Below are 69,817 nucleotides of genomic sequence, written 5' to 3'. Positions count from 1 at the left end.
CGACGGCGTTGCTGCCCATTGCCAGGGGCAACCGCCCTGGTCGGCGTCTCGCGCATGCACAACGGCGTGCTTTGTCACGTGGCGGCCGCAAATAATAAATAAATAAAGAGAAATCGCACTAAATCGATAATCGGACCACTTTAAAGGCGACGGACGAAAAAACGGAAATGCCTACTCCCACCGCGGGGCACGGGACGTGCCTCCCGGCAAATTTTTTTCGTCCTAAACCCCACGGTCCGAGCGCCAAATCCCTCGCAAGCGAGCGTACACAGACAGACGGACATACAGACAGACAAAAAGTGACTTTTATAGGTAAGATGAAAGACATCTGATTCAGCTAAAACTGATGCAGTCATCCAAGCGATCACAAACACAGTCCTTAATATAAAAAATATAGAAATATTCGAGTTTAATTTCACTTAGGAAGGAAAGTACTTTAAATTAAAATATTACACATCATACGTTTCAAAGCAATGAAAAACAGGCAAACAGAATTCACATGCATTTTTCTCAGCCTCCTTGCATTGTTGTCCATTATCCAGCAGGTATTTTAACCAGTGCAAATTTGAAATGCAACTGGATGATACAAGCATGTTTCTGTTTACATAGTAAACAAGTCCCTCCGCCACAAGGACTATAAGCAGGTGTAGACAACAAATCAGCAAAGCGACAAAACCGACGTAACATTTCATTCACCACAGGCTCTTAAAAGCGTTTGTCCCAATGTGCGATCTGCATTGTATCACAAGATAAAGAATCCACTTAGAACTCGCTGAGCATTGCATCACCCTACTGGAGAGCGGCCTGCAGAAGGCAGTATTACAGAACTAAATCTGGAGATATTCTTTGGGTCTTTCAGTAAAGTCACGTAGATAGGTTAAAAGAAGATAACACAAAACTATGACGTTTCGATCGCAGCACAAGCAGTCGCTTGTGTTGCCGCTTGTGTTGTGATCGAAACGTTGTAGTTTTTTGTTATTTTCTTTTAACCTATGTACGTGACTACCGAAAGACCCATAGAATGTTAATTCAAGATATATCTGGAGATCCCTTCCAAGTGAACTATTCAAACTAGAGAATGTTCGAGTTTTCCACAAAACCTGCCAGATAAGCTCTAATTGTATGGAAACCTATTTAATTTAAATTAATACCCCTACTATAAATTTGTTAAATTAAATGAGAAATCGAATTTAATTATGGTGTCCGGGCTGAGACCATCGACTCACTCTGCTCAAACCCCCCGGTTTCATCGTGGGCTGCAGCTGCCTGGACGCGAACCCAGGACCTTGGGTGTCTGCCGCTCCGTGCTGTGAGCCCATTGCCACCCGGCCAACTCCATTACCTCTGCTCCTTAAATTACTTCAGTTGCTTTCTGAGCAAATGAACTTAAACGAAGTTAATGAACTATCAGCTCCACAATGCACAACTCGCTAACCGGCAATAAACTGTATATGTAACTTCCACACCACCCCAAACACGAGGATGTTTTGGAATCTAGGTCCAGAATTAGAAGTTTTATGCTCATCTTGCAGACGAAATCAATACAATGGTTAGCGACGCCACTCGGCGACTTGTTTTTGACGTGCCACCATAATGCCGTGGGAGCAGGCTTCCGGGATCCTTGCCATTGCAAAGGGTATCACGACCTCGTTGTGAACTGTTGAGAGGTGTCAGTTGTACTGGGTTTTACAACAGACATGATCCCCAAATTGCATGCACTGTAGTCCTGGACACGCTGGGGGGCGACACTTGCTGCCACTGTTCCACCTCCGCAGTGAGGGCACCCGTTCACAACTCTGTGTGAGGGCTTCGATAAGTCTGGTTGGTGACCGGCAGCCGAGCCAGGCGTGCCCCGTAGTAATCGATGATGTAACTCGAACCGTCCGAGGGTCCAACAATCTGCGGCGGGGGGCAGGGGGGAGAGGTGAGACGTGGCCACGGAGAATCAATTTGAGAGGAAGTTGTTGATTGAGTTGTGCTTGAACGAAGTGGTATCGTGGATATATATGTTTGTATGGTAAACACAGTACTGGGGCTTTCATGCCGATCGTGCTGTAGGCGTTCACGACACAAAATATCCACTGGGTCTCTCGCAGGGCAGTGCAACCCTTTGCATTACAGAATGGTCTGCAGTGCTGGATATCATAGAGCCACCTCAGAGATCGCTGGTGACCTCTGGTGCACAGTAGGAGGCATCACTTTCCCACACGCACTTCTCAAAAGGAATGTTCGTCACATGGTGGACAAACCGACTTTTTCATACTTGCATCTGAAGCCAAGTTAATAGCAGGACCAAATTGAACGTTTTGGGTCTCTTTTTTGTGTGCAGTCATTGATGACTGGGCAAATATCATCAGCTCACTCCACTTGGGGACCCTGTTTAGCTGCTTGCATTGAAACCCAGAATCTCGGGAGGGGCCAGGGCAGCACCATGACGCCTTTGAGCCACACTGCTCACTCCTAAATGCAGAAGCAGATTAAGCTAAGGAAATTGAACTCTCACCTGCATGGCAATGAGGACAAAGTCTATGAGGCTGCCGATTCCACAGAAGCCGACCGTGCAAAACTTGAGCAGACCTGAGAGATGTGAACACAGCACAGCAAAATGCATTAAGCGAATGTCATTGGGAGGACTTGATGCAATGACTAATTAATGATGTGACTCGGCGGTGGCATATCTAGGTGGTGGTGTGGTTAGTTGGTGGAGTTACTAGGTGGTGGTTTGGCTAGTCAGTGGTGTGACTAGGCAGTGATGTTGTTAGTCAGTGGAGTGACTTGTTGGTGGAGTGACTAGTCGGTGGAGTGACTTGTTGGTGGAGTGACTAGTTGGTGGTGTGACAATGTGGTGGTGTAGCTAGTTGGTGGAATGACTAGGCAGCGGTGTGACTAGGTAGTGGTGTGACTACGTGGTGGTGTGGCTAGTAGTGGTGTGACTAGATAGTGGTGTGACTAGGCAGCGGTGTTACTAGGTAGTGTTGTAACTTGGCCTGTGAAGGAGCTCCTACCCAGAGCAGGGTAGCCCAGGTAGAAGCGGTCAGCTCCGAGCCAGCCCAGGAAGAGGGAGAACGCCACTGCGACTGTGTAGTGGTACCCGTTCCTGCGACGACAATCGCCGGTGTTATCTAAAGCACTCCTGCACCGTTTCAAGTCACACTTTATGCTTTACAGCAGTGTTCTTCATACCAAGGCCTGCGGGCCATTGGCGGCCCCTGGTGGCCTTTAGTGCAGTCCCTGATTTGAGGCCTATGACAATACACAAATGTTAAAATACCCCAGCGTGCTGTCCATGCCAGTGGTTTCAAATGTGTGGCGGCCCTTACACTTATGTCTTATTGGCGAAAGTGGCCGCCCTCTGAAAATGAGTGAAAAACACTGCTTTACAGAAACTTTTCAAAGTCAAAATCAGTGCAAATGTAATAAAGGACTCTTCAGACGGTGTAGGTCTCCGTTGTCCTTTATTCGGGTTCTTGTCTCTCTCTCCCCTGCGGCGTCCTCGCTCAGACCCGCACCTCCTCCACCATGCACTCTGCAGCCACACCGCTGCTCCGCTCCGCAGCCACACCGCTGCTCCGTTCTGCAGCCACACCGCTGCTCCGTGTGCCCCGCACACTCTGCTAGCCCTTCACACCCGGCTAGCTTCCCACTCCACTAGCTCTCCTCCACTAGCTCGACTCCACTAACTCTATCCCACTAGTTCTGCTGTGCCCCACGTACACCGCTGGCCGACGGTGCCGTGGCCTTCCACCATGTGGCAAATGGCGCCACCCTCTCGCCACTGCCCAGCGTGGCCTCCCCCTGTTTTTCTTCTCAACTCCCAGATCGCTTCCGGTTCTCCCCCTAAATCCTCTCCCCCCACGTGACCCTGACTCCTCCTTCTCCTCACGTGACCCAGACTCCACCCCCTCTTTCCTTGCTCGCATTACACATATATGTGACAATATTTTATGAAGAGAGCTGTCGGGACAACTAAAAAAGACGGGAATTAAGTGGCACCATCTGCACAGTAAACTTACACTGCCTGCCTTGAGACACTTTTCATCTCATCGACTAAGCACATTGATGCGTGCGGTTAATGTATTTAAAACATCATTTGTGCACCGTATGTACATTGTTTTTCACATTAAGATCACCACCCCTGATTATTCCTGTGGTATTTGGGATCAATTTTCAATATAAATATGTAAAATTAATCTTCCAACTGCTTGAAGTTACACATTTTTATAGACCACGGCAATGATCTTGATAATCAACTTCAAGTTTAATATATAAGTATGCAAATACACAGAGAGCTGTGCCAGAATGATTGTAGTGAGACGCAAGTAACTCCGGCCAGGTGACTCAGCGGTCGAGTGAGCGGCTCGCAATCGGAAGGTTTGAGAGTTCATTGTTGGCTAAGGGTTGATTCAGCCCATCATCTCTCTGCGGGTCCATAAAATAGGCACCATTTCGTGGAAAAGTCAACAGTGGTAGTCGTATGAATAGATCATTGGCTCAGAGCTAAAAACAGGAAGTGAGCAGCACCTCAATGCTTATTTGAGCAGGAAATCACTCGGAAGTCTGAGATTCGAGTGACTGCTGTCAACGAGGTGAAACTACATGGCAATCGTTTCGTCATAAAATGCGGCTCGCGATCACCGACGAGCCGTCGAGATGGGGACTCTCACGTGTCACGGCAGGGCACGAGCTGCGTGAAACCGACTCGCTCTCCATCGAAGGTCATCTCCCTACCCTGTGCGTCCACGCACGTCACGTTCGGCGCTGGGTAGCACGGCACTGTGGGTCGATGCACACGCGTATACCATACACGCACACACACATTAACAGGCACACATGTATAATATATGTAAACATGCACACTCTGATCGTCATCTGTTTCCATTTGGAATAGTGTTACACCCTCGCTTGCATGGGTGTTATCGGGGTGATCCGGTCTTCCTCCCACTTGTAAAAACACTCATTGGCTAATACTTTTAAAATTAAACCTCAATGTACCAGGACTCTCCTGGAAACAAGTCCTGCAACTCGGTGTGGCTCTCCTGGATAAATAAGTAAATTACATATAATTGGTTTTTTACCCTTCTACCTGGCAACATATAGAAGGGTAAAAACAATTATCATATTTTTTACTGGCAAATGAGATTCCAATGGTGTAAATACTTACCCCGAGCTCTCATACTCTGATGGTGTATTGTCTTTGAGTTGTGCGCCTTTTGGCGTCATCTGGTCCAACCCATGTGAGACTAGGCTCTAAGGAAAGCTGTCTCGGGTGTGGACCAATCAACTTCAAGGACAGTGCATATATTATCAGTGATGTTTTTTGTTTGCATCATGGCTGCAGGTATTGTGGTCTATGCAAACATGACTCCTTATAAAAAAGGTGTCAGTTTTGTTACCAGATAGAAGGGTAAAAAACCAATTATCATATTTTTTACTGGCAAATGAGATTCCAATGAAGTAAATTACAGTTTTATTATTACTAAATGTTCAGAGACCCCCACGGGCTGCTTACCTGGCGCCGTTCCGTTGTTGCACCCGACCGGCTCCTGGGTGGTGTCGTTAATGATGGGGCTTGAGCAGATGTATGTGGCAACACCGTCAAGGAGCAACACCTCAACTCCGTAAATACACAACAGCTACAATAGTGAACGCATCAGTGGTCATTAATAATACGCAGTTTCCCATCGACACAGTGCTGGCGTTTCTATTAGAGTATATCAATAATCCTGTTACCACTGTAAGGGGATATCAGGGGAAGGATTCCCACCAAAAGGAGGGCGAGTGGGACGGTGACAGGGGAAAGGGGAGCAAGCGAGGAGATATAAGAGAGAGAACGGGCAGGAATATCTTGGCAGGAACGAGATTGAGAAGGCTGGGGACCAGTGTGGACTGAAGGAAGGAATAAAAGACGAACCCCCTGGAACCTTGTGTCGGCTCTCCTTTACACCTCTATAATGGGGTAGGACTAATGACGCTTGGATGGGCGACCATGCTTATCGATACAACCTGATGCACAAATGGTAAATTAAAAACTCTCCAGTTTTTGATTGTGGTAATACAGAACTGATTGTATAGCGTATGACACAATGCCCGATCCACAAATACGAAGGAGACATCAAAGTGATGCACTCCGCTACTCCTTGCGCGATTATCTGTCTAGCTTGACCACCTGAATGTGAAATTGTAGTTGTTTCTCTGTATCTACATCAGCCATACGAAAGTGCAGCAACATCAATTGTACTGCACTATGTTCCCGCCCTTCAACCGGAATTGATGTTTCGAATGATGCAACTGCGATGTTACTGCTCACTGTAGCTTTAACTCACAACGCCGCTGTTGCAATCGATTCCAATGAAGTCACCCCCAGAAAATCGGTCCTCACCCGGCACACAGCATCCACTGTAGCTCTCGCTACGGCAGTGGCTTACTATTCACGTACCAACTCTACTGGGCTACCGCATCTACTGCCTATAGAGGAGGCATGGACCAATGTTGTGAGCTCGCAGATCAGAACATCCCCCATCACCAGCGGGCACTCGAATCCAGAGGAGCCCGACCCGCGGGTGGGGGAAGAGCGTGGCTGGTGGGGGGCTGACTTGGTGGGGGGGGGGCGAAGGGGGGCGCAGGGTGCTCGGGAAGGGGGCGCGTGAGGGGGGCGTCTGGCGAGAGGGGGGCGCAGGGTGGACGGGGGGGGGGGTGTTCGAGAAGGGGGCGCGTGAGGGGGGCGTCTAGGAAGGGGCTGCGGGTGGGGGCGACCGGGGGGTTGTCACGCGGGGGGAGGGGGGTGCTGGGGGTTGCAGGATGCGACGGGCGGTGGGGATATTGAGGGGGGGGGGGGTCCTTCCACGATTGAAAACAAATCTATTAAGAAAACGAATTTCTTTAGAACGGCTTTTTGTGCGGAGTTTGATGTCGTTCACCCGCACATCCGATGAGCACGGTTGGCTACGTGCGGTACGAAAGAAGTTCAACATACACTACAAACATTCGAGTCCCGTACGCGTCTGCAGCTGCTGGCCAGGTTGTCGACTCCCGTCTACAAGCGACCACGGAGAAGAGAGGACCCCCCATCAGCCCTGCACACAATCGCTGCCAGCCTCGCTCATCGTCGACCCTTTATCGCGTAATAAGAGGCGGCTCCTTACGGCTGCGGGAACGTGGAATTTCCACCACGCAGTATTTTCAGAGTGCGTAAGCAGCGCGTGCCCCTTGAGGATATTGTCCCATGAGGAGGCGCTCACACTTGTCCGCCGCGGCGCTCAGGCAGAGGAAGAGGCACAGGGAGACGCGGAGCCTAAGGGACACGGGGAAACGACACGGTACACGGCCCGCCATGGCTCCCTCGACGTCTTCGCGATTCACGTCGAATCGCGATTGAATCGTCGCGATTCCGGTGCAATGTTTGTCGCGTAGTCGATTATCGCGGAGCGATTCCAATGCAGGGTATTGACTACACGAGTGGCGATTCCCGCTGTATCGTTTCCCGCTGTATCGATTCCCGCTGTATCGATTCCCATGCATTAATTGTCCCGTGTAGCGATTCTCCAATTTCCGCGTTTGGCCCGACCCTCGGGGTGAGAATTAAACTACGGAATGGATTTCATCCGCGCTACCTGCTAACCAACAATCCAGATCCTGGCTTTTTAATTCTGATCCAACTTTCTTATGAAATCTGTGCCATTTTCTCCGACACCCCGACAATTGGCGCGGAAGAACCAGCCAGGGCAAGGGGGAGCTGAGGACGAGGCAGGGGGTGAGTGAGGAGGAGGTGAGCAGTAATCCACACTCCACGCTTAAATAGCCACACTGTGGTAATCAATTGTGAAAGAAGAGCACGGTCCAGCAGCCGTGAGATCACTCACAAGGCCTTAAGTCTGCGTGTGTGCGTGTTATATGGCTACGTGGGTCTATGGGTTTCTATGTGGGTCTATGGGTTTCTATGTGGGTCTATGGGTTTCTGTGTGGGTCTATGGGTCCGTGTGTGAGTGTATGGGACTACAGTATGTGGATATATGGGTCTTGATGCGAGTTTTTTTTTTATCTCTAGCGGCCAACACCAGTGACGATTATCTGCAGCGGTATTCTGCCTTCCATAGGTCCACTCAGCCTCAAATGACTACCTGGTGGGATGTGTAAACATCAGCACTGGGGAGACAAAGGCGCTTGGGCGTGGTGCTGACCACCCACCCCCTCTTGCGCCGTGGTAGCCTTCACAGGTGCTCGCCAACAGCATGTGTCCCAACAGTTCAGTCAGACTATACGGGGGATCTTTGTGCGAGTCTGTGTGGGCCTCGCTTTGAGTCGGTGTATCTGTGTGAGTATTTGACGACAATAGAGTGTGGATTTATATGCCGCCTGAATGTGATTGCATTGTCAGACCGTTGTACAGAAACTGGGCGTATTAATTTTGGAGAGATATGCAGCCAATCATTAGAATGCCTTGAACTGGGAAGTGCACGGATGGTTGTGGGAAGTTAGTGCCAGACGTGGGTGCAGTAGATGAGAATGAGCGACTTCTCGGCCAGGTTGATGAAGCGCTTCGATGGGAAGTGTTACTGGAGCGGAGAGAGTGCGTGGAGAGGGAGCAGTGAGATTGTTGTGCTACGTTGCTGTACCTCTCTGCAGCAGGGCTAACGTGTTCCCTGCAGGACCGATGTGTTTCCTGCAGAAGTCACGTGTTGCCTACAGGACTGACGTGTTGCCAACATGGCTAACGTGTACCCAGCAGGGCTGAGGTGTTGCCTGTGTAGTGACAGCGGGGATGTCACTGTATGGTGCCGGCCCAGAAGGGCCGTGCCGTTCGATGTTCCTACATTGTGGACAGCACCGTGTGGGTGGCTGTGTGTAGCACCAGCCCTAGCGGGGCTCGGTGAGCACTGGAATCGTGCGGACACCACGCACAGCGTGTGGTGAGGGCTCCCACGAGGGGGAGTGGGTGAGTGTCGGCCCAAGGGCAGGGTTGCCCCGGGCCATGGCACTCTGGTTGACCCCGTAGACACGTGATCTGGAGTGTCCACACAGGGGGCCCCAGGTGGGGGGGGGGGCTAGGGGGTGATCATGTGTCTGGGGAGAGCTCTTGAGAGGGATCGAGAGGGAACGAGAATGCTCGAGAAGGCGGGCGGGGGCGGAGCGGCCCCGTCCGTAGGAGGATATAAGGCGGGTCCCTGAGAGGGACCGGGGTCTCTTCGTTCTACAAGCTGGAATCTCTTCGTCCTACGAGGAACCACGTGGTCAGAGACCCGAGCGAGGGCCTGACCCTTCGTGGCAGTAACTCCTCTATATAGTGTAGTTAGCTGGGTGGTCAGCACCCTCGGTTGTATCTGGTAAAGGGGCAGTTACCCCTTTATGTTTCGGTGTTACAAATAAATGTGTTGCCTCTATAAGGAATAACGTCTTCGACTCAATTGGACCCACTACACCTGCAGAGCTAACGTGTTGCCTGCAGTGCTGATGTGTTGCCTGCAAGGCTAACGTGTTGCATGCAGGGCTAATGTGTTCCCTGCATCCTGACATGTTGCCAGCAAGGATGACGTGTTGCCAGCAGAGATGACGTGTTGGCAACAGGACATACAGTATTATGGATAGGGGTACCTTGCGGGAGTGCCTTACTACGATAATCCCTACTCCAAGCCAGCCTAGCATTCTGCAAAATATTACATCCTGCCTGCAGGGCTGGCTAACATCTCACTGGTGCTGCCGGCAGACCATGTGGTGTGGCAGTGGAGAGGCGCGCGTGGCACTGCTGCGGCTGGTCGGAGTGGCGGGTGTGGGCGCCTGCACCAATGACGTCCTAGTGGCTTGTCCCATCACCGCCGAGTCTCCTCTGCGCCACGTCGTCTACTTCCCCGGGGACATACAGGTACCGGCGTGACGCATGAGGCGCTGTACAACACTGACATTGTGTGACGCGGTACCTATTACGGGCATCGTTGTTGTTGTGCATGAGAGGACGAGGGCGCTGGGAGAGGTGCCAGCACTCAACGCTCTGTGCCGTGCCGCCACAGGGCTACCGGGACGAGATGGCGGCAAGCCCGGACAGCGCACGCTGGCAGCGCTGGAGCCTGGAGGAGACTGCGTGCCTGTTAGCACGCCGCTTCCCGGGCCGTTGCGTGTGGCTGGTGCGCGCCTCGCGCATGCACCTGCACAAGTTCAGCTGCTATGACAACTTCGTACCGAGCAACATGTTCGGTGCGCCCGAGCATGCAAGTGGCCGCGCGGCGTTCTCCCACCTCCACCGGCTGCTTTCCAATGCTAGGGCAGAGCTGCTCGGTGCCACACGCAATGGGAGCGAAGCCGGTGACTGGCACAACCCGGCGTCCGGTCCACCGGGCGCGCCGCCGACGACCGATGGGAGCCGCGATGAAATGAGCGGCCCCGTGGCCGGCGAAGATGCACGGAGCGCGCCGAAACTCAGTAGCGTAGATTCGGTGGCCCTCCTCCGGAGCGAGGAGTTCTTCTCGAGGCCGCGCACCATGACCCTGGTGGGCTTCAGCAAGGGCTGCGTGGTCCTCAACCAGCTGCTGTACGAGCTGGCTGCCGCGCAGAGAGACACAACGCTGGCGCCCGTCGTCGGCGCCGTGCGGGACATGTACTGGCTGGACGGGGGCCACTCTGGGGGTCGCGACACGTGGGTGACGTGTTCCGACGCGCTGCGGCAGCTTCACACCGCCGGCGTCGACGTGCGGGTCCATGTGACGCCTTATCAGGTGTGCGACCCCATGCGCGCCTGGATCGGCAAGGAGCAGCGCAAGTTCATCAGCGTCCTGCGGGAGTTTGGGGCGACGGTCACCGAGCAGGTGCACTTTGAGAAGGAGGCCTCCTCTTTGGAGAACCACTTCCGAATTCTGGAGAACTTCTGAGTGGGTGATTTGCTACCCTGGCTTGGGCCGGTCGCCAGGTTTGCTTTGTGTGTCGCAGACAGCGTGGTGATTATTTTTCTTGCCTAATTGTATTAGTCTTCCGCAGGGAACGTTTAGTTTCCATTGAGAAAGCTCCACACTAACGCAGCTGGCACGTTTTGAATGTATTTCCTTCCGCGTCTTAAATTACATATTTTATTCTAAAAGTATCTCAGCCCTTAGTGGCTTCTTGAGAGTGACAGTCCAGTGGACAGTAGTCCCTGGCAGTGTGCAATCCCAGCGCTGCGTGGCTGGTAGATCCCAGCAGCCCTCCCCTGAATTGGTACAAGGACGACAGGCATCGTGTGAAGGCCGGCTACGGTGATTTCAGAGCTGATGATGAATGCCTGTTGTTTATTATTCCGTTTGTTTACCCGGGAAAGTCTCGCGACTCTATTTCAGGAGGGTCCTAATTTATTTTCACAGTAGGGGGTGGCAATGATTGCCCTGTATATTCCAATTGAGCCTAAAATAATACACTTTTTATACTGGGCTTGGCAGTGGTGCACAAGGAAAATAAATAAATAACTCGAACGTGTGGCAATAGCACTGTGGCATTTACCAGAAAAATGTGTAATGGGAAACGTTCGAGCAATGGCCCTTCTTCATAGAACGTGAATGATGCATTCATGTTCTGTGAAGAAGGTCCATTACCTCAAACGTTGTTTATAATTTAGGATTCCTTTTAAGGCCAGACTAAAATATTACAGTGAAGCTGGTGGTGTCATGCTGGTGTTGGTAAAAATCGACCAAAGCAATTGGTGGAAACTGCGATAAATATCTAAATCCCGTACAGATGCAACAATGTTTATTAGAGACACGGGTTTCACAATGGAGATGGCCGCCCAAGCTAGCCCTACTTGGAACTGGAAACTTTTCCCCAATCTCCGTCCTCACGCATTTCACTTCGGATGGCGTGAGCGACACTTAACGCACTGTGAAGCGTGTGAAGGTTTTTAAATGTAGGTTGTTTAACCGGGTAAAATCTCAAGAGACAAGATAGTCTCGTTTGCAATTTTGACCTGGGTCACCAAAATGAGGATACTCGGTGGCTCAGAGGTCAAAGACTGAAGCATGCTATGCAGGCGCTATGCAGGCCCTCATCCTATCCAGCAGCTGCACATGTATGAGGCTTTTGTGGCAGGCCTCACAAAACAATGACCTCAAAAAAAGGACGGACACACTGATATGCAGAACGAGTTGTAAATGTGTAGAGTATTCTTTGGGATTGCGAGCCAATCGGCCTTCACTGACCACCTTGCAGGCTATTCTGAATAAGGATTAAGAGTAGCCCGAAATGCGACTGCGGTTTCCATTCTGAAGCGATGGACTTCACAGTAATGCCACTGCCCGTTGTGATTATTCGCCAACGACAGCATTTCGGATGTCCCCCAATGCTGCTCTTGAAGCCACCCTCGGCTCATGGATCACGTCGCACGGCTCACTGCCAACCGTGATATGAGCATAGAAATCCTGCTGATCCACTCCCACCACCATGCGAGAGAAGACGAGCTACACTCCGGCCAGGCTGTGGAAAGGATCTTCTTTCTGTCTTTGTTGCTCAGAGAGCAGCAACCACGGAGCCAGGGGTGGCAGCTGAGATGGCGCGACGTGGTTTTTCTACAGACGCTCCGTGCTATTTCCTTTGTTGCCACGTTGTGGCCACATGTTCGAGGGGCTGTGCAGAGAAACACAACCGTTGGAAGTATTCCACCGCCTCTCCCAGAACCCTCAATCTCGCATGCACGGCAAGTCCTGGAGTGAACAGGGGAGCAGAAGGTGTATCGCAATTCGTGAGTTTGATGCCCAACCACGGCTAACATAAGTGGTCCTTCCGTGATCCTGTGCTGACCCTCTACTGGCCAACATGGTGAAGTATGGTAAAAACAACACCCCATTGGTAGATTGACATGGGGCAATGGCGATGTACTGACAATATCAGTTAACCTGCAGGAATGCAGGTTAACTGATATTGTCAGCAGTGGATTAATGATGGCTGACGATGTGGATGGTCGATAACATTCTTGTGTTTGCCCCAGCGGATTTTATTTTCAAATTATTGGTGGTTGTGAATCGATGGTTTTACATGAAAAGGGAAGCAAGAACGCGGAAATGGTATCTAAATAGCGAGACAAAGGCGTTGCCCTTAAACGATTCAAGACGACGCGTATTTGGCTACGTGGAAGTGAAGTGTTTGTGTTTAGCACATGGGTGGAGGTTGCATTTGTGGACAGCGCTACTTTGTTGAAGTGTTCTGACTTTATTTGGTGCCTTATGTGTAATTTTGTCTTGATTGTGAGGTCCGGTAATTAAAACGGCAAAGGTGGACAGGGTGATTTCCATCTTTAACGGAGCATAATGCCTCGTGTTACATTATTGAAAGTGCGCAGGGCTAATTTTAATGGCTAGTATTCAAATCTCCATGATAGGCAAGAAGGCAGTGTTGAGTCGTTCACAGGTGGCCAAATCTGTGTTTTTATGCAAAAAGAATATGTAGCGTAAAGCTTTATCTTGGTGAGGAGGTCCTATACATGGCGTTAATACCTGTTTGGGTGAAACCAGATCAAGATAATGAAGAACGCGTTCTTTGGCACTTGGAGAGTGATAGGCGCAACTAACGTTTTGAACAATAAACGTATTGTTTTGCAAGGAGGTTCTAAATAATAAACAGCCAGCCAGGTGGCTCAGCGGTTGAAAGCCAGTGGCTCGCAATCAGGAGGTTGCGAGTTCAAATCCTGGTTGGGGGTTCACTCAGCCCATCAACCTTTGTGGGGGTCTGTAAAACGAGTATCCAATTTGTTGGGAAGTCAACGGTCATTGTCCAATGGGTAGACCCGCCCCTTGCCGTGAGGAATGTGGAACTTCCACCACTCGCTCAGGGCTGTGAACAGGCATTGAGCAGCGACCCGGTGCTCTTTTGAGTAAAAAATTACGTTGGTTTTGAGAGATGCACACGTACATTGCACTACATTGATATAAACATATATTCTGTTCTCTACATTGACGTTTTGCATAATTTGTGATCCACAGGAATGTGAAGTGGATTAAATCACAGATTTATGTTTGTTATTGAGAAATGAACCCCAGGGGCGTGGGGTCACAGTTTTAAATAAAGGTCAAAACCAAGATCCAGTGGCAGCTGGAGGTGGTCGTTATGTTTACAAACCGGCTCTGGGCTGCCTTTTTGAAGCAGGAGACGCGTCCGGATTGAATTTGCTCGTGGCCAGTGTTAAAAACAAAAAGCTTTTGGGCCCACCTTTGAGAGCCTATCACGCGCTCGTCATGTCCCTCAGCAGAGACGCTCGAGAGTGTAGCGTGATGGCTAGACGTCCCGAGTCACTCTGCAACGGAACCGCATCGCGACGTTCCATGTGATTAGTAATTTGCATGAACGTAAGCGCGTGACGGTGAAGAATGCGGGAGAATGTGGAATTGCCCTTCACTCCTCCGGGCCGTTGTTTCTGGGAAAACTAATGGCAGCGCTTTACGCACGGTCGGCGTCTCTTCCAAAATAGGGAATCTGACCAACGCAGTTTAAATAAGGCACTGTCGATCCATTCACTGGCAGTAATGTACATGCCAAAGTCTGTGACCTGGTATATATTGGGAGGTGTAACGAAGTGTGAATTTCCAATGGAATATCTATTGTTTGTTGAAGAATTACCATGTCACCCTTGCAAAATTAAACAAAAACCCACATTTAATTCATGTTGCTGTTTTTTATGCTATGGTTACACTTCGCGCTGTTCTACAGAGACTCAATCTTTAGTCACACGATGGTCAAACTGATATTTTAAAATGTAGGTGAAAAACTAAGCACGCATAATCAAATGTAACGTGGTCAGAGTTTTATTGTGCAGCCATTTAGTGACCCAGACTGAACTCAAAAACTCACAACGCTGGAGAGCTTCGTGTAATCACGGTTGGTTGCCTGGGTTCGAACTCGGGTCTCAGGAGTTTTGGCTCCGTGTTCTGACTCCTACTAAGCGGAGCCTCCGGGCCACTGCTTTACAGGTCCAGCAAGTAATTTGCTTTGATACGGCAGCTTGCACGTTGATGAACCTACATCAAGGCTGTGCCTGCCGGCTGGCTCGGTGCTCCTGGGGCCTTTGCGCTGGTTGCGAGACCATCCTCGTGGCCGAGTCACCTGCACGGCGTCGCGTCGTCAACGGTGTTTTCGACAGTGCTGGTCCACAGCTCTTACTCTTGCGTATACCCCCAGGAGGTACTTCATTCAGCCGGAGCACACTGGAACGGTGGCGAGATTTTAAATACTTCGCCTGGTATGCAGGAGGTTGTGGGTTCGATTCCGACCCTGACACCTGTATACTTGGAGTTTGCATGTTTTCCCCGCAGTCGCGTGTTTTTTTCTCCAGGTCCTTCAGTTTTTCCTTTCCACATTTAGAAACATGTTTCAAGTATTTGGCTCCAATACATTTTCACGTGATAAGCCACTTCATTGAACTCTCATCTGTGGCCAGGTTGCTTCTGACAAAGAGCTATATAGCGTAGTGGGCCTTACCTGGTAAAATATAGTTTAAAATGCTGTTCCAGGAATTATTCTGGTCACGACACGTCCATCTTGCCTTATTTTCTCTATGTTCTTTGGTTCTTTCGATTGCAATAAAATCAACCGTCATCAGGTGAGACAAACACAGCAGGAGAACTGCTGATGCAGGAGAAAGCTGCTGCAACACGAGGTTATATAGGCTTTAGGTGGGCTCAACCCAAGGGTAAGTGGGCGGAGCTAGAGATGGAATTTGTACGTAAATGTAAGAGATTAGCATGTCAATGTGAGACGGCTCCAGCAACCAGGGGCTGTGCCAATGAGAATATTAACATGTCAATGTCAGAGAGCCGGGCAACAAGAACAAAAAACCCGCAAGAGCAACTACGAGGGGAGACCAGCATGTCAACAAGAGAGATACACATGGAGAGAGACAGAGACACACAGAGACAGAGAGAGACACAGAGGGACAACCCACAAACTGAGAGAGACATCCACATAGAGACACACAAAGACACACACACAGAGACACAGAGAGACACATAAAGAGACAAACGCACATAGAGAGAGACACACGTAGAGAGAGAGGCCCACACAGAGACATACGGAGACACACAGACACGACACAGAGAGACATAGAGAGAGACACACAGAGACAACCCCCACACAGAGAGACAACCCCCACACAGAGAGAGACACATACAGAGAGACAACAACAGAGAGAGAGAGACATAGAGTGACACAAGCACGTAGAGAGAGACAGAGAGAGACACACAGACACAAAGAGAGAGATATACACACAGAGAGACACATACAGAGAGATACACACACAGAGAGACAAATAAACAGAGACATACACAGAAACATCACAGACAGTTATAGTCTGGAAAGGGGCAACGTTAGCTGTGTTAGTGAGACACTTAGCCCGTTAATGTAAAGACATTTAACCTGGTGATGTACTCAGAGAGTCGGAAATAACAGCTGACATCGGCAGGTAGGATGGAAACATTACAGTCGGTTAAGACTTTACCTGGTTAATAACGTTATTCCAAGGATTGCTCAGTTTGTACCCATCTTCACGGTTGAAGCTGTGTCTGTGTTTATATATCTGGATGGCTTCATGAACAAATCTCTGAAGGTAGCCGGTAGGTTTGCAGAGTACCTCCGTCTTGGAAAAATTCATTTCGTGTGAGCCCACAGCGTTAAAACAATGATCAGCAACGGCAGAGGTATTGGTCCTACCGTGTTTCATATCTGCCCTGTGTTCGCGAACACGTCCGAAGCATGTCCTTTCGTTTCCCCAATGTAATTGCTGCCGCAGCCACAACTTAGTTTGTAGACACCAGGGTATTGCATGTCAGGAATCACATCCTTTACAGATGGGATCAAATCACGGATTTTGTGTACTGTGTTGAAACGAACCTGGATCTTGTGTTTGTTTAAGATTTTGGAAATATTGTTGGTAACCCCTGCTATGTATGGCAAGGTGATGGTTTTGATTTGGTCCTCAGATGTGTGTCTCCCCATGGCTGGGGAGACAGCTTTGCGGATTGTGCGGTCAGAATATCCATTCATCCTGAGGGCTTGGTGTACGTGCTCTAGCTCGCTGGCTAGGTGGTGCTGGTCGGAGATGCAACTGGCCCTATGGTGTCATGTTTTGATGAGGGAATTCTTCTGGGCTGGATGGTGGTGGGAGTCGGGTTTTAGATTGGTATCCGTGTGGGTGGGTTTTCTGTAGACAGTGTTCCAACGAGCCATCAGGTCTCTTCTCGATCAAAACATCCAGGAATGGTAACTTGCCATCCTTTTCCACTTCCGTGGTGAATTTGATGACTGGGTGTATGGAATTGATGTGGTTGAAGAATTGGTTCAGTGCTGGCTGGCCATGTGGCCAGATTACGAACATGTCATCTACGTATCTCTTCCACAAGGAAGGACGTAGGGTGGATGCCCGGATGGCATCTGTCTCAAATTTCTCCATGAAAACATTCGCTACCATTGGTGATAAGGGAGAACTCATTGGGTTACCTTCCTCTTGTTTGTAGAATATACCATTCAAGGTAGGAAGTAAGTGTTGGTAAGGCAGTGCCTCACCAAAGTTAGCACATCAGAATTCAGTCCCTGTTGGACCAAGTCTTCAATGATTGCAATGATGTAAGGCACCAGGTACCTTGGTGAACAGAGAGACTACATTGAAACTGACAAGCAAATCATCTGGAGACAATGAGATGTCTTTGATTAGAGAAACCAAGTGAGCTGAGTTAAGTACAGCTGAGGTGGTCTTGCCAGTGAATGGAAGCAGGGTCTCAGACAGAAATCGTGCCCGTTTGTAGGTGGATGAGTTAATGGTGGAGACGATGGGACGGAGCGGTGTACCTTCTTTATGGATTTTTGGAAGGCCATCAAATCTGGATGGTCTAGCAGCAGAAAGTTTTAGAGAGAGCAGCTTGGTTGGTTCGATTATAGAAGTCGAGTTAGTGATGATATTGTTGGTTTTCGTAACCAGGTGGTTGGTAGGATCTCTATTGATTTTGGTATAGTTACTATCCTTAAGAAGGTTCTGAATTTTGTTGTTGTATGTGGTTTTATCCATGATGACAGTGGCATTGCCCTTGTCGACTGAGAGGATGATAATATAATCTCTCTTTTTTAATTGAGCGAGTTCAACACGCTCGTCCTTGCTGATGTTGCGAACGGGTGTCTTAGCGTTTTTGAGGATAGCAGCAATTTCAGATCTTGCTACGTCTGCCGGGATGTGTCCAAAGCCTTTGAGGGCTACATCGACCTGGGCAATGATATCATCCACTGGGATGTGTTTAGGGGTGACTGCGAAATTCAACCCTTTAGCTAATACCGATTTTAGGCTGTCGGAAATTGGGATTTTACTCTGATTAATAACAATCTTTTGGCGTCCTCTGGTCTAACACCGTTTTGAGACTAGGCTCAAAAGAAAGCTGTCTCTGGTGTGGACCAATCAGTTTCAAAGACAATGCATATATTATCAGAGTACGTTTTTTGTTTGCATTCTGACCACAAGTATCGTAGTTAATGCAGACATGATCCTTGTAAAAGGTTTCAGTTTGGTGTTTTAACATCTTAACTAGAGGCCGACCGAAATTCGGTTTCGGCGCCAAAAGTTGGCAAATGGCCACTTTTGGCATACTTTCGGTTTCGGCCGAAAGTAAATTTTTTACTTTCGGTTTACTTTCAGTTTCGGCCGAAAGTCAATTTTTTTACTTTCGGTCTGGTTTCGGTTTCAGCCGAAACTGATATTGACTTTCGGTCGTCAACCGAAGATCTATTTTTAGAATATAACGCTAGTGCTTAGTCTATCAGCCGGTCAGTCGGCGCTAGGCAATCCTATGCGATAGGCTGCATACACACACACACGTCAGCAGCGGCAGCTTGCGAGCGAGGTTACAGCCGCAACCATGATCTGGGGCCGTCAATAAATGACCTCACGCCCCTAGGGGGGGGCAGCGACTGCGTAGCGATTCACGCGCTGCGCTACGAACCCGGCGGCCCGAGTTCGATTCCCGCTCACGGCCGGTGACGATTATTTGAACCGGTCCTGGGCCTCCCCTAGGTCGACTCAGCCTCAAACTAGTAAGTGGTGTGGTATGTCAACATCGCCACTGGGGAGACAAAGGCGGCCGGCCGTGGTGAATCCAAGTCCCGGGCGAAGCCGGGTAGTAAAGCTACTATTTCATAAATGTTGTGTTCGGTAACTTCGGTCATATACCTTTCTGTTTCGGTCTTGGTCGAAAGTGTAGTTAAACTTTCGGTTTCGGCTTCAGTTTCGGCCGAAAGTCAATTTGTAACTGTCGGTCTGGTTTCGGTTTCGGCCGAAATTCAGTTTCGGTCGGCCTCTAATCTTAACACTTGTTTTGTTGCCAGAAAAATGGAGAAAACCGATTCTCAATCTTGTTAACATTTAACTTTTAAACGTGTGGATCTGGCTTCTTCTTAGACAGGAAGTTTAATTTAGTTATCAAGTTGACTTTACATTTGGTTGATATTGAAGCGACAGAAGAAACTGTCATGTTATTTTCTATCTAATCATTTTAATAAACCTATACATTGGATCGTGGGGGAATATAGGATACGATATTATAGGATTAGTTATGGATAGGCGACGTACCTTCAACTCAAGTGGTAGGGCCTTACTCCGATAATCCCTGCTCCATCCACCCGTGCTACACCCTGCTGTGTGTCCCAGTCGTGTCCCTCTCAAGATGATTTGGTGTCACCAGGCAGATGTCTCTGATTGTTCAGCAAACTCGTCGTATGTTATCGCTATCTCGAGCCCCACTTTGCATCCATTTGTTAAGTTCTCCTCACGTTCGCTGCAGCACATCGTATTTCAGCGGTCATCGTGAGGACTACGCCGTCGGAAAATCTGAGATGGCTGGTGTCTTTGCCCATTCCTATCCGGGCCTTTGTTTATCTCGTACAATTATCGGGAAACTATCTTCCTGTGTCGTTGTGAGCAGGTGCGACGACGCTCTGTTCAACGTGCATCGTGGGACTTCATGCAGTCTCACTGCAGCAGTTAAATTTTTTTGTCAGTGTTTTTTATTACGTCTAACTACGTGTGTTTTATTGAGACCTCGGTTTGTGAGGGCTCGGATGACTGCATACATTGTCACCGAGTCGAATGCGTTTGCAGAGTCTACAGATTAAGACTACGCGGTCTTCGCTCAACGCGTTTGTCAACTATGCTGTGTGGTATGGTCTGAAAAGGTAAAACATGTTAGAAGTGACATTTCGGGTAATTACTATTCTGCACGGCACTCAGTGAATTGCAGGCGTAGGCTATGAACAGCATCAAGCTAACCTCAGGGATACTGCACTGCATAATCTTTGCACAAGAGTGGTCATGCAAAACACCCCCCCCCCGCACCTTCTTCTTCTCCCGACCCCTAACCTCACTTTACCGGAACTCTAATTAGCACAGTTGGCTACATACGGTGCGAAAGAAGTTCAACATACATATCAAATAACCCAATTAACCATAATCGGTCCCCATTAGGGGGAGAATAAATCGGTATCTTTCATCAGAATCTTTATTTATCTTGGAGAAATTCGATGAGCTGTTCATCTCTTTATCATAGATGTCCAGTCGGGATGGGTCAGAAAGTTGCAACAACAAACAATATAACCAACTATAGAAGTACAAAGTGCAGGAAAGGTAAGCAAATCACGAAAAATAAAGATACTATTTTTATTTTGACAGGTAAAGCCTACTAAGCAATTAGTTATTTTTCAGAAGCTACCTGCTCACAAACGATAGCTCAACGAAGTGGCTTATCACGTGCAAATATGTATCAGCCAAATATTATTCAATACCCAGAGGGTACGGCCCATGGATCTGTGTTTATTTGCCCTCTGTCATGTTCGCGGTTGCGGTTTCAATAAACACATTACTACAAAAATTGGTCATGCAAACAGCAATGACCGTAACCAGAATCCGGCAATTAAACATTTCTCAAGCAAGGACATGGAAATAGATAGTTATTTATTTACAAGGATCCGGTGACTTTGCTTGAATCGGTTTTTAATTTTACTGGGTCAGTGGCTCGCAAGCAAAAGGTTGTGAATTCAAATCCTGGTTTGGGGTTGACTCAGCCCATCATCCATTTGTGGTCAAAAAATAAGTACCACTCTGTTGGTAAGGCAACAATAGTTTTCCTTTGGAGAGATTCATCCCCGTCATAGGAATGTGGAATTGCCACCACTGGTCGAGGCTATAAATATATGATGAGCACCGCCTCAATGCTCATTTGAGCAGAACATAATTTTGACCTTCGACTTGAGTGTTAAATACCGCTGTAGTGTCTGGCTATGCTGTTTCTATGTTGGATGGCAACAGCGTGGGTCAATATTCAGCCAGCAGTGGGTAGAGAATGCGGGATGTGACAAAACCGTTGAACAAACTCTACGAGAATCAGGCCCCGAGTTTCTTACGCCAGGCTGTTCTGGGTCACAGTGAGACTGCCAAAGTAACGAGCCATACCAAAACAAGTCCCTGTAAACAGAGGCATAGACCTGATGGCAACTTAACACGTAGGTTTTCGCGACCAATATTATTAATGATAAAGTTGTTTTGCTTAGATCGCGTAAATGTTCATTTGTTGTAAACCCACCTCCACCCGAAGTCAATTAGTAAGGGTTGTCACGTGAACCAAACGTGCCAATTAGTTACTTCAGCGCGTAATTATAGCAATCGCCTGATATGCTGTTGTAATCACCAGCGAAATGTCGTTAACTCAAATTGTAAATGTTGTGGGTTTGGTCTCCAACACACCGGTGTGCTGAAGTATTAACTAATTAGCACGTTTTGTTCACTTGACAAACCTTACTAATTGGCTGTGTCGGTGTAGGTGGGTTTGCGACACTTTTACATATATTCGATGGAACCCAAAAAACGGTATCACGACTAAAGGCAATGACTCTCACCGAACGCCTGCAATCAATAGCAGGAGGCAAACATCAGGTCACGATAATAGAAACAACTGCACTGCAATTTTCCGAGTAGATACCTGCCTTGTTATGAACGACTGATTGAGAGGGAAGGGATACTGGACCAATTAAATTTAGAATTTGTTTCCACGTTTTTGCGGAATTCCAAACGTTAGCCGGAAATCCGGCACCAGCAGACGCATCTCGTTCGCGAAGCGAGGAGGGAGGCTGTGCAGCCCCGTCCGACAAGACTCCCTCCCCCCCGCTGTGGAATCGCGCCGTGGGAAGGCCCAGTAGGAAAAGGTTCCTAATGATGGGTCGAGACACCCTCGTCCAGAATCCGCAATGCAAAATCATCACTGGCGTGGCTGTGCAGCATTTACACACACACAGAGACGATCAATAAACAGACGATTCGCCGCCTCCACGTGTCTGTGCCTTCACATACAATGTAAAAGCAATGATAACACATCCTATAAACCACACCTCCGATTAGCACGGTTGGCTATGTACGGTGCGAAAGAAGTTCAACATACATAAACGGTCTCCTTGGGAGTGCATAATTTAATCAGTATTGGTTCAACGCAAGAAAACTCAATTGCAAAGTCAGGCTTGCTTGAACCAATGCCGGCGAACTGTCAGATGGTTATAGCCAAGGGTCTCCTCTCTCTGTTCGATATGGGGTAGAGTTCGATGCAAAACTCTATAACACACAAAACTAAATAATCATTCATTTGCAGAATGAAGCGTGGAGCAGAGTGAAAGACAGGCCAGCGCTACGCTTCAGAAGGTTGTCTTGCACAAGTGATCTGAGCCCATCCCACCAGGACCGTGTCAGCCCCAGAGGCCATGCTGATGAACACTGCTCTGGATTAAACCTGCACGGGCTCCTCGCCGTCTGGCGAGCGCCTGTGTGGTGGCCACACTGGTGACGCAGATACAACCTCTCGTGGGAGGGCAGAACTGCCTGCGGTTCAAAATTAAACCAGTTGCATCGCTGGGTCACGCATGTACCGTATGTATGTTGAACTTATTTCCCACTGTATGTAGCCTCCCGTGCTAATCGGAGGTGCGGGGAAAAGCCAGACGTGCCCCATAGCGAGACGTGCCCCAATAGTGAGATGCGCGCCAGTGGCTACAGCGAGGATAATGGGAGCATGGGCACCCACTGCCAGGGCCCTACAGTGGTGGTGGTGGGGTGGAAGGGTTGGGCAAAAAGGGACAATTTGTCCTGGGCGTCACAACGGACCTTCTTATTTTGTCGCTAATTAATAAAGCTGCCCAACGTGACCTTCTACCCACAGAGTCTCCAGCTCCGGTGCCTCCAGGGACCGATGGGTGACCTTGGCCGCACCAGCACGGAGCGGAGTTGTTTTGTTGGTGTCGGTTCTCACGCGACTCCCGCCCCTCCTCGCCAGGACGCCCGGCGAGGCACATGCCCAGCGATCCGGCCCGCGCGCGGCGCTGCTGCTGCTGCCGCTGCTGTTCTTCACCACTCGTTTGGTCTCGTGTCACCGCGCCCGCCTGACTTTCAACGCACTTTCTTTTTTTATTCGCAAACTTTCTCGCAGTTAACATTCAAGGTTATGCACATTGCAAGCCCAGGTGTGTATGTTTCCTAGAACTCACATGTAGAGGTTGCACAATGATTGAGCTTCCTAAGTTGTGCCCTTGCCGCTGCTTGTTTGTGGTTTATTTATTAGCCAGGCAAGCGCAGGAACCCGGAGCACGTTTTGCTCCCCACAGCCCAGGTTGTTGTGGCCTAACCGTGCCCTTGGCTCTGGGAATCTCGTGCAGAGAAAATACAAAAGTGTTCAGATTGGCAATCGCTCTGGCGGAATTTTACAAAAACAGGACAACGTCAAACCCCACTTTAATCTGGGCCAAATAGTTTAGAGTTGCAAAGGCAATTGAGATAAAGATGTTCAGTTTTATACGTAGGCATCTACGGGCAATATGATTTTTTACTAATTTATTTTGGGTTGGATTGTCGTGTAGTGTGTATATAACCCCCGACAAAGCCAATCAAATTAGGTCATGTCATGGGTCAAATATGCCAATTGATTTGGTTTATCAGCAAAGCCGGAGGAGGAATGTTGAAAAGTCCAAGCAACATCGTGACGTTCGTCGACGTTTCGCTGGAGATTACATTCAGCATCGTCAGTTGTCAACGATTTGCTTGCTTTGCAACATTCCTCAAATTAGCCGAATAACCAATGCAACATTTTCTCCCATGTGACAACTTGATTGGATTGGTTTTGTCGGGTGGTGGAGGGATATACTAAAACCACTGAGATAATACCGACACAATTATCACGTGAACTCCGGTCATCCTCGCAGCAACAGCAGCAGCTTTTGGATGGCCATCAAACAAAGACGGTCACTGAATCTAGATTGAAAACTCATTCCTTTAGAACTGTTTTTAGTGTTTAGTTTGTTATTCTCCTCCCGCACCTTCGATAAATTAGCACTGTTGGCTACGTGTAGTGCGAAAGAAGTTCAACATAGAAATATACACTTTAACCCAAGAGAAACTAACCATGAATCGGTGTTGCTCAGATAACGTTAAGGCTCTCAAGTAAACACGAGCTGAAGGTGACGTGAGCTCACGAGGCGACACCAATGCAATTGGTGGAGGCGCAGTCACCAGCTGGTGCGTACGAAAGCACTGTACCGGCCCACTTCTGAACGAGGCCGAAATTCTCTGCGCGGTGACGACGGTGGACGGGAGTGCGAGCCGCAGGTGAGAGGAGCCGACGACTGAGAGAGGACGGCGGAGTGAATGCGGCACCGCTGACAGGAGCGAGAAAGTTCACAGCCAGCAGGAGACCTGACGACAGTGAGCGTCATTTCCAACGACAAATACGAGGAGCGCTAACAGTGCAGGGGGCCAGAAGAGGAGCGCGAATGAGACGAACATCTGTGGAAAAAGAGCGACATACCTAATCGGATTCCTTCACTCCAAATAAAAATTCTGATTTCGAGCTACGGAGCGGTAGACAAATGGAGGGGGGAGGGGAGCACGCAGAGGAGCGACCACATCGGCTCTTGTGCAGGTGCTCAGATCGGTTGTTCATAATCAGAATATTTACGTATACTTGAGGAATCTGATGAGCAATAAAACTCTTTTTCACTGATGCCCAGGAGGTTGTTGTATCGCGGGGCCGTGACAGATGGCGACGGCTTGAGGAGACATTTCATCCAGCAGCGGATGAAACGTGGATGCTGTTGCTGCTGATAGCGCTCCAGCTGCAGGACACACCCCGTGGCGAGGTTGGCTTGCTGGGCGACAGCCCACACGCACCTCCTCCTACCGCGTTGCCCACTGCCCCCCACCCACCGACAGCACGCCTCCTGCGCCCACGCCTCGCGCGCTGCCAGCTCGCATATAAAGAGGGACCCCCCCATCTCGGGTACCCATCACACGCCAAAGTCGTCGGTGAGATGCACGCGCTTCCCAAGACGTGGGCACAGGTGCACGCGGGGCTCGCACGGGGTTCGTGATAACACGGGGGTTGTGATGACACGGGGGTCGTGATAATGTAGTGACATCACGGATGTCACTGTGTAATGCCGGCTCTGGAGAGGCACGGCGTGCGATCTATAGACATCGCGGACACCACATATATGTGGGTGCAGTACCGGCCCTAGAGAGGCTCGGTGAGCGCTGACTGACAGTGCTGGATGGCACCACATTCTGCGTGCAGTGCCGACCCCTACAGGATAGGATGTGAGAGTGTCGGCCACAGGGAATGGGGTTACTATAGGCCGTGGCAATCTGGTTGACCCCAGAGGACACGTGACCGGTTAAGTCTACACAGGGCCCCCAGGTGGGGGCTAGGGGTGGTCACGTGTCAGGTCCGAGATCCTGCTCGAGGATTCCAGAAGGTGGTCGTGGCTAAGGGCGGAGCCAGCCACGCCACAGAGGATATAAGCCGGCTCCCCGAGAGGGACCGGCTGCTGTTGTTCATCCTGAAGAATCTAAGTTCTATGTTCTATGAGTCTCCAACACGTGGACCAGGACCCAAGCTGTGGTCCGGTCCGTTGTAGCTAGTTACGGTGTAATTAGCGCAGTTAGCCTGGTGGTCACCATAGGTTAAGGGGTAGTTACCCCTTGTGTTGGTATTAATAAATGTGTTGCCTCCAAAGAGTACATCTGCGACTCAGTTGAACTCACTACAATAACAAGGCGGTCATAATAACACAGGGGCATGATAACACGGGGGTCATGATGGATATTGAACTTCTTTCATACCGTACGTAGGCAACAGTGCTAATCGGAGGTGCAGGACACAGTAGTGATAATGTTTGGCAACAGAAGAGTGGGTTAGAAACGTTCAGCCACAAATGGTTAATATCCATCCGATGTGACATTTGGTGGCAATGTATTGCCTTCGTTTACCATGAACGCCTCCTTGAGTGTTCCAAGATGTGGACAAAAAAAATCATTACAGTTTTGTTTATTTTTTTAACTTGAGGCAGTGAAAATTTTATATATGTCCTGTTTGTGCGTGTGATATGATGCCAACATATGCATCTCATGGATAGTGGAAATTACACATCAAAGTATCGTTTTCAATCTAGTTTTTAAGTTTTTCACTTTCGGAAAACGAATAGATATTTTTCAGTATCGCAAAACAATATTTTTTCTGTTTTGTTGTATAGATCGCGTGTTATATACTGGATACTATAGCAAAACACTGAGCATTTCATAATTTACGCGTGAGTTTTCATTTCTAATTCACAGCTGAAGTGAAGAGTGGTTGTAGCATAGAGAATGATCACCACCTCAGTGCTCATTTGAGGATGAAATCACAGACTATTTTGTGAGTTTTATTATTCTGATTCGTAATTGATTTTTTTACGTTAGGTTCACGCAATGGTCTGGCTAAATTGGTGTCATGCAACCCTTCACCACCGGACACAGCCATACAAAAGTTCAGGTGTTTGGCAATTTTTTTACCTACGTGACTTTACCGAAAAAACCTAAGAATATTTAACAACGTGCCAAATGCGATTCTGTCAGCTAGCTCACCGGTAAAGTTCAAGAGGTATTCTCACAATCAAACTTATCAGTGATTAGATACGGGACCTTCCATTTGAAACTGCTCCAATACTCCTCAGATTATAAACGTCGCGGTGGCGAGATGTTAACTATCTCGCCTGGTATACAGGAGGTCGTGAGTTCGATCCAGACCCTGACGCCTCTATATTTGGAGTTTGTGTGTCTCTCTCCCCGTGATTGTGTGGATTTTTCTCCGGGTTCTCCGGTTTTTTCCCTCCACATTTAGAAACATGCGTTTCGAGCATTTGGCTGCGATACATTTCCACACCATAAGTCACTTTGTTGGGCTATCATTTGTGGCCAGGTCGCTTCTGGAAAAGAGCTATATACATCAATGGGCCTTACCTGGTAAAATAAAAATAATAAACCATTTCGGATCTTAACTGATTGTGTTCACGTTTACGGTGACTTTCAGACCGCAGTCCACTCACTGGCATTGACTATGTATCTTTGTATTCTCCGCAGAGAATGGAGTCTTTGCTCGCTGCAAGTCTCCTTTCACCACTCTCCCATTGACATACTTCGTTGCTTCCTCTTAGTACCTTTCACGCGACGGTTAATGGTATAGTGTATAGCAGATTGTATAATAATAAATAGTATAAAAGTGTAATGTTTAATATAATGTATAAGGTAATATATAGTATCGTAATTGTATAGTGAATATACAGCAGTGTGGTATACAGTAGGGTGGGTAGAATAATACATAGTGTTATATTACAATGTATAGTCTAAGGTGGTGTATAGTAATGCAGTATATAATTTAATGTTTGGGTTTGTCTATGGCAATATATATTACGGGGTAGATCCGTGTGATGTAAGGAAAAAGTTTAGCTGGAGGCATATTATATTTATTGCGACATAGAATTGTAATGTATGACTTACTGTTAGTAGCTCAGCTTATTGGAGAGTATATTTAGTATATTGATGATATTGATGTAGTTTATATTTTAGTTTTTTTACGTGGTGGTTTGGCTGCTGCAGCTCCTTACTATTAAAAATCCTTCCCTTTATTACTGCTAACCCTACTTCCTCCCTTTGTTGCTGCCAATCCTACATAATGCACGGGCATAATATGACTTTGAGAACCCTCTCCCCACCTCCTACGCATTCCACAAGTAGTGACTAATCCCATATCTGCATTTTCCATAAATATGCTAAATTCCTCTGTTGATATGCAATTTCCTTTGTCAAGGCGCCCTTCCTCCTCTAACCCAGCTTAAATATACGCTGCCAAGCTTGGTGGTGTTCATTCAGATGCTGTTTTTCCGACAGACCTGTTCTTCACCTGAGGACGGCTGCTTGCGTTGTGGCCGAAACGTCGTGAGAATTGTATTTTATTATGTTTTATTTTTATTATTTTATTATTTCCCTTCTACGTGACTTTACCGAAAGAACCAAGAATAAAAATCTAAATAGTTTATAGTTTTAATAATCAACAGTTTATTAAACCAAGGAGGTCAGAATGGTCTTCTTGAACGATTATGTTGCATGGTATTTGCTAACAGATGCTCCCTCCGATGGCGATGTGGTTGGCGTCCTGCACCCTGGCGCTGATGGTGGTGGTGACGCACGGAGGCGGGAAGGCGGAGGAGCACTGCCGGTGCGGTTGCCCCGGAGCTCCGGGCAGCCCAGGGCAGCCCGGCCTCCCAGGGCGCGATGGACAACATGGCGTCCACGGGCAGAACGGAGAGAAGGGAGCAGCAGGTTTATTATTATTCATATCGCATATTTACCCACATCGAGTCCGAAAACTCATTTTTAAGGAGAGTAAAACCATAATCTTTATTTTTCCCCACTGAACTCTATACCGTAGCTGTTTTCTTTCAGAATCGACCTGGTCACAAATTATAGTTCAACTGCGTTGTTTATTGCGTGGACGTTTATAGCAGCAGAGTGCTGCTATCACTGGAAGTTTGGTCAACACCAAAACATATTCGTGCAGATGTTTAGCTTTGGTAAGAAACCGGATAACCCGAAGGAAATCCATCCGGAACTGGGGGAGAACATACAAACTGCAAACAGAAAGCGGCCCGCTTTTATCTGCAAGTGGACTCGCCCTAGCCTGCTGAATGAGTTAAATGTTTCTCTGCCTCCATTTCTCGGCTTTCCATTTCAAACTTGATTTGGAGCTTTTGTGACTGCAGGAATTACTCGTTGGTTCTTTCGGTAAAGTCATGTAGAAAGAAAATGTAACACAAGCAATCATCATCAGGTACAAATGGAAGAGAAAACAAACCTAGTAAACTTAGAAATATAATGCAATACAACACAGAGAGTCGGCTAACATAACAGTCAACACCCTAGCTGGTTGATTACCTTCTTCCAAAGATTGCTAAATTTTTGAGAGAGACGAAGCACAGACACGGAGACACATAGACAGACACATAAGCAGAAAGATATAACACAGAGACACAGAGAGAGAGAGACACACACATAGGTACACAGAGAAACAACGTCTCTGTGTCGAGGCCTTAAATATAGAGCGAGAGGGGCAGACAGAGAGCGGTGGGGGGGGTATAGAAATTAGCATTTCAATGAGATATTTGGAGCTTTCGTGACTGCAGGAAATACTACAACAGCGAGGACACACACATTAGCAAAATTTGGAAATGTAATGCAATGCAACACAGAGAGTTGGTCAACACACAATGAACGCATAGCCTGGTTGATTACGTTCTTCAAAAGATTGCTACATTAGAAGTTAAGTGTGAAATTGGAGAGAGAGACAAGACACAGACACGGAGACACAAAGACAGACACACAAGCAGTTTATTGGGTTGCCCTCTTTGCATCTCGGGAAACCGTGGGACTTTCCTCATAGGGACCCTTCGGATTAAACCCCGTTGTGCCAAGCAATCCCACGCCAGGACACTACATGTGTGCGCTGCATGTGTGTACTCAGTGTGGGGGCCGGGGAGGGGGGTGCTCGCGGCTCTTGCAGAGTGGCATCGAGGCCGTGGCACCACAAAATCACCGACTGCATTGATATTCGTTGTGTAAATGCGTGACTATGTAAGTCAAGGATTTAACGTGTGTGTGTACACGTGTCGTGACTCTATTGCTATGCACACTTGTCACTCGACGCCCTGGAGATATGATCGATCCCAAGTAGTCACCGAGGTGACATGTTGTAATCGCTGTGAAATAAATTGCTGAGCAATTCACAGTGAAATGCTGGAATCGCCACACCCGTGATTCTGAACGTTCCTCAATAGGAAACGCCTATCACAGGCGACGTTTCGGACAATGACCTTCATTCACTACAGCACATAGAGAGGCCAGAGAGGTGACATGTCTGCTGGAATGTCGCCTGTAGTGATGGACTGGGACTAAAAATCGGCCCAGGCATTTGTAAACACACCTGGCCCAAATTGCCGTGCTATCTCATTTGGCCCATTTGGGCTGCCAAAGATGGGACTTAATGCCAACTGAGAGCATTAAAAAAGAGCAATGAAGCGTAAACAGAGGTCAAATGTTTAAAAATATTTGTATCTATATTCTTTTTTTACTCTCATATTTGCAATTTCCCCACACAGACCGGCCCACCAGCCCTCGGAATGGACCGGCCCCACTGGGCATTTGTCCAGACTGCCCTAGGGCCAGTCCGAACCTGGTCACCTATGATGTATATGAAATAATCTTGACTTCTTAAATATAACACAATCGTGCGTGAGTCATTATAATAATTGTCATCTCAATTCGTGATTTTTCTTAATTGTTGTTTAACAACAGGACCCGTCGGCCCGATCGGTCTTCCTGGCACCAAAGGGGAGCGCGGACCGACAGCCGAAAAGGCATCGAAGGACGATGGCGTTGTCCTCGGCCTGAGGTCGGCCTTCACCATCGGCCTGGCTGCGTCCGCCAACCCCGCGAGCGGCGCGCCCCTCAAGTTCACCAAGGTCGCGTACAACGACCAGGGCCACTACGACGTGTCCACCGGCAAGTTCACGTGCGTCGTCCCCGGGGTCTACTACTTTGACTTCCACTTGACGGGCGGCACTGGGGCGAGCCGCTTCTCCCTGCGGCACAACGGGAACGCCGTCCAGTTCAAGTCCGCCACTGGCACTGGCGCCTCGACCACGGGGACGGCGACGGCGGCCACCATGTACTCGTTGGCGGGCGGCTCCGTGCTGCGCCTACGGAAGGGAGACTCCGTGTGGCTCCAGGCGGAGACTGGGCACAGCAAGCTGGCGGCAGAGACTCAGGCCGACACCACCTTCTCCGGCTTCCTGCTGTACCCCGACCTGCCGAAATAATAATAATTCACAGTTCTATATTTGAGCACAATTGGTAGTGATGGGATTCGCGTTGGTTTGGTTCTGCTAGGGTTTGGATGGCAGTCGCGTTAGTTTAGATGACGATGAGTTCAGAGTGTGATTTACGCTGTCTGCTCGTCACTAAAACTACACTTTGCCGCTGCCAGGAACTGATCCGCCAGGGTGGCTCCAGGATAGTGGCTCGCAAATTGCAGTTCTCAGCCCGTCATACCCTCTTCATCCCTCACGGGTCAATCAAAATGAGTACTGCTTTAGTAGTAAATTTAACAGTGGTTGTCCTATGCATAGAATCGCCCTCGCCACAGGAACGAGGAATTTGCACAACTTGCTCAGGGCTCCGCCTCAGTGCTCACTCCAGCACGGAATCGCTTTAATTGTTTGTTATTTTAGAATAAACCATAATTTGAACGAGGTGGTTGTGCAATGCGCCCGGTGGGTGTTGTGGGAAGAGAGGGAGAGGGGAGGAGCGACTCCTGTGGCCGGGGCTCATGGTTCGACCCCAGGCTGGAGGGACCTGGCCGAGAGAGCGAAGGCGCCTGACGCGTGCAGAGCAGGGACCGCGTGCAGACATCTCTGCCGCTACACCACGCGGTCTCGTGCCCAGACGAACCGATCTTCTTGATCATCGTTGTCGTCCCCCTCGTGAGTGTCCACCACTCGACCCAGCCGGTCCACCCGTCTCTTATGGGAGTCACACAAACGCGTCTTCCGAAAGGGACCTTTGTTCAAAAGCAGGAGCAATGTTTACGACGTGCAATTGCCCCAGTGCAACGCACAAACCGTCTTCATCGTCATTGTCAGCAATGATGGACCCGATGCTGGGCGAAGGTCTCTCCAGACTGGTACCACCACCCATTACCTGCTGAGGTGCGTAAACATCGCTACTAGGAAGATAAAGGCGGCCGAGCGTGGTTCTGGCCACCCACCCCCTCGTGTGCCATGCCGGCCTTCATAGGTGTTCGCTAACAGCACTTTCCCAAAAAGTCAGTACAAGGCGATACGAGACATTTTGTCCTTGTCATGGACGAATATATTTTCATTGGTGATGTAAACAACACCTGGTACCTTGTACATTCACAAACCACTTTGGTTTTATTAAAATACAAAATATCATAGTCATCGTGTTCACGCACGCGGGTCCCGTACGTCACACGGGGCAAGTTGGTCCCATACGTCACACGGGGCACGCGGGTGCCGTACGTCACACGGGGCACACTGGTCCCGTCCGTCATACTGGGCACGTGGGTCCCGTACGTCACGCCGGACACGCGGGTCCCGTACATCACACTGGCCTTGGAGTCCACGGCGTCGCGATCCTTTGCTCGCTAACGCGCCCAGTTCTACTATGTCCTTGCACGTGATGGCAGCAGCACTATGTTCAGGAGCTGGATGCCCATTATCGAGATCTGCTACTCGCCACGACTAGAGGGCTTCAGCAGAGAGAGTTCGTCTAGTTTTGCTGTTCCTCCTCGTCTTCTATTGAAGGAGCGCAGACCATAATGGTTTGTAATATGGTTTGTGTTGCATGGCCACAATCACACTTCTGTAGTTCGTCTTTAATGTATCTCTATGCGTCTATATGTGTTGTTAAGTATCTGTTTCTACAGGTTTACTCTACAGTCTATAGTTTGGGTTACACAGCCACAATCACACTATTGTGGCTTGTCTTTAAAGTATCTCTACGGGTATCTATGTATCTCTGTTTATCTCTATGGGTCTCTATTAGATTTACTATACGGTGCACAGTTTGAGTTTGCATGGCTACAATCGCACTCCTGTGCCTTGTGTCATCAATTTTCCATTCACGATGAAACGCGACATCTTATTTACATAATGCACGCGTCTATATATCGACACGAAGCTCCATGCCAGCCAGCATCATTCGTTAATGATGGTTTACGTGGACTCCGGCTAGGAAGTGACATCAAAGTTTTGCTGGGGTGTGTGGGTTGGGTCTGAGTGGGTTGGGTGTGAGTCTGTTGGGTGTAAGTCTGGGTGTGAGTCTGTGTGTGAGCCTGGACTGGAAGTGAGTCTGAGCTGGATGTGAGTCTGAGCTGGGTGTGAGTCTGGGTGTGAGTCTGGGTGTGAGTCTGAGCTGGGTATGAGTCTGGGTTGGGTGTGAGTCTCGGCGTGAGTTTGGGCGTGAGTCTGCAAATGAGTCTGGGCTGGGCGTGAGTCTGGACGTGAGTTTGGGTGTGAGTCTGACTGGCCGTGCCAGTCCCTGGATCTCACGCGGGTGTTGAATTATTTGTCAGGCAGTCACCGTGAGGTGCTCGTCTTCACTTGTGTTCTTGAGCCAGTGGTTAAAATTCCACATTCCTATGGCAAGGATTAGCGTCTTAACACAATAAACCATGTTTGCACCCTCACCAGGTGGGACTAATTTTATCCACCCTACAAAGAAGAATCTGATGGAATCTCTCGACCCCACAGTAAAATGTTCACTGAACTTTCCCCTTGATAAATCCAATGGTGGACAAAGGCCGTGTCTCATTGTGGATTTATTTTTACCATACTTCTCCACGCTGGTCAATGCGGGTGTGGCGAAATGCGGAGCTGGTAGTGCCGCTCCTGATACCTCTCGCCGCCGACGTTAGCCGAGGTCGGGATTAGAACTCGGCTTACGGGCTTTGTTGTTGGAGCACGTGTGCGCCAATGGCCATGCCGCTGCTCCCTTGAGCCACTCAGCCGGGAACTCCGTGTGCCGCCGCACGCCCGCTGAGCCCGCTCGGCCCGCGCCGCTCACGATCCGCTCGGTGCGGCAGTCCGCCCGGCGCGCAACTTGCGCAGATAGCTGCGCAGCTTGCACAGCCGGCAGTAGGCGGCGGTGGCTGCCAGCGATCGACCCCCTGCTGCTGCTGCTCCTGCTCCTGAGAAGACACCGCTACCACTGCCACCACCGGGCTGCCCCTCTCCACGTCTCCGTGCTCCTCCGTCACGCGGCAGCAGCCAGGGCCCCCAAACGCCGCCCTGCAGCGCCGGGTGGGCGCGCGAGTCATCGGCAGGGAAGCGCACGGGGACGGCGCCGCGCGCGTACTCCGCCAGCCGGCCCAACAGGTGCCGCACCACGTCCGGGTGCCGCGCCGAAACGTCGTAGCGCTCGAAGGGGTCGGCCGACAGGTTGAATAGCCACAGCGTCTGCGGCTCTGCGACGCCCCCCCTGCCTCCACCTACGCCGCCTCCTCCGCCGCTGCTCCACGCCGGTGCGGCACGCTCCAGGGCCCACCAGCTCCCGCGGAATGCCGGCCACGTCTGCGGCGGCACCCAGTCGCCGTAGCCTGGGTCGCCCGTCAGAATTTTCCAGTCTCCCTGGCGCAGCGCCGCCTGCCGCCCGAGATGGAGAGGGCCCCGGGTTTGTACAGAGGTCACGTGAAAGAGGGGAGGGGGTATCAGAAGTAGCTCTGTGATATCCGCATCCATGCACCGTTCACCTAACGTGAAGAGGATTTGCCTTTCACTTCGAGAGATCGGACTGCCTGGTCACCTGACTGACGAAACGGCTGACCGCCTTATTAACCTACTTACTGACTAACCAGGTAATCACCTGACTAACTTACTGATTAAACTAGCTAGCCACCTTACTGACTTGCTGACTAACCAGCTACCCCCCCCTTACAAACTAAATTACTAACTAACCAGCTAACCACTTTACTAACCATCCGACTGATAATATGACTATAAAACCATTGGCCACCTCGCCGACCAACATCCTGACCCACACACCCACTCACCTATCCACCCACCCACGCGCCCACTCACCTGTCCACCCATCGGCTCACCCCCCTGCCCACACGCCCTTTCACTCGCTCACCCAGCCACCCACTCACCTGTCTGCCCACCCGCCTACCCGCTCACCCCACCCAGCTGGTGTCCCACGGGCCCTCACCTGCACGCCCGTGTTCCAGAGGCCGTGTCCGGCAGCGCGCGACCCCCCACGGGCGCGGTTGTACAGGGGGTCGATGTTATGCAGGATCTCGGTGCGGGGGGACGGGGCCCCCTCGCTCAAGGCCCGCCACACGTCGTGCCCATCCAGCGCGGGGCTGGCGGGGTCGGCAGTGGTTGTGTCTGCGCCTGCCCCCGCGAGCGCGAGGAGCGTGGGGAACCAGTCGGAGACGTGGACGAGCGCGCGGCTCACGCGCCCCTTGAGACGCAGCAGGGGGCTGTGCACGAAGCCCAGGGCTCGCACGCCGCCCTCCCAATACGTGCCCTGTGGGGGGGCCGGGGAGGCAGGGGGCACAGACAGAGAGCGACAACCACAATACACCCACCACCAACGCACACCGTGTAGCCTACGCAGCCTGTGGGACGGGTGCTGTTGGTGAGTGGTACTGATGTGTTGGACGCATGTCCATCTGTGTGTCAGGGGAGCGGTGGTGCAGTGGTTAGCGCGTTTCGCTACGAACCCGGCGGCCTGAGTTTGATTCCCGCTCATGGCTAACACCAGCGATGATTATCTGAACTGATCTTGGGACTCCCCCTAGGTCGACTCAGACTCAAATGAGTACCTAGTGCGGTGTGTAAAATTGCCACTAGGGAGACAAAGGTTGGCGGGCGTGGTGCTGGCCACCCACCCCCTCGTGTGCCGTGCCGGCCTTCATAGGTGCTCGCTAACAGCACTTGCCCCAACAGTTTGTTAAGGCTTTCCGGGGGATCTTTGTCCTTGTGTGCGGTCGTCTAGCGATCAGCGCGCTGTGTGGTACCACGGCCTCGGAGCAACTCTGCAAGCACCGCGACTCCCCCCTGGCCCCCACACTGAGCACACACACGCAGCGCGCACACGTAGTGTCCTGGCGGGGGATTGTCTGGCACAACAGGTTTTAATCCGAAGGGTCCCTAGGAGGAAAGTCCCACAGTTTCCCGGTGCCAGGAGATTGGCCGACCCTCGCAGGACAGGTCACATTACGGTGCCCCTGAGTTGGCTTAAAATTGCATGGGTGCAAAAAGGTTCACCCATTCCCTGCCGTCCTGCCTTCTCGAGCCGCTCGCAGCATCCGTGCGACGCTAGCGAGTGCCGCCGCGAGGCAGTGATAGGTAACGTTCTCATTCGTCCTCCCTCGGATTCTCACAGCGTCCGTGTAATGCCGTGAGTACAGCTGCAAGGTACGTGATAGGGCATCTGAGTATCTGGGGACTTGGGCAGCAGTAGGCTAGGCTCTGCTCGCAGAATATTCCCTCCGGGCAGTGCGGGGTTTGCGCCACAATAAAAGTTAGTACAGAGCATAGGCATGGTGTCTGTGATTCCTGTGTGGAGCGACTGTGTGGAGCGACTGCGTGGGCGAACGCGTGGCGAGAGTGAGGGCGCATTGGGGGACTCGCTTGCAGGTGTAAGTAGGCCTCGGCAAGGTAAGGTAATTTACTCTTTTAACCGGGTAAAGGGGTAAAGGTAGAGGGTAAAGGTGTCGACATGCCAAGGGGTAAGGTAAAGGGTAGGGTAAAGGTAGCTCGGAAGAATTACCCAGTAGGGTAAAGGAAGTGCGAAGTGTTACCCGGTAAATACGGTGCCTTGTTTACCGCTAAAAGCTCCGTGGCACAATCAGTGGCCTCCATTTAATAAGTAATATAAAAACAAACTTTTTTAAAAACACGCTTTTATTAAATGTACTCGTAATGGCAGAACTCCACGACTCCAGGAAGTGGCCCCGAAGCTTGCCATGACGTAAGGTACCGTGGCCAATTACAACCAACGTCAGTTGAGCGTGGACAGTTAGACCCAAGCCGAAACATAACATATACAAAATAATGTTTAAAAATAAATATTTTTATGATAGAATATAATATTGTCATCAGTATGACATACGTATACCACGTTTTAAGTCGATACCACATTGGGAAGTTTTGAGGATACAATAACGACAATGACGACAAGCGTGTAAAATTGGAATAATCGATAGTATTCTATATGAATAAAGCGCTCTACCTAGCATTTACCGTAATAAACCTTGTTCATGTGCAGTACCCCAGTAATTACCCTGTAATCGGGTAATTTGTATGGGGTAAGGGTTAAAGGTAGGGTAAAGGTAGGCTCGTTGTTTTTACCATTTACCTTTTACCTTACCTTGCCGAGGCCTAGGTGTAAGAGCGAGCGTGCCGCTGTATGCTGTGTTAGCGATAGCTGTGCTGTGTTAGCGATAGCTGCGGTGTGCGCGGGTGTGTGGGTTAACTCCGTGCGGCGGTGAGCCAGCAGTACAGCTATGTCCCTCATAGAGGGCGCTAGCGTGGGGGCCCCAATCACTCGGTCGGCGGGGGCCCGGTGGGAGCTGACCGCCGCGGTGGAGGAGGGAGCAGAATGGGCGGCCGTCGCGCCCCACCTGCCTAGCGAGGGCGGTGGGGTGGACGTCGGGCCCCACAGCTGCGCTACGACCCCAGCGACCCGAGTTCAATTCCCGCTCACGGCTAACACCAGTTACGATTATCTGAACAGGTCCTGGGCATTCCCTCGGTCGACTGAGTATCTGGTGCGGTATGTAAAAATCGCTACTAGGGATACAAAGGCTTCCGGGCGTGGTGCTGGCCACCCACCTATTCATGTGCCGTGTCGGCCTTCATAGGGTCTCGCTAACAGCACTTGCCCCAATAGTTTGTTCAGGTTATATGGGAGGGATCTTTGTGTGTGTAAGTGTGTGGCAGGTGCTATGGCACCTGGATCTGTCCTGTAACCTCCTGTCAGCGAGTCTTCGACACTTCACGTGGCCTCAAAGTGCACCTGATCTGGCACAGGCGCCACTAACTGATGGCAACGTCACTTCGTGGCGAATGGCGGGTGTGGGCATTGGCGCATTGGCACGGCCCCCCCCACCCATAGTCCAGGGCAGCCGTCGCCGGAGCTCACCTTTCGTCCCCGCAGTGGCCAGTTGCTGCCCCCAGAGAGCGGCTGTCCGCCATTGTCGCTCGAGTAGACGAGCACCGAGTTGTTGTAGAGGCCACGGCGGTGCAGCGCCTCCGTGATGTTGTGCACTGCCTCATCCAGGCACGACAGCATCCCCGCGTAGCGGCGCCGTGCCTGGTTCGCGATCCGCCGGTAGCGCTCCGTGTAGCGCGGCGGCGCCTGGGCGCGCAGACACACGCGAACGGACGCACCGACGCACGCACGCACCATGCACGCGCGACAACGAGAATGACGCCCGACCGCACACTGTGACGTTTTGCTGCGCGTGCTGGCAGCTGCTGTTTTTTGGAGTGAAAACGTTGCACCATCACACAGTGCAACCTGAAATAAACACGTGCGCACACATCGGAAAGATGTCCCCCCCCCCCAGATTTGCGGCCTGGCACAGTGGCACGCCACCGGGCACCGGCTGCGGAACACGAGTGTGCAGGTGAGGACCACGAGACACTCGGCGGGGGTGGGTGGGTGAATGGGCGAGTGGGTGAATGGACGAGTGGGTGGGTGAATGGGCGAGTGGGTGGGTGGATTGGTGGGTGAATGGGCGAGTGGGTGGGTGGATTGGTGGGTGAATGGGCGAGTGGGTGGGTGGATTGGTGGGTGAATGGGCAAGTGGGTGGGTGGATTGGTGGGTGAATGCATGAGTGGGTGGATTGGTGGGTGAATGGGCGAGTGGATGGTTGGATTGGTGGGTGAATGGGCGAGTGGGTGGATGGGTGGGTGAATGGGCGAGTGGGTGGGTGGATTGGTGGGTAAATGGGCGAGTGGGTGGATTGGTGGGTGAATGGGCGAGTGGGTGGATTGGTGGGTGAATGGGCGAGTGGTGGATGGGTGGGTGAATGGGCGAGTGGGTGGGTGGATTGGTGCGTGAATGGGCGAGTGGGTGAATGAATTGGCGAGTGGGTGGGTGAATGGGCGAGCGGGCGAGCGGGCGGGCGGGCGGGCGAGCTGGCGGGGCGAGTCACCTGCAGGGGCGTGTGCACGGCCTGGAAGGCCACATAGAGGAAGAGCGGCCCACGCGCCGCGTCGTGCTCCTCCACAAGGCGCACAGCCCTCGCCGCGTACATCTCGGTCGAGTAGCGGCCCCCGTGTGCACGCGCCACGTGCTCGCCCGCGCGCAGGTCCAGGCCGCACGCCGCAGGCCCGTCGCATGCCTCGTGCGTGAAGTGGTCGCCGCTGCCTGCCAGCGAGCCCAGGAAGGAGTCGAAGCCACGGCGCGTCGGCAGGCACTCGGGCCGGCAGAAGCCCAGGTGCCACTTTCCCACCATGTGCGTGGCGTAGCCTGCATCGCGCAGCCGCTCTGGCAGCGTGGGCAGGTGCAGCGGCAGGCAGCTGGGCTGGCGTGGCCGGATGATGGAGTGCTGCAGCCCCGTGTGGATCTGGTACCTGGAGGGAGGTGGGCCAGCGAGGGAGCGATCGGTTCTGCGTGTGGTGATGACCGCTGCCACCACGGTCAGTTTTACACCGGCAGCAGTGTTCGCTACCCGGGCCAAGGACAAAAGTTTTGTTTTCTTTACATGTGTAAGAGATCTGCGAGCCACGCTCACGCACACGCACCATGCAGATATTAAATCTCCGCACTCAGTATAACACGGACCACTGACCCTGGGACTCCCCCTAGGTCGACTCAGACTCAAATGAGTACCTAGTGCGGTGTGTAAAATTGCCACTAGGGAGACAAAGGTTGGCGGGCGTGGTGCTGGCCACCCACCCCCTCGTGTGCCGTGCCGGCCTTCATAGGTGCTCGCTAACAGCACTTGCCCCAACAGTTTGTTAAGGCTTTCCGGGGGATCTTTGTCCTTGTGTGCGGTCGTCTAGCGATCAGCGCGCTGTGTAGTACCACGGCCTCGGAGCAACTCTGCAAGCACCGCGACTCCCCCCTGGCCCCCACACTGAGCACACACACGCAGCGCGCACACGTAGTGTCCTGGCGGGGGATTGTCTGGCACAACAGGTTTTCATCCGAAGGGTCCCTAGGAGGAAAGTCCCACAATTTCCCGGTGCCAGGAGATTGGCCCACCCTCGCAGGACAAGTCACATTGCGGTGCCCCTGAGTTGGCTTAAAATTGCATGGGTGCAAAAAAGGTTCACCCATTCCCTGCCGTCCTGCCTTCTCGAGCCGCTCACAGCATCCCGTGCGACGCTAGCGAGTGCCACACGCACGGGAATACACTAGACGGGGGTCAAGCGTTAAAGGGCACTGACGTCACCCAGACCAGGCGTGCACGACGAGGATGTGATTTGGGAACGAGAGGCTGTGAGACGCGTGTTCGAGGTTGCTTTTGGAACGAGTGTTGCTGTGGGTTGAAGAATAAAGAAGTGCTTAACCAGTCTCCGGCTCCTCTTCATCTGGTGGCAGTAGTGTGGTGTCTCGCCTCAACCAACACAAGATCCCAAGGGGGGAGACACAGCCAGAAGACACTATAGGTGCCCGGGACGAGATTTGCACCGAAATGAAACCGACGAGTCGGGATTCGTCTCCCAGTTCATCGACGAGAACCGTGGCAGCTGCTCGTCCTGTGTGGGCACCTTCCTCCACCAACCCGGCGGTGCAGACCCAGTGTCGCCGCTACCGCAGATCATCCTCTAGGGATCGGAAGATGGATCTGCTGCTGGAGGCAGTCACCGCGCTGCTTAGCCGGCTGGGTCCTGAGGTCGGGGAAAACCTCAGCCGCACCACATCTCCAGCGAGGGGACGGGGGCCACAGTCAGCCTTCCCGACCAGGCACTCTGCAGCATCTCTCAGGGGATGGAGCAGCATCAGCGACGCCGCCGACCGTGCGTCCCACGCGGAACCTAGGAGAAAACTCTGGTCTGTCCTCCCGATATCATCCGACAGCAGTGGCTACCGGGGGCGAGATTCAGCCCGAAACTCAGCCGAGGCAGCCCGTGGAGGGAGGACCAGGATGGAGCCGCCAGCTGGGCGTGATACAGAGGTTCGCGACCAGATCGGGAGAATGGCGTGCTTTCGTCTGCCGGTTTGAGGCGGCCGCCCGGTCAATGAGGTGGATGGAGGATCAAGCCCTGACGATGCTGCCCATTGTGTTGGACGACCCCGCACTGGCAGTGTTAGACCGGATTTCACCTGCAAAAAGAGGATCCCTGCAGGGTGTCTACAAGGAGATGGCGGAGGTGTTTGACCCCCCGTCCGGGGCGCGCCAGAAGTTTAAAAACCGCCAGCGTGAAGCATCCGAATCGCTCCTGGTCTTCGGGACGGAATTGTTGACGCTGGCAGAAGCCGCATTCCTGCGGCTCAATGAGCCGGGCCTGGACTCGCTGGTGGCAGAGCGGCTCCTTGCCATGGCACAGAAGGCGGGAGTGATGCTGCCGGTGGTGGAGGAGGAAGTCCGCACCTTGCCATGGGTTGCACGCCATCTCTGCTCTTACGAAGAAATGGCGTGACCCGCGCAGAGTGTGGCACACGTCGCATGGGATCACGGTGACGTAGAGGAGCTGCCATGAGCCCTAACCAGACACGTGCCGCTGATGGAGGAGGACAAGGGAGGGACGGTGGTGGCCCTGCGGCAGTATCCGAGGATCCCGCGGGAAGCGGAGCGCCGACCCCGGCGCTGGGCACCTCACGAGGCAGGAGAGCATCCTCGGGTCATCGACAAAGTCATCTGCCATTGCCGGTAGATGCCGCAGCAGGACTAGTGTGCCGGGGATGACCAGCTGGGATCGTCAGCCTCGGTCCACAGCCGTTCCGACTCAGGCGAGTGCTGACACCTCGGACACCCCGCCGGAACCATCCACCCCAGGTTCACCCCATCACGCATCTCATTCCTCGGGGGCGGCGGCATAGGATTCCCGCTGATGGTCCAGTCCCGTGGCCGGACACGGTTAATACGTGGCGTTGGTTGACCAGAAGGGTGGTGGCGCCCACGGCTGGGACGTCCATGTTAGTAGGCTCGGTGGCAGGGGTTAGAGTCAGCGTGTTGGTTGACAAGGGTGCGTCGGCCAGTATCATATCCCTGCGTGTCTTTGACTTGTTACCGGAGGGACAGCGTCGTCTCGCGCCAGTGCAGGCCAGGTACATAGGTCAAGTGGTAGTGCTGGTCCGCATCGGGGAGCTGGAGGTACATGCTCCGGTACTGGTCTCCAGTTTGCTCACGGTTCCATGCTTGTTGGGCATGGACCTGTTGAGTCACATGTCTCTTTGCATTCTGACGGACGAAGGCTGCGTCGAAACCCCATCGGGGGGGTCGCTTGTATTTCTTGCATCGAGACGGGGAACTGAAGCAGCTTCCGCGAGTTCAGGTGCTGGTCGGGACTACGGTCTCGATCCCGCCTGGTGCACAGGCTTTGGTGCCGCTCCGATATTGCACCCCGCTCGTCACTTCCCGGTCGGATGCACCGCTCATCGTCTCCGCAGTACCGTCGGTGGTGGGTCGCCATTGCCTAGCAGCAGCTGACACGCTCATGCGCAGGAATCAGCCACTGTTCCTGCAGGTCCTTAACATGGCTGACACACCCGTTACAATTCAGGAAGGGACATTGTTTGCAAATGTCAGTCCCATGCATTTGAACCCTGAGGGGCACACCATCAACAATGTGCAATTGGACGGCCCGTCGGTCATCGCAGAAGACATGTCATGGATAGACGCGCTCCTGGCACAGAACAGTGATCTGTCGGCAAGGGAATCGGGGGAACTCAGGACTTTGTTGAGTGACTTTGCAGACGTGTTCAGTCAGGGTCCCTACGATGTTGGTCGCACGACGCTGATGGAGCACCACATTGATACGGGCGATGCGCCACCCATTCGGCAGAACGCCTATAGGATGGGTCCTAGCGAGAGGGAGCATGTGCGGCGGGCAGTGCAGGAGATGATGGAGTCTGACATAATATCGCCATCTACGAGTCCGTGGGGGGCGCCGGTTGTATTGGTTAAGAAATCGGATGGATATTTGCGTTTTTGCGTAGACTTCAGGTGGCTGAACAGTTATCTTGGCGGACATCTACCCGCTCCCACATATAGATGACTCATTGGATGCACTCGCAGGAGCAAACATTTTCTCCACCCTAGACATTTTGTCGGGATTCTGGCAGCTACCACTACATGCCGAATCCAGACCGAAAACGGCTTTCAGAGCGCCTCAAGGTCTCTTTCATTTCAACTGTTTGCCGATGGGTTTACAAACGGCTCCCGCCACTTTCCAGCAATTGATGGAGCTGGTACTTGCGGGATTGCAGTGGGAGTCGTGCCTCATCTGTCTCAATGATGTGATCATGTCCGCTCGCACATTCGAGGAACACTTAACCCGGTTGCGACAGATGTTTTCGAAAATTTGTGACGCGAAGCTCAAGTTAAAACCCTCAAAGTGCCGTCTGGTTTGCTCCTCCGTAAAATACTTGGGTCATGTTGTTAATGCGTCGGGGGTCGCGACAAAATGGCGTGCGTCCGTGCCTGAAGTCCGCAGATTCGTGGGGTTTGTATCCTATTACTGCCATTTTGTCGAGAACTTTGCTACCATCGCTAAGCCCTTGCATGCGCTCACGGTGAAGGGGCCAGGCAGAGACCGACGCGTTCTTGACACTGCGCCTGCGGTTGACAGAAGCACCACCCATAGCATACCCCGATTTTTCGATTACCTTCCTGCTGGACACAGATGCGAGCGACGTGGGCATTGGGGCCGTTCTCTCCCAGATTCAGGAGGGGAGAGAGGTTGTCATTGCCTACGGAAGTCGTGTCTTATCGCAGGCCGAGCAGCGGTATTGCGTTACGCGCCACAAGCTGCTTGCCGTCGTCCACTTTGCTCAGCAGTTTCGGCCCTACCTGTACGGCCGTGACTTCACTGTTCGGACGGATCATGCGGCATTGCTGTATTGACTCCGCATTGACCAAGCGACCGGTCAGATGGCCCGATGGTTGGAGCGGCTGCAAGAGTACATGTATCGAGTGGTGCATCGGAAAGGAATCAGGCATACGAACGCCGATGCATTGTCCAGACTGGCAGCCCCTGTTTAGTGCGCCTGCGGCGACGGATCCGCGCACTGTAGGCACAACCCGAGATCGTGGCGCCGGTTTCCGCCGGGGACACGGACCAGGCGGGGCCGTCGGTATCACTTGATAGCGACTTGCGGCTCACCCTGCGGGAATGGAGGGACCGGCAGCAGGCAGACGCGGTTTTGGCACCGCTTCGCCGGCTGGCGGAGACGGCACGCGCTGACGATCTCCCCACATCACACGGATGATGGATCCCGTTTAGCCAGTTTCCCGGCGATTTTATAAGGGAGATCCGTGGTGCGTGAGTGCAGCAACAACAAAACAAAGACAAACGACATCAATAGGGTGCTGTGAAAAGACGTCTGTGAAAAAGAGCTTCATAGCTCATCGGATTCCTACAGTAAAAATAAATATTCTGATTCTGAAGTAATGTTGCACAACTAACAAATAAGTAGTTGACATTCATAAATGAAATGCGTTCGAATAAAAAAAACTGTGCTAATGTAATACGAACAAGTAAGGTATGTTTGCAAGAAAGCTCTACACAGTATATGAGTCTTAACAGTGACATATCCACAGACAAATCGAAAAAGACAGTGCAAACATGTGGCAGCAAGAGGCTCCCAAAAAAACATAGGTATATAGCTCTTGGAGGAAAATCCACACGACCACGGGAAGAACATGAAAACTTCAAATGTGCACGTGTCAGGGTCGGGATTGAACTCACAACCTCCTGTATACCAGGCAAAGTAGTTAAAATCTCGCGAATAACGAGGGTGAGTGAAAGAAGGGAACCAAACTATAGATGAATAGCAAGGGTATTCCAGAAACATGGAGCAGCGACGCGGAAATACGTTTTACCAAACAAAGTTGTAGACAATTGCCATTTTTAGTAGGAATAAAGACGCACTTCTTAGGCTATGGGAGGGAGTTGAGGAACTTAGTGGTCCTTTAGGTAATTTGGCGAATTTGTTTAAGGATGACCTTCAGGATGAAAGCAACCCAATGATGGTCTCCGCAGATTCGTTTTTTGGACCCACCTCTAATGGGCCAATGAGATCGCACGGCAAAATCTCGCGAACACTACGCAACACGTTGCAAATCTAGAAACTAGTATACAGTTCGTTGCACAACTCATTTAAAAATAAATTAATACATTGCAGCCTATAGCCCGAATTTGGGCAGGTGTGTTTACAAATGCCTGGGCCGATTTTTAGTCCCATTCCGTCACTGCATGTGGGCAGGATTAACTACACTGAGTTGAGGTGGAAGAACGGCGTTTGTTTCTATATAAGAATCCAATTTTGGTGCTTATCTTGTTTACCATGTGGACAGTTTCAAGTCCAGGATAATGACTAGATATATACAGTTATCAACCTACTCAATGTGGGAGTCCAGAGCCACTGTGCATAGGTGGCGAAACAGCTTCGGAACAGCCAGAGAATAACACAACGTTGGCCTTTTAGTGTTGAGGAGCAGTTTTAGGGCATTAAGTTGTCGTAACTCAATGGAATTTACGGAGGCCATCAGGGCTGTGTCATCAACAAAATATGAATGTCAGTGTGCATATTGGAGATTCCTAGATTGTTGATGTACAGAGAAAATATAGTGCCCCATAGACTTACACAGCGACCCATAGGCACACATAGACCCATAGACTCACATAGAGACTTATAGCCTCACACAGTGACCCATAGACACGCAGAGACCCACAGACTAACACAGTGAACCACAGCCTGACACACAGACCCAAAGACTTATACATAGACCCACTGACAAACTCAGAAACCCATAGACTCATACAGAGACCCACAGACTCACACAGAGACCCATAGACTCAGTATGGACACACTCGGCATATTTCTCTGTTGTTGTTGTTGTTGTTGTTTTCCTCGCACTTTCTGTTTATAGGTGGCGTTGTGTCGCCACTTTGTAAGGGTTTAGCCAGAGATCAATCGATTTAATTTTTGGTCCGCGTTTTGGGCAACTGAGAAAATGGGAGACGTCTTCTGGCGTTGCTTGGCACAAAGTGCAGCTGTTTGCGGCGTTTGGGTCGATTCGATTTTGGTAATCGGCTAACATAGAGCAGTAACCTGAACGGAGTCGAGCCAGTTTTGTGCGAGTTGCCCGGGTCAGGGATTTTTCGTCGTCTGCTATGGATAGGGGCCAACCCCCTAGCACGACATTGGGCTTGTATGTGTTCAGGCAGTGCATGGTGGCAGCGGTGTGCAAGTGGTTCAAAATGTATTTGTCGGTGCTATTTGGTGGAAGAGCGTTTAAAGTAGATTGTACATTGGCAGAGCTGAAGGAAAGCAAGGTGGATTTCATTTTCTTAGTAGGTGCAGGGGCTTTGCGTAGTTTTGTGCAAGGATGCGTTGTCGAGTGGCATGAAGCCAGATATTGATCAGTGAGAAGCTTGCAGTGTTTTTGAATCATAAGAACTTTGGTTTCTTGGTGGAGATGGTCAATGGGCGCCATGAGGTGGCATCCTGTGGCGAGGCAAAGTGCTTGGTTTTGAGCGGTTTGGAGCTTTTGGTAACCTGTAGAAGTTTGGGCACCAAATGGGACCGGAATAATTGGTGATGGGACGTCCAATGGCTTTGTAGGTTAGGAGTAAAGTCTCCTTTTGTTGATCCAAAGATGTGCCGGCTAAAGCTCATGAGATGTTATTTCGTTTGTTAACTTTTGCATGGACGTTTCTGCCGTGTTAAGCGAAGTTGAACATGGTGTCAAAGGTTACACCTATAATTTTGGGGATTTTAACTAGTGGGAGGCGTTGGTAGTCTATTATGACGTTGGGATGTAAGTTGGCTTGATGAGGAGCAGGTGTGAAAAGGGTGATTGTTGATATTTCTCTGTGAATGCCACAAACGTACGGAATCACAGCGCTTCACACCTGTCCGTGGTTCCTCTCCCATCAACATCTCAATGCGATGCTGAGCTGTCGATTGTTCATGACAGCTTCACTTGCATTTGATCGTCATATACCCTTGTCAGTTTCCATATTCGTAAAATGATGACCCTGTATCTGTTCAATGTTTGTGCAAGCTAATTTAGCAATTGTGCTCAAAGTAATCTGCGCGAGCTGACTCGCGCGCCAGTGAATTTATAATAAGAAATAACTATTGATGTGTGTGCGATATTTTAAATTCTTCATATGACGGAGATTTCTTTGTATATATTTATATTTGATCTTCATTGCTCTACTGTACTTGTGTTGCTTTTGATTTTTCGGTGACACATGCCACTCTTAAAAGAAGTCTCTTGAATTCCCACCTGATAAAACAAAAAACCCGTAAACATATGAAGGTTATACCATACAGGTGAGTATAGTGCAGGTGAGGTGGTTACTGGGATATAACAGCTGACGTATATTAGTTGAGTCTACACAACTACAGGTGCGTTCAATACGGTAGTTGCTCAATCTCGAGTCACTGACGCCCAACTCACACGGAGGCCGGGCTTGCACAGGTGAGCACGCCTCATCCAGGTGAGCTTCACTGCCACCGCACATTTGCTCGAGATCTCACTGTGACCCGACACAGCTGCCCCATTCCAGCCGTGGTCTTGAGACGACACCGTGACGCTACTTCGGCAGTGCGGTATGCGAAAACGCGCCTAAAAGCCCAACGCATTCCTCAAAAACACTGTCCCTCCAATGAAAGATATATATTCTGCGGCAATAAAATATGTATATTCTTCATAACACATAGCTGCTGCTGCAATCATCAACACGTTGAGTTGCCTGTGAACGCCAGACGCTCCGCGTGCATTCCTCCCGACGTGGCGGCGGCGCGCCATGCGGGCGCCCCCATGCACGGGCGCACCCCAAACACGCGCTCTCCCAACTGCGCATCCCTCCAATCCTTCAGCCGCGAGACTCGTCCATCCCCCACGGGCCGGGATATGAAGGCGAGAGACGTTACACCTAAGACACTTCACACTTCATTGGCGTATCACCTCAGAGACGTTACACCTGAGAGACGTTACACCTGAGATACTTTACACCTGAGAGGGGTAACACCTGAGAGACGTTGCGCCTGAGAGACGTTGCACCTGAGAGGGGTAACACCTGAGAGACATTGCACCTGAGAGACTTTACACCTGAGAGGCGTTGCGCTTGAGAGGCTGTGCACCTGATAGACGCTGCACCTGAGAGACGTTGCATCTGAGAGATGTCACATCTGAGCAAATTTAAACCTGAGAGACGTTAACGTCACACGCGACGCGCGTGTGACGTCACACGCGAGAAGTTACCCACGGGACGCTACACGGGACACCACACGGGCGTCACTTTACGCGTGGCCCACAGCCACGAGGGACGGATCGCTCCCGGCGGCTGGACCGGCCGGCGGTACCTGCCGCTGAGCAGCTGGCTGCGGGTCGGCGTGCACACGGGCTGCACGTAGTAGTTCTCCAGGCGCACGCCCTGCGCCGAGAGGCGGTCGAGCGCCCGCGTGCGGATCTCGGCGCCGTGGTAGCCCACGTCGTGGTAGCCCTGGTCATCCGCCAGGATGAACACGATGTGCGGCCGCGGAGTCGAGTTGGCAAGGGCGGGTCCCCGACTGCGAGCCGGGACCCCCGCGGAGGATGGGGAGTAGGAGGAGGATGTGTTGGTCGATGTGCAGGATGTTGAGGAGGCGTTGGTGGAGGTGGTGTTGGTGGCGCAGGAGTTTGAGGTAGAGTACGAGGTGCTGTTGGGGATGGCGGTGATGGTGTTGATGTCATCTCGCTCGGCGGTGGCGTTGGCCCCGTGCTGCAGACTCAAGGAGTCTCCCACGAGGGGCCGCACCATGTTCCACGAGAGGTAGCCCAGGGTCACGAGGCTGACCAGAGAGATGGCCGTCACGGTGTGAACCATCGCGGCCCCAGTCGCGTCCCCTGGGCGCTCCTCCGCTCGGAACTCTGCCGGGCGACAGCCGCGAGCCCCGCGACCGCGTCTGGGCGCGGCGCGTCGTCCCTTGTCTCCTCTTCCGGCACGTCCTCTGTCGCGTGCGCTCCTCTGCGCGCACGACGGTGATGATGAAGCCGCTTGCTGCTGCTGCAGTGTTTTATTGCCGGCGGTCCATTCCCGTGAAAGCCGCGGCGACTGCTGTTAATTCAGTTCCACGCGAGGTCGTGGGAAAGAAAAAGGGGGATTAAAACAAAACAAGTTGCAGCGACAGCAGCCAATGGGAAACCCCTCGCTCGTGGCCGCGGGGAGCGCGCTTCGCCGCCTCCTTCACCGGACTGCGTGGCCGCGCGCGCGCCCCTGCTGCCTTCCCATCCCCGACGACGATGGCGACAATGGTGGTGAAGATGATTTATAGAAATGCTGAAGCCCCTTCCCCTTCTCTCGATGGTGATGATGATAATTATGGTGTTCAATCTGAAGAATGTGCAGGTGCTGAGAACGACCCTGCGGCTAGAGATGATTAATTGCAGGCAGATGGTTGATGGCACGCAGTGACGCTGCAGCTGATGATGATGTCGCTGATGATGCGTTGGCCTCAAGGTGCACATAGCCTGGCACAAGCGTCGTGGTGACGTCACCGCCACTTAGCGGCGAATGGCGGTTGTTGTTGTTGGTGTCGCCGCAGCGCGTGTTCCCCGGCGCTGTGCGCGCAGTGGCGTCTCCGTGCTCACTGCGAGCTGAGACCCCAAAACTCCTCCGCCCCCCACCGTCCGTTTGGGGCCCATGGCCAGGAAAGCGATTTTATCCCCGCTCCCTCCCTCCTTCACCTCCCTCCCCTCTTCCCTTCCCGGTCTCCCTTCTTACTTCCTCTCTGCCTCCCTCCCCTCATTCTCCCCAATTCCCTCCCTCCCTCCCTGAAAGGCGCGCGTGGTCTGCGCTGCGCTGCCGCTGCTGCTGCCCGAGAGCGCAGCGCGGATATTTACTCTCTCCGCTCTCCGATGCTTGACTGAGTGGGGTCCGTCCTCCAGGGAACTCCCAAGAGCTCTGACTGCCCCGTGCGCTGTGCCTCGGCCTCCCGGGGCCCCGTGCCTTCTCCGTCTTCCCTCAAGCAACCGCGCCCAAACCGCCACTGGGGGGGCGGGTCCCGTACCCCCCCCCCCCATCTTCTCCATGGTCGGGTTAAGCCTCCAGGGAATGTTGCGATGGCGGTTGTGTTGTTGGGGTCCGATTTGGGGTCCACGCATCCTTGCAGGGAGCACGCGAGGCCTCGTGCGTGGCTGTGTGCGTGCGTTATGGGGAGCGGTGGTGATGCGGTTTGCGCACTGCGCTCCGAACCCGGCGACCCAAGTTCGGTTCCCGTTCACGGCCAACACCAGTGACGAATGTCTCAACCCGCTCTGGGCCTCCTCTACGTCAACGCAGCTTCATACGAGTACCCGGTATCAGGAGTAAACCGTTCCGACCTTTACAGGTGCTCGTTAACAGCACTTGCCCCAACAGTCTATTGAAGGCTACACGGGGGATCTTTGTCTTTGTAGTGTAGGCCGCTCAGCCTCTCTCATTCCCGGCATGTCTCCGTGTCCCCGTTTCCACTCTCACCTCGCCACCTCCACATCTGTGAGACCGCTCGACCGCGCGCGTTACGCGATCACGCCGACACCCCCCCGCCCCCCAACTCTCTCTGTCGATCACACAAAGCAACAAACCTCTCTCCGTTCAACAACGATAACCAGCCAGGATCAATCCATTGCTGAATATATTATGTAAAATTATATTGATTTCATCTTAGAATAATATCCAGGAAAGCCACACTGAGCCTTAGGACTTTGTTTCCGGAGTGTCCTACATTGTCTCTTTAAAACGTAATTTTAGATGCTTTCAGCCAATTCCAGAATATACAAACACAGACATAATTTCAACCGTGATGACGGTTACAAACTGAGTAATCATTGGAAAGATGTGATTAACCATGCAAAACAGATTTAACTACACTTATTTGCCAATCTTATTTGACAGACAACCATTACTGTTTTACCATGTTTAGTGTTGGTCTCCATGTTACAGGTTGAGTCACAAACCGCACCTCTCCATAAGGCTCAGCCTTTGTTATGCAGTCTATTCTTAGTCTCAAGCCTCACCTTACCATATTAATAATAAAGATGCGGCCCATGCCCCACCACCTTCTCCAACCATTATATAAACGCAGTGGTATCTCCTGCAATCTCTCATTTACTTGATACAGCTGTCATGGCTGTGACGGTACCACCTGAAGACGGAAGCTTGTGTTGCCTCCGAAACGTCGTGATTTTTTATTTTATTTTATTTAACTTTTTAAATTTTTTACCTACGTGACTTTACCGAAAAAACCTAAGGATATGAATCATTGCAGTCACAAAAGCTTCAAATCTAGAATTCCAGATGAGTGTTTATTATACACGTGGGAAGAAACTGGAGCACCCGGGGAAAACCTACGCGCGCGAGGGGGCAACACTCTATCCTCGTACAGATTGAAACAGGTGGCGATAAATCAACGTGCTCTACCGCCTTTTCCTGGCGAGCCAGGGTACGCAACCCGCTCGACACCCACGGGAAGGGAGTTTCACACCATCTGCGCGTGAACCACCAACCCTCGCTGCTGCTTTCACGGCGCAGGGTTACAGGCCACGTGCATAGCCACCACCGCACCGGATGAAAGCCTTCTCCAAAGCCATCACTCTCTCTCACGGTCCTCCAGCGTTAGCATTCATCTCGCTTCTCCGTCTCCGCGATGGCCGAACTCTCTCTCTCTCTGGTGCGTTCCCTCCTTTGTCTGCTGCTCCCTTGCGAATCTCGACCACGGTCCACTGTCCCTGCCCAAGCCCCCTCTCTCCTTTAAGCAGTCCCCCATGGGGCTGAACCGGCACACAGAAGGCATCTGCTCACACGCTCTTCCACTCGCCCACTCTACTCCGCTGCTCCTCGAAGAGTTAAATGCGGCTCTTTGCTTGCCACGTTGCGGGCAGCCGTTTAAAAAAAAAATCTTAAACGTAATTTAACGTAAATATAATTGATTCAATATATCAGGGAATGGATCACTATGGAATGTCTTAGTGACAATAAAATGTGCAGTTAAACTGTAGAATAAGGGGGGAAACTAAATAGACGCCGTTTATTCCATCACATTTGTTGTTTATTTAAGTCAGAATGTGTGTTATTATCTTGCTGTATACCCACTGCTGTGTTTGTGTAGAAGTAGCTCTGTGTGTGATGCGGCTCTCGAAATATATTTGGTCAAAGACAAAACTCCAAAAATGGCTTTCCTTCTTTGATAGGTTGATAAACCCTGCGCTAATCTCTCACCCTGCACGTCCTCTCCGCTCTCTCCCCTACACCACCCCCCCTTGCAGCCATCGGGGCCACGAGCCCTCACTGCCCGCTCCCATCGTCCCTCATCCTCTCCTGCACAACACGCAACCTCGTGGGCATCTACTGCTGATTCTCACCGTGTCCTCCTCCTCTTCCTTATCCCACTTTCCACCATCTCACGCTCTCTCCTCTCTCTCTCTTACGACGACGCCAAGATTAAATGTGAACCAGATGGGTTGTGTATGGCACAGGAACCGTGCGCGTGTGCGTGTCTGTGTTATGGGAAGTGGATAGCGTGCTGCACTACGAACCCCGGCCGCCTGAGTTAAACTTAACTAAAACTAGTTTTATTTTACCAGGTAAGGCCCACTGAGCTATTAAGCTCTTTTTTCAGAAGCGACCTGGCCACAAATGATAGCTCAATGAAGGGGAAATATATAGCAGCCACATACTCTGAACGCATATTTCTCAATGTGGAGGGAAAACTCGGAGTGCCCAGAGATACATCTTGCTGTAGATGTTGAATTGAGGTTGGGAATTGAACTCGACTAACATAGCTTGTGGTGCAATGCGCTACCGCTACAAAGACAAAGATCCCTCAAGTGATGTTAGCGGAATGGCACACGAGGAGATGGGTGGCCAGTACCACGCCCGGCCGCCTTTGTCTCCCTAGTGGCGATGTTTACACACCGTACTAGGTACACATTTGAGGTTGAGTCAACCTAGGGGAGGCCCAGGACTGGTTGAAATGATTGTCACTGATGTTGGCCTCCTCAGTCTTCACCGACTCGCTCTCGCAATCAGCCCCGCGATTCCTGCTGCAAGGTTTGTCTCGGGTGGCAGTGGGGAAGAAAAGAAACGCCCCGCTCTCAGCATCCGAACTACCACGTTATTCAGATCTCCCCCCGGCCTCACTCGGAACGCCGCGGCGCCCTTGCCAGGGGAGCTCTGATCAGAGGAGCCTTCTCACACGGATTGAATTCACGCACATAACGCCGGGCGGGCGGTATGGGGCGGTTGGGGTCCGCTGGGGGTATATCCGCAATAGCTTCTAGCGGTAGTTCATTCGCGAGGAAGGCTGGTTTGTTCATCTCTTGATGTCACCGTTTAACGGCCCGGCTCAGTCGGGGCGAGCCGGTGGCTCCTCGCTCGCTCCTCTCGCTTGGCCGCGCCGGGGCTCGGTTAGAAACAGGCCGAGTGTTGTTCCTGCCTCGGTTTTGTTCTTTTTTTTCCGTGATAATAAAACACACAAACACCCTCCCTCTCTCCACTCTTAACAGCGGTGACTTTCACCGTGAGGTTTGGCTCAGGAAAAATCTCACTGAGACCCAAATGTAAGCACCGCATTGTCCGTGATGCCCTCCTCTCACTTGGATGCCTTGGTGGTAAACGAATGCTTAAACGACGAGTCTTACCCAAAAACAACAACAGTCCAACTTGAACGTAGGAGCAAATTTGAGTAATGTCTGGAAAAAACTCCACATGCACGGGAATAGTCGCACACCCCTACAAGGCTGACTTCCAGAATCCGAATTGCTGTTCTGTGTACAAATCCCACTTTCTGTACTGCGTCAGAATCCTACTTGCTGTACTGCTCGATCCCGACTTCTCAAGTCTCGGGTGCCCCCTGATTGTCACAGCCACGTAACCGACCACATCATTGACGACAGTGAACAGGTCAAGGTGCAAACGAGCCATGCAGCTGGCTCACGACACTTCGATTCAAGCTGAAGGCCAACACCAGTGACGATTATATCATCTGAACCGGTCCAGGGGCCTCCTTTAAGCCGACGCATCCTCAAATGAGTACCCGGTGCGGTGTGTAAACATCCCTACTAGGAAAACAAAGGCGGCCGGGTGTGGTGCTGGCCACCTACCCCCTCGTGTGCCACGCCTTGAGACATTAGTGTATGGCGTCTTACAAATACATTATCATTATGTAATGCGAGCAAGGATTGAGGAGGGGCGGAGTCTGGGTCACGTGGGGAGTGGGTGGAGTTAGGGTCACGTGGGGGAGAGGATTTAGGGGGAGAACCGGAAGGGGAAGAGAGAGTTGAGACGAAGTGAAACACGAGGAGGCCACGCTGGGCAAGACGGAGAGAGTGGCGCAGTCGCCACGCGGTGGGAGACGTCGACACCGACAGCCATCGGTGTCAGACGGAGAGAGCTAACGGGGCAGTGAGAGGCTAGCTGTGAAAGGGGCAGCAGTGACGCTAGACAGCGGGGCAGCGGTGTGGCTGCAAGGATTGCCTGACGGAGCAGCAGGGAGACTGCATATTGGAGCAGCAGGGAGACTGCATAACGGAGCAGCCGAGGGCTGTGGAGAGGTCGTCGAGCGGGACGCGGGCCTGAGCGAGACGCCGTGGTATCGAGATTCTACGAACCCAATAAAGGACAACGGAGATCGACATCTGAGAGAGAGTCCTTTATTACATTGGTGTCAGAAGTGAAACGGCATGTCAAAACCGCTCAGGAGGAAGACCGTCCCTGCACCATCTACGGCAACATCTTCCGACGACGACCTCCCTCCAGCGGTGGCGCTACCCACGATGGAGGAGGAAAGCGGAGCGGGGACGAGCGGGGTTCCAGCCGTGCAGGACGTGGCCGCCTCGGTGGGCCCATCCGCGCGACTGGACGCTGACGACGGATGGCGACAGGTGGCGGCGCAATTGGAGGCGCTGAAGACGGTGTTGGCGCAATTGTGCATCCTCGTGACGCCGGTGACGACTTCGGGGAGGCCCGGCGAGGAACAACGGGCCGGGGCCTTGCCGTCGCCATCAGCCCTCTCGACCACGCGGCACGAAGACGCCATCTTGGGCGTGGCCGAGGAAGAACGGCGGGAAGCCGCCATCTTGCGCCCTCCGCCGCGGGAAGCCGCCATCTTGCACACGTTGTGGAGCGACGCCATCTTGTCGCTGCCACGAGTGTCACCATCGGAGGAGGACGGAGGAGCAAGAACCCGCAGCCGTCATTTAACAACGGTCAAAGAATTCTCAATCGGCGGCGATTGGAGCGCATTCGCCTGCCGTTTTCAAGCAGCCGTACGCTCCGCCAAATGGACGGACGCGGAGGCCCTGGAAGTCTTACCAACACTTCTTGACGACGAGTCTATCCGGTTCTTCCGCTCCATCAAGGCCGACAAGAAGAAGACGCTGCAGGGTGTCTTCGAGGAGATGGCGGATGCGTACGAGCCTCTGGACGACGCCCATCTGAGATTTGTTTAGCGCCAACGGGCGCCTGATGAATCGCTGGTGGCCTTCAGAGGCGCAGTTCTGGAACTGGCGATGGCGGCATACCCCGAGACGGAGCCCGATTTGTTGGAGCCCCTCGTGTTGGGCAAAATGCTCGAATTGTCTAGAGACCTGGGGATCCCCATGCCGGTGTGCAGCCATGATAAATTGACGTCCCGTGCTGTGGCTAAGTGCTTGGACGCTCAATTTAATCTCCGACGCTGGAAGCAGGTGTCAGCTTGGACGGGGGGGCCCGTCGTTGAAGGCGGTGCTACGGGTGGGATCCTACGAAGGCGATCTACGTTCCTGACGACAAGGGTCCGCAGGAGTTGACGGCCGCCTCTGCCCAGTGGCCTGCTCGGGGGGGGACGGGGCCGAGGTCCGGGCCGCCGGCGCGGGAGAGTCGGGACAGGGGGGGTGCCGCGCGTCGGAACAACGTGGAGTGTTTCCGCTGCGGCCGTAAGGGCCACTTCGCCAGGGACTGTTGGGCTCGCATCCCGGGGCCGCCCCAGCAGGAGGCCTCGACCACGGACGTCGCGCGAAAAGACCCACCAGGACAGGCAAGTCGGTGCGCACCAGACACCCGGCAAGGCCTGTCACCTCATGCATCACCATCGCCGCGCGGTCCGTGTGTCGTTAACAACAAGGTGCCTCCGGTTGACTCGTGTCGCTCGCTTACGCAATGGCGCCGATTGGCATGGAGGGTAGTTGCGGCCGCTACGGGGTCGTCCACGGTACCGGGTTCCATTCAGGGGGTCGAGGTGCGTATTTTGGTGGACTCCGGTGCGTCCGCAACCATTATTTCAGATGTAATTTTCCATCTTTTGGGCATTCCGCCAGGGAGAGTGCGAGCGGTTTATGATTCATGCATAGCGGTGAAGGGGGGAAGTATGGGCATTGTGGGCCAGGTGGACGCCAACATATCCATTGGGGGGGTGTCGGCTTCAGGGACCGTGTTGATCTCTAGGTCCCTCGTGGTACCCTGTTTGTTGGGGACTGATTTCCTGGCAAAAATGCCCATTCAAATAAGGATTGATCAAAACTGCATTGAATTACCAGGGGGGCACAAAATTTTGTTCCTACCGTCGCCATGGGGCCGGCCTGCCCCTGTTTGCCAGGTGCAGGCGCTGTCCGAGGTATCTGTTGACATTCCACCTGGTTCGCAGATGCTTATCCTGTTGAGATATCGGAAGCCAGTACCTGGCGTTGAGGGAGCGGCGGGGGTTCTGTTATCGCCGTTCACGGCTATAACGGGCAGCTCGGCGCTGGTTGGGGCACAAACGATTGTCCGGCCGGGCCAGCCCCCCTTCTTACAGGTGCTAAATGGGAGTGCAGAGAATGTCAGTGTCCCGGCCGGAACGGTTGTGGCTCACGCCACGACCGCGTTCACGACCCATGACAACCGGGTCCGCCGGGACATGGTAGGGGGGGTTTCGGGGCCAACGGGGCAGGATGACCGTTGGGTTGTTGAGTTATGCGGGGAGAATTCATCCCTGACCAGAGAGCAACGGTCCGCGCTTCGCGCGTTGTTGCTAAGTTATTCCGACGTGTTCAGCTCGAATGATTTTGACTTGGGACGCACCTCCCTGCTTTCCCACCACATTGATACGGGGGATGCCGCTCCGATTCGGTTGAACTCGCATCGGTTGAGCCCGACGGAGCGGGATCAGGTTCGTGGGGCAGTGGAGGACATGCTAGCCGCTGACATTATATCCCCGTCTAACAGTCCATAGGGGCGCGCCGGATGGGAAACTGCGATTTTGCGTCGATTTTCAGAAATTGAATAAGGTGTCTGTCGCAGACGCGTACCCACTTCCGCGTATGGATGATTCCCTCGATGCCTTGTCCGGGGCGAAGTTCTTTTCAACATTGGATCTCTCTTCGGGATTCTGGCAGCTTCCCCTTGACGAGTCCTCGAGGGAAAAGACGGCTTTTCGCACGCCGCAGGGACTGTTTCAGTTTAATTGCCTTCCGATGGGCTTGAATGCGGCTCCCGCCACTTTTCAGCGGTTGATGGAGCTGGTGTTAATGGGTCTGCAGTGGGAGACATGTTTGATTTATTTAGACGATATCATCGTCTTTAGCCGCACATTTGACGAACATTTGCAGAGATTGGAGACGGTTTTTGCTAGGATGCGCTCCGCAAATTTAAAATTCAAACCGAAAAAGTGTCACCTACTGCAACGGTCCGTGCGTTATTTGGGACACATAGTCAGTGCGGACGGGGTGGCCACAGACCCAGAGAAGACGGTGTGCGTCCGCAACTGGCCAACCCCGGCCAAGGTTGGGGACGTACGTCGCTTCTTGGGGTTCGCCTCATACTATCGCAGGTTCGTCCCGAACTTTGCTATGATCACTAGGCCCTTGCACCTCCTTACGGTTAAGGGTCGGAGGTTCAGTTGGGGTCCGCCGGAGGAAGCGGCGTTTCAGGGCCTACGCGATCGGTTGGCGACGGCGCCGACATTGGACTATCCGGATTTTGATCGACCTTTTATTCTGGATACGGACGCTAGTGACACTGGGATTGGGGCCGTTCTGTCACAGTCCAAGGGCGGCGTGGAGCGCGTGGTAGCCTACGGTAGCCGTGTACTGTCCCCGGCAGAAACCCGCTACTGCGTCACTCGCCGCGAATTATTGGCTATTGTCTATTTTCACCGCCAATATCGGCCGTATCTTTACGGCCAGTCATTTATTGTGCGCACGGACTATGCGGCTCTGCAATATGCCCTGAGGGTTGACCAACCATCTGGCCAACTGGCACGATGGTTGGAGACCCTGCAGGAATTTTTCTTCGACATACAATATCGGAAGGGGTCGCGTCACGCGAATGCGGACGCACTCTCCAGATTACCGCAGGGGTCCCCTTGCGCTTGCGCGTCGGGTACGAAAAGGTGTACGCCGGTTCAGCTACCCCCTCGGCCTGTCGTGTCAGCTGTCGAGGTGCCTGGGGCTCCGGTGTGCCCAGGACCGGCCGATGGGGTTCTGAACCTGCCGCGCTCGGTATGGATTCGCGAACAATTGCTTGACGACTCGTTGGGGGCTTTATGGAGTCGGGCTGCGAAGGGAGCGGGGAGATTGCTGTCCAGTGGGACGCCGGGGGCCGCTCTCCGGGATGGGTTGCTCATGTGGAGAGAGGGATTGCATGACCGCTGGCGTCTGGTAGTACCGTCGTTGCTACGGTACGAATTGATTCGGACTCTGCACGGCGACACTTTATTACATCTCGGGGTGCAGAAGACTTTGTTAACATTACAGCGAGACTACTTCTGGCACGGCATGACGACGGATGTCGTCGGACACATTCGGGCGTGTCCCGAGTGTGCCCGGCGGAAGCCGCCTAAAAACCCTTACGTGCCGCCGGTGCAGTCTATACAAGTGTCTCGAATCAACGAGTTGGTGGCGCTGGATATTTTGGGACCTTTCCCGCCATCCGCTAGGGGTAATAAATATTTGCTGGTCGGGGTGGAATATCTTTCCCACTGGCCGATGGCTTGGCCCTTACCCGACCAGTCGGCGGCGTCTATCACGGACGCCTTCCTATTTGGATATGTGATGGACAAAGGGGCGCCGGAGAGGCTACTCACGGATCAGGGGCGAAATTTTTCTTCCAAATTGTTGGCGGAAGTGTGCGCTGCTCTGGGAACCAAGAAGGTTCGTACATCTCCTTACCACCCCAGACGGATGGCATGGTGGAACGCCTTAATCGGACGCTGTCGGCCATGCTATGTCACATGGTTGACGAGAAACAAGCTGATTGTGACTTGCATATACCTGGGGTACTCTCCGCGTATCGGATGACGCCTCATGCGTCCACTGGGTATTCTCCATTTTTTCTCATGTACGGCCGCGAGAATGTGCCGCCGGTGGAAGTACAGCTGAGTACGGGGGCGAAGGGTCCTGTTAAACCTCTCCCCGAATACATTCAGGACACGGTTCGACGCGTCGCCGAGGCACGGGAGGGGGCCCGGTTGGCTACTGCCAAAACTCAGGCGCGAAACGAGCGTTGTGCCCGGCACTCGACCGGTACATGCCCCTGGCGAGTGGGGGACATGGCATGGCTGCACTGCCCGCAGGTGCGGCTGGGGACCTCCCCTAAGGTTCACAAACCATGGCAGGGGCCGGTTAAGCTTTTTGAAGTCCCTAACCCACAATCCGCACGGGTTCGGTTCGGATCGCGGCGCTGGTACATTCATACGTCTAGGCTGAAGCCCTACGTGGCCCCGCGGACGGATGCGTCATCCCCTGATGTTGCCTTGCCGGTGTCTGTTGCGCCCGACGCACCTCTGCCCTTGCCTGTTGACTCTGCATGCACGCCTGTCGTGCCTTCTACAGACGAACCAGCCGTGACGCAGGCGGATGTGGCGAATCCTGCTCTGGGTGGGCCTACCATGGCGACGGGGCCACTTGGCCCCGCTGCCCTTCCAACCCCACCACAGACATGGTTGCCAGAGACCCCAGACTTGGGTCTCCCTGGGGAACGGGACCTTGGCGTTGACGGGCCTCCAACAGCGGCGGGCGGTTCTACTCCCGTCGATCTTAAGACCCCGTCGCGTTCTTGATCCGTGGGGGGACCGCCGCTCGTTCGGGACGGGCCGGCGACCCGCACGCATTCCAAATCCCTTACCTTTCGTTGATTGTTATTGTTCTTGTTGTTCTTGTTATCGTTCTTATATTCTCCGTTGTCCAGTGATGCCAGATGGTTCCACTATTGCTCGCATTATTTTCTTGTAATTATTGCAGCCGAGGACGGCTGGGTTTTCATTGGGGGGGGGGGGTCGTGTAATGCGACCAAGGATTGAGGGGGGGCGGAGTCTGGGTCACGTGGGGAGTGGGTGGAGTTAGGGTCACGTGGGGGAGAGGATTTAGGGGGAGAACCGGAAGGGGAAGAGAGAGTTGAGACGAAGTGAAACACGAGGAGGCCACGCTGGGCAAGACGGAGAGAGTGGCGCAGTCGCCACGCGGTGGGAGACGTCGACACCGACAGCCATCGGTGTCAGACGGAGAGAGCTAATGGGGCAGTGAGAGGCTAGCTGTGAAAGGGGCAGCAGTGACGCTAGACAGCGGGGCAGCGGTGTGGCTGCAAGGATTGCCTGACGGAGCAGCAGGGAGACTGCATATTGGAGCAGCAGGGAGACTGCATAACGCAGCAGCCGAGGGCTGTGGAGAGGTCGTCGAGCGGGACGCGGGCCTGAGCGAGACGCCGTGGTATCGAGATTATAGCTATACGGGGGATCTTTGTTTGTGTCTATGAACTGTATAGATCAGTGTTCTCCACACATTTTCAGAGGGGGCGGCCACTTTCGCTGATAAGACTCATCAGTGTGAGGGCCACCACACATTTGAAACCATTGTTGGGATTTGACAGCAGCACGACGATGATGATGGGGGGTGTTGTCACGTGTTTTGCTGCACGTCAGGGACCGCACTAAAGGCCGGCAGGGGCCGCCAGTGGCCTGCAGGCCTTGCAACAAAGAACACTTCTATCGAGCGCAATTGGCCAACTCTTCCATGAGCCGCTTGCCGCATGACTGAATTCCCTCGGGATGCCTCTCACGCTTCCGACAACCGCTCAAGGGTAAGATGCATAAGGCCCGGTATAGCAACCTTCTTATCCGGCTCCATATTAATTGGACTTCTATGGGGGGAGGGGGGGGGGTCCGTTCCCTCCCGTACATAAGAAAAAACGGTGAAAACCCGGTAGAAGCGTTAGGGGACTGCGCCTCGTTAACTTGCTGACACAACAAAGATGTCAGGGTCCTATGCAGACGTTCCACCATCCCATCAGTCTGGGGGTGGTAGGGCGAAGTCCGAACCTTCTTAGTGCCCAACAAATCACACACCTCCTTTAACATTTCGATGAATAGTTTCGGCCCTGGTTTGTAAGGAGGCGTTCCGGGGCACCCTTATCCAACACATAGCCGACTGGGCCGGCAGCGGCCAAGCCACCGGCCACCGTGATAAGTATTCTACCCCCACCAGCAAATATTTATTCTCTCGCGGAGTGGTGGGGAAGAGCCCGAGGATATCGAGTGCACCCGGGACACACCAATCAGTAATTGGCACTAGGCGCCGTAGTGACCCATTCTATGTCACTACACATGTGTTGTGTGGTAAAATACACGGTGCGCACTGCTGCCCGAGGGCAACCGAGGGCAGATAGGTGCGCGTGTGCAACGTCAGGTTGCACGTGCAAACTGCTATCTCTTTAACGGGAGATTCGGTTGCAGACGGGGTCGGTCCCGGGTCATACGCTGGCACCGGAGGTGTCACCTTGGAGACGTGCGATAAGGAGTGATTGATGGCCTGACAGGCGCTAGCCTGTCGAACCCTAAAGAGACACAAGGGAGGAGCTGGATAATTGGGAGGAAGATATAAGGGGGTGTGTGAGAGCGGAGCTGGAGTTCGGGCTCTGGGACCAAGGTGAAGACATCTGGTTGCTGCCGCTCAAGCCAGGGACGGACCTCAACCCTCACGAGTCAATGGGCGGGTGATGGTTGATCCCCCCGCCTGAATCGGAGGAGTAAGTGGGTCTGAGGGAACGTAGGCGAGGGCAGCGGCGCAGAAGGAGAGCGAAGCCTCTGTGTGAGCGAAGCCTCTGTGGGAGCGAAGCTCTGTGTGAGCGAAGCTGGGTGCAAGCCTCTGTGTGAGCGCTGCTGTGTGTAAGCTCTGTGTGAGCACGACTGTGTGCACGCTCTGTGTGAGCTGCTGTGTGCGGAGCTGTGAGTGCGGAGCTGCTGAGAGGAAGAGCTGCCGCAGGCAGGTTAGCGAGGTGTAAAGTAGATAGGGGAAGAGATAGGAGTGCCTACAACTGGTGCAAGAGTAGAGTAATAAAGTGTAAGCAGGTGACTTGGAACAACGCTTCCAACTGAGTGATTCTACACGACACTACAATACCACTATACATGTATACTTAACATGGCTATAACATTAAGACAGAAAGCGGTGTATTTACGCAATATCTAATTTATAAATGGCTGGAATATTTAGCACACGTGTTTGTGTTTATAGTTCGTGGTGCGTTGCACGTAGTCGGTGTGCGAGTGTGTGTGAGCAACCAGGCTGGATTGTGTGAGTAGCTCGCAGCTCCTCGAAAGATCTGGACACAGTCCTCATCATCAGCGAGCTCCTTCGGCAGGTGAGGCTACGTTGGCTGGGGTCACCTAGCATGCATGTCCAGTCACCGCATGCCCAAGCAGCTTCTGTTTGGTCTGATAGAGGAAGCTAAGCAGCCGCAGCACTGGCTGATGTGGTACAGAAGAATGCGGAGTTGAATGAACTTGCCGATAACTGGTACCATCGGTGTCAAAATCGGACTCTATGGAGGAGGGTCGTGAAGGACGCTATTGGGCAATTGGAAGCAGTCGCCTCCAACAACAACAATTAGCGGAGCACCGGGCTGCTAAAACTCAGCAAGTTGGTACAGTGCGGAGCACATATGGTGCATCTGCCAGTCATTTCAGCCAGTCTACCCACGGCACCTGGGTCTGTCTCGTGACCTGCCAGCCACGGGTCTTCCACACTTCACGTGGCCTCAAAGTGCACCTAGCCTGGCACAGACGCCGTGGTGACGTCACCGCCACTTAGTGGCGAATAGCGTTTTTTTTTGCACAGACCACCTTGTGAAAGACCCAACACAGAATATCTACTGGTTTGATCTTCCACGAAGCTCATGGTCCACTCTAAACCGCATCCGCACAAACCATGGCAGATGCGGATACCTGATGCACAAATTGAATTTTTTTTAACTATCCAGTAGTGTGCGACTGTGGTCATCCAGAACAGGCCATACAATGTATAACAACGCGATTCCCGATCTTCATATATGAAGGAGACATCACAGTGATACACTCCGCTGCTCCTGACGCAGTTGGTGGTCACGTGGTAAGGAGCCCGGACCTTCCCGATGGATCGGGAAGGGGGGTGGGCTAGCGCGGGGCCAGCCACGCCGCAGCAGTTATAAGCGGGGTGTGAAGAGAGAGCATGGCTGTTCAACCCCGGGATGAAGACGCCATCAGCGGTCCTCGAGTCTCCGATCTTCGTCCGTGACCAAGCAGCCTGTTAACCTGCCCTGGTCACGTTATGTAGTATTCCTCCCGAGTGTTAGTTAAATTAGGAATGGTGGTCACCACCTTATGTGTAGTGTTCAAGTTGTTTGTTACGCGTGAATAAATAGTGTTGCCTCCAAGTTGAGTATGCGCCTCAATCGAACCCATTACAACTGGTGCCAGAAGTGGTAAAAAAAATCTAAGTTGTAGGTTTACTATAAGTGACACGGTATGTTTACGCATCGCAGACAACCCACCAAAACGTCCTCGGGCGACAAAGACGACGTAGAGACCATCCTTCCGACAGCCCCAGGGATAACTTCCCCAGAAGGTGCAGGCGAGGCTTCACCGCCGGCGGAGCAGCGCTGCGCGACTTAAGCAGCCGCGTCGCCGCCATCGCGGAGAGATCGCCGCCCGTCTGCGCCCGCCTTGCCGAGCTGCTGAGCGCCGCGGCCGTGCTGGTCACCGAGCTCGACACGGGGGAGCCGGCGACGGAGGATGCGGCCCGGAGCCACGTGGCACCGATCTCGCTGCTGCTGCCGTCTGCACGCGCGATTCCCCCACCCCGCCGCCCGACCGCGCGGTGGCCATTTTAGTGGGGGCATGAAAAGCGGAGCCCGCCATTTCCTCCTTCCGCCAAATTCGCTGCGGGAGATTCCAGCGCTGTAACATCGACTTCGTCCGGGAGTTTGCGATGGCTGGCGGGGATTGGGAGGTGTTCAAACGACGCTTCTCCGCGAACTGCACTCTGGTGGGCTGGACTGAGGCAGAGGTCTTCTTGGTTCTTTCGGTAAAGTCACGTAGAAGGGAAGTGATAAAATAATACAAATAAAACATAATAAAATCAAATAATTATTTGATTTTATTATGTTTTATTTTAAAAATAAAATAATTATTTGATTTTATTATGTTTTATTTTTATTATTTTATCACTTCCCTTCTACTTGACTTTACCGAAAGAACCAAGAAGATGAATCCCTGCAGTCACGAAAGCTTTAAATCAAAATTTGAGGCAGAGGTGTTGAAGGTGCTTCCCACTGCCCTCGATGACGATGCTTTAGCGGCATTTTATGCCATCCAACCGAGAGAGAGGACCATGGTATCGCAGACTTTTGCACAGATGGCTGCGGTGTACGACTCGCCGTTGAGCGTTCGACACAAGTTCGTTGCGCAGAGGCGGGGGGAGGCCGAGACGCAGTGCTCTGCTGTCCCTGGCGCACGCCAGGGACAGCAGAGCGCTGTTGATCATTGCCTTGCCAGCTACGGAAGAGGACGACCCATCATCCCTCAAGATTGCCCGGTGTATTCAAGCTCACCTGGTGGTGTGCATTGCACCCGCGGAGGTGCTCGGTGCATCAGAAGAAGATGAGCCCGCCCAGGCCTGCGCCGCGGTCGATGGCGGAGGTTGGTAGAGGCGCGATGCAAAGCGGCGAGGGAGACGTGATCGTCCTCAGGGGACCTTCCCTCATCCTGGCAGCAGCCCCATCGTCTGCTACAACTGCGGGCTGCCAGGACACGTTTCATCGGGGCGTTGGGATGTCGGCTTGCATTGCTACAGTGTTGTGGTGCCTACGGGCTTCAGGGGTCGAGTTATTTTGGCCGTCGTCGCCTTCCCAGGCGCCTTCAACTTCAAGGGGCCCTAAGGCAAGTCGCGGCACACCACACACTCGGCCCTTGTTCCCACCTCACCCATCTCATTATCGGATCGCGCTGCGTGAGGGGTCAGTTGTGTCAGGTGATGGCTGGCCGCTCCAGCCAGCTTAGTGGTCACAGTTGTCCCACCGTGTTCTTGCCACGGCGGCGGGATCATAAGCGGTCATCGGAATGATACAGGGAGTAGAGGTGCGGGTGCTCATCGACACGGGGGCATCTGCCACCATTATTTTTTAATTGATTTTTAATATTTTGCCACGGGGATGTCGTTCCTTGCACCCTGTTACCGTTGCGTACTTTGCCGCTAACGGGGGTTCGTTAGGCATTCTTGGCCAGATATTGGCGGAGGTGTCAATCAGCGACATTAAATTGACGGGGCCAGTCCTGGTTTCCACCTCCCTGGCCGTGCCCTGTCTGTTAGGGACCGATTTCTTGAGTAAAACGCCCTTGAAAATCTTGATAGATCAAGGATGTTTGGAATTGCCTTCGGACCATCGCATCACGTTTTTGTCTTCCCCCACTAGATTGAACACGGCTAATGAGACTCTCCAGGCGCTAGCTAGCATCACGGTTAAGATTCCCCCTGGAGCGCAAATGCTTGTTCCCCTGTGGCTGCGGAAACCACTCGATTGGGAGGCCACTGCAGGAGGGGTCGTGTTGGGACCCTCTAACAGGGCAGTCCGGGGGATGATGCTCTTGGGGGCCCAGACGTTGGTCTCTAGGGACCAACAGCCGTTAATTCAGATCCTCAATTGTGGGCTGGACGCGTCGGTTATACAGGCGGGCACGGTGCTCGCCCACGCGTTGGCTGCAAAGGAGGATGGTAACATTGTGGGAGGAGTGGGGGTCACGTCGGCCACGGACCAAGGACAGCTGGGCGGATGCCCTCTGCTCCGAAAATTCGGACTGCGCTGCGCACGCTTTTGCTTGAGTTTGCGGATGTTTTTACAAGGGTAAATTTGACATTGGTCACACGACCCTCCACCATATATTCAGCAAAATCCTTACCGCTTGAGTCCTACTGAAAAGGAACATGTGTGGCAGGCGGTGGATGAGATGTTGGCCGCCGACATCATTTCTCCATCTACCAACCCATAGGGTGCTCCAATTATTCTCGTGAAGAAACATGATGGGAGTTTGCGCTTTTGCATCGACTTTCGCAAACTTAACAAACTATTTGTGGTGGACACGTACCTCCTGCCCCACATGGATGATTCATTGGACGCTCTGGCGGGGGCGTGTTTTTTCTCGACGCTCGACATACTTTCGGGATTCTGGCAATTGCCCTTTGATGATTGCTCAAAGCCTTAGACTGCTTTTCGTACACCGTAGGGTTTATTTGAGTTTAACCGGCTCCCGATGGGCCTCCACTCGGCTCCGGCAACGTTCCAGAGGCTCATGGAGCTGGTCCTGGCAGGACTCCAATGGGACTCCTGCCTGATATACCTGGACGACGTTATCGTGTTTAGCCGAACATTCGAAGAGCATTTGGTACGGCTCCGCAGTTTTTCTTAAAATGCGGGCAATTAACCTTAAATTTAAACCCCAAAAATGTCACCTGCTGCAGACATCCGTTCGATACCTTCGGCATATCGTCAGCGAGTTGGGCATTGCTACGGATCCAGATAAAACTGCGTGCATGCGTACATGGCCAACCCCCAAGTCGGTGGGTGAGGTATGCAGTTTTATTGGATTTGCATCTTACTATCACCGCTTTGTGCCCGGGTTCCCCACTATTGCTAAACCCCTCCATGCCCTGACAGCAAAGGGCCAAAAATTTCGATGGGGGGAGAAGAAGGAGGCTGCCTTTGTTGTGCTCCGAGACGGTCTGGTGGACGCCCCTCCCCTCCGATACCCAGATTTTTCGTTACCCTTCATCCTGGACATGGACGCCAGCAACACCGGCATTGGCGCCGTGTTGTCCCAGGTTGTGGACGGGGTGGAGAGGGTCGTGGCATATGGCAGCAGAGTGTTGTACCCGGCCGAGCAACACTACTGCGTTACGCATCGGGAATTAATTGCCATCGTTTTTTTCATACAACAATACCGGCCCTATCTATTTGACAGGCATGCCGCTCTCCAGTACGCTTTGAGCAACCATCCGGCCAGCTCTCCCGCTGGCTGGAAATTGTACAAGATTGCTCCTTCCGGGTTTCTTACCGGAAGGATGCGCGGCACACAAATGCGTACGCACTTTCACAGCTACTTCCGTGCGATGAGTTCGCATGCCTCTCTGGCTCGGGACGCTGCAAATTGGCTACGGCAGCGGTACCCCCTTCGGTTGTAGCGTCGGCGGGGTCTTCAACCACGGAAAGCCCCGGCGATCTCGTCACACGCGATGCCACCCTTGGGTTGAGCCACGATGAATGGGGACGTCTCCAGGCGGAGGACGCCTCCCTATTGAAGCTATGGCGCCGTGTCAGTGACGTGAGAACCGTGTCGGCCTGGCACAGGGTGGCCCCTGTCATTCTTAAAGATGACCTTTTGATGTGTTGGGACGGCGGCTTGCATCACTACAGTGTTGTGGTGCCTACGGGCCTCAGGGGTCGAGTTATTTTGGCTGTACATGAGCGACTGATGCATCTTGGAGTACATAAGACCTTAGCTATCCTTAAACTCGATTTTTTTCTGGCCCAGAATGGCAGGGGATGTCAAAAATGTACTTAAGGGCTGCGTGCAATGTGCTCGCCGGAAACCGCCGTCTACTAAGTACTGTCCGCCCTTGCAATCTATTTGAGTATCACGAATTAACGATCTTGTCCAACTCGACGTCCTTGGGCCCTTTCCCGTCACAGCCCAAGGGAATAAATATTTGCTGGTGAGCGTGCAGTATTTCTCCCGCTGGCCAATGGCTTGGCCACTCCTCAACCAATCAGCCGCGGCCATCGCTGATGCATTCCTTCACGGATACGTGCTAGATAAGGGGGCCCCAGAACGCCTCCTTACTGACCAAGGGAAACATTTTCATCTAAACTATTGCAGGAGGTGTGCGATCTTTTGGGCACAAAAAAGGTGTGCACGTCGCCCTACCATCCCCAGACGGTCGGGATGGTGGAGCGACTCCACAGAACTCTGACTTCCATGCTGAGTCAGCAGGTCAGGGAGTCCCAGGGCGATTGAGACTTGCATGTTCCAGGGGTGCTTGCAGCCTATAGAATGGCCCCTTCCACCGGCTACTCACCCTTCTTTTTCATGCATGGTAGGGAACATAACCCCCCCATTGATGTCCAGCTGAACCTGGGACCGAGGAAGCCGAGGGTCACCATTTCGAAACCCATGCGATTTACCCTTCAAGATTCTGCCTTGCGGCAGTCGGCCAACAAATGGCGAAGGGGGCTTCGGGTGTCTGGTAAACAGTGGGCCCCGGGCGACAGGGCTTGGCTGCACTGCCCTCAAGTGGGTACATCTCCAAAGTTGTACAGACCCTGGCGTGGGCCGGTTGAGGTGATTCAGGCCAACCGGCCACAATGTGTTAAAATCCGGTTCGGTTGCCGGAACTGGTTCGTTCATCCGTCCCGCCTTAAGCCTTTTGTTGCTCCCTGTCACATCCCTTCATCTCCAATCCACGAGGGCCGAGTGTCGGGTGTGCCGGGCGAGCTGGGGTGCGCACCCGCTGAGGTTGTTCCTCAGGGTGGTTCTGCGGTCCCGCCCACAGGACCGGAGTGCGCGACACCCTCGACGTTGCTGGCTGCTCCCGCTACGGACGCTCTACTAGGTGCGGAGCGACCATTAATCAGCCATTCTCCACCGACGCTGTCATCTCCTATGGAAGAACCGCACCCGTCGGCTCATGTTCAAGTCCCCACCGAGCCTCCCAGGGAGCTCAGGCCCACCTCGCCTGGGGGCCCGGCCACGCGAACTTGTTCTAAGACTGGTTGCTTTACATGACTCTCACACACCTTGCTGATTGCCTACACCGTCGTTCAACAGTCACACTTACATGTCAAGGAGGTCATTGGCTGAACCTGGCCTTTTATTGTACTATGCGTGCATTATTTCTGACACGGGTAGGCTGTGCTAGGGGGTAAGCGGGTTTGCCAGTATCATGTATATTTGTTGTTGTTAATTCCCCTCTTTCCACGCATTATCTTTTCCTTTCCCCCCCCCCCTCTTGGAATGTGTACATATTTAATATGCGGTATTTATTATCGGTTGCCTGTTATTTATTGATGTTGCTTTTCGGGAGGCACACTTTTTTTTCAACAATTGCGTTACAGCCGAGAACGCTGTGTGTTACACGGGGGGGGGGGGGGTGATGTAGTGACATATGACGTCACTACTGTGTCGGGACTGTACGAGCGTAGTGACATATGATGTCACTACTGTGTTGGCTCTGTACGGATACTGTAGGCGGGGTGTCACGGAGGTCGCGTCAGGCCGTGACACTCTGCGTGAACCCGACAGGACACGTGACCGGACAAAGGGGGGCTAGGGGCCCCAGGGGGGAGCTTGGTGGTCACGTGGTAAGGGGCCCGGACCTTCCCGAAAGATCGGGAAGGGGAGCGTGGCCTAGGGCTGGACCAGCCACGCCGCAGAGTTATAAGCGGGTTGTGAAGAGAGAGCGTGGCTGTTCAACCCCGGGATGAAGATGCCATCAGTGGTCTTCAAGTCTCCGA

General features: G+C 52.5%; 4 protein-coding genes across 8 annotated transcripts; 2 read left to right on the top strand and 2 right to left on the bottom strand.

Moving 5' to 3' along the window:
- Positions 1–299: 299 nt before the first annotated feature.
- TM2D1 (TM2 domain containing 1) lies at positions 300–7,371 on the bottom strand. The gene is made up of 6 exons (XM_078875554.1): positions 7,217–7,371; positions 5,510–5,583; positions 4,665–4,773; positions 3,006–3,097; positions 2,504–2,577; positions 300–1,899 (listed from the first exon to the last, which is right to left on the bottom strand). Exons 1-6 carry the CDS (start codon positions 7,330–7,332, stop codon positions 1,789–1,791), a joined length of 576 nt encoding a protein of 191 aa, XP_078731680.1. The 5' UTR covers positions 7,333–7,371; the 3' UTR covers positions 300–1,788.
- A 327-nt stretch (positions 7,372–7,698) lies between these two features.
- On the top strand, positions 7,699–14,508 carry C41H2orf69 (chromosome 41 C2orf69 homolog). Of its 4 annotated transcripts, none has more exons than XM_078875551.1 (3): positions 7,699–7,765; positions 9,701–9,856; positions 10,002–14,508. In XM_078875551.1, exons 2-3 carry the CDS (start codon positions 9,704–9,706, stop codon positions 10,854–10,856), a joined length of 1,008 nt encoding a protein of 335 aa, XP_078731677.1. In that variant the 5' UTR covers positions 7,699–7,765; positions 9,701–9,703; the 3' UTR covers positions 10,857–14,508. The 4 variants fall into 4 exon arrangements, with proteins under 4 accessions (XP_078731677.1, XP_078731679.1, XP_078731676.1 ...); XM_078875553.1 differs by having other exon boundaries at positions 7,711–7,750; XM_078875550.1 differs by having other exon boundaries at positions 7,712–7,765; positions 9,668–9,856.
- Positions 14,509–25,295: 10,787 nt separating this feature from the next.
- On the top strand, positions 25,296–32,303 carry LOC144946548 (complement C1q and tumor necrosis factor-related protein 9-like). 2 transcript variants are annotated; one of them, XM_078875548.1, is made up of 4 exons: positions 25,322–25,338; positions 27,395–27,484; positions 28,435–28,633; positions 30,662–32,303. In XM_078875548.1, the coding sequence occupies exons 3-4, from the start codon at positions 28,435–28,437 to the stop codon at positions 31,183–31,185; spliced, it is 723 nt and encodes a 240-aa protein (XP_078731674.1). In that variant the 5' UTR covers positions 25,322–25,338; positions 27,395–27,484; the 3' UTR covers positions 31,186–32,303. The 2 variants fall into 2 exon arrangements, with proteins under 2 accessions (XP_078731673.1, XP_078731674.1); XM_078875547.1 differs by lacking the exon at positions 27,395–27,484 and having other exon boundaries at positions 25,296–25,338.
- A 462-nt stretch (positions 32,304–32,765) lies between these two features.
- Positions 32,766–49,301, bottom strand: ARSI (arylsulfatase family member I). Its single transcript, XM_078875549.1, has 5 exons — positions 48,393–49,301; positions 39,055–39,475; positions 38,036–38,251; positions 35,093–35,413; positions 32,766–34,530 (listed from the first exon to the last, which is right to left on the bottom strand). The coding sequence occupies exons 1-5, from the start codon at positions 48,893–48,895 to the stop codon at positions 33,949–33,951; spliced, it is 2,043 nt and encodes a 680-aa protein (XP_078731675.1). The 5' UTR covers positions 48,896–49,301; the 3' UTR covers positions 32,766–33,948.
- Between the last annotated feature and the right edge of the window lie 20,516 nt (positions 49,302–69,817).

Source organism: Lampetra fluviatilis, chromosome 41 (genome assembly GCF_964198595.1).
Source record: "Lampetra fluviatilis chromosome 41, kcLamFluv1.1, whole genome shotgun sequence".
NCBI classification, from domain to species: Eukaryota; Metazoa; Chordata; class Hyperoartia; order Petromyzontiformes; family Petromyzontidae; genus Lampetra; species Lampetra fluviatilis.
Note: the sequence above shows the minus strand (reverse complement) of the source record. Positions and strands in the feature narration are given on the sequence as shown.

Bases quoted from the DNA above. Each gene is read 5' to 3' on its own strand.
- TM2D1 (XM_078875554.1), bottom strand. From the start codon at position 7,332: ATGGCGGGCCGTGTACCGTGTCGTTTCCCCGTGTCCCTTAGGCTCCGC. The intron at 5,584-7,216 runs ATATCCTCAAGG...CGGTGTTGCCAC, and splicing joins GAGCGCCTCCTCATGGGACA to ATACATCTGCTCAAGCCCCA. The intron at 4,774-5,509 runs GTAAGCAGCCCG...ATCGACCCACAG, and splicing joins CAACAACGGAACGGCGCCAG to TGCCGTGCTACCCAGCGCCG.
- C41H2orf69 (XM_078875551.1), top strand. From the start codon at position 9,704: ATGTGGTGTGGCAGTGGAGAGGCGCGCGTGGCACTGCTGCGGCTGGTC. The intron at 9,857-10,001 runs GTACCGGCGTGA...GTGCCGCCACAG, and splicing joins ACTTCCCCGGGGACATACAG to GGCTACCGGGACGAGATGGC.
- LOC144946548 (XM_078875547.1), top strand. From the start codon at position 25,309: ATGCACGCGCTTCCCAAGACGTGGGCACAG. The intron at 25,339-28,434 runs GTGCACGCGGGG...ATTTGCTAACAG, and splicing joins TTCCCAAGACGTGGGCACAG to ATGCTCCCTCCGATGGCGAT. The intron at 28,634-30,661 runs GTTTATTATTAT...GTTTAACAACAG, and splicing joins CGGAGAGAAGGGAGCAGCAG to GACCCGTCGGCCCGATCGGT.
- ARSI (XM_078875549.1), bottom strand. From the start codon at position 48,895: ATGGTTCACACCGTGACGGCCATCTCTCTGGTCAGCCTCGTGACCCTG. The intron at 39,476-48,392 runs GTACCGCCGGCC...ACCTCCCTCCAG, and splicing joins AGCCAGCTGCTCAGCGGCAG to GTACCAGATCCACACGGGGC. The intron at 35,414-38,035 runs GTGAGCTCCGGC...GCCCCCCCACAG, and splicing joins GGCCACTGCGGGGACGAAAG to GGCACGTATTGGGAGGGCGG.